Genomic DNA, 72,089 nt, shown 5'->3' with positions numbered 1-72,089 from the left:
ACATAAAATATATTCCAAGGAGAGCAAAATTAGATTAGACTGAACTCTAAAGTTTTAAAGCAATACACACTGTTGTCAGATTCTTTCTTTGTCAGTTCCTATTTTCCCAAGGCAATTTTCCCCATTTTCTGTACTGTATGGTGGAGTGATTCCAGGGACCTTATTTATCCTATAATAGCTACATACAAGGATTATAGGACTGTATGAGAAGAAGCCGTTGATCTTCTGGGCGGAGACAGAAAATACTATTTATTGCAGGAACATACCTTTATGGCAGTGATGCTCATGCTTAAAACCAAGAACCCTAAACCATCATTTACATTTTGTCCAGACTGTACTTGAATCAAGTATTCTCAGTCTTTGGTAGACCCTTATCATCAACTTTGCTGAGGTGGGAATTGGCAGACCACTTTTCTTCCAACCATTAAAAAAAGACTATAGCCCATTGCAGGAATTGATTGTTGACTGGTTAGGATGTTGTATACCCAGGAAGAGTGAGTGGTCCTTTGACAAAGAAATAAAGGGGAGCTTTCTACATAACAGAAAAATCCTACCAGAGGGCCATCATACTTTCTTATTTCTGCAGATCCTGTCAAAAATGAATAAGGTCAGAATAAGGAATTGCCCACATAACAGCAAGCCTTGACAATTTCTTCACCCATTCTATTGACTAAGTCATGGGTAAATAACAAAGTAAAAGAATGACAGAAAAGGCAACTGGCCAATCTCGTTAGAGCGCAATTACCTCCCATGTCCATGAAGAGGTCCACCATTTAGAGAAAAATAAGCCCGCGCTCAGTATATCCCACATTATATATGGCACCAGCTGCTTGGCAGTAAGTCTGCGTTCGGTATATCCCATATTGTATGTGGTACCAGCTGCGTGGAAATATAAATGCCCATATATGTATACAAAACAAAAAGAAATTTGTCAGCGCTTATCCTTTAAACTGCATATCTGTGTGTGTCTAGCAAAATGAAAACATGAGGTATTAGTTCATATTTTGATCAAATGACTTAAGCCTGCATCCCAACATCAAGGGTACCTTATTATATGCAGGTCCTACACTGACCTACATGCTTTAAACATGTGCCTATTTACGGCACATTTGGGTGTGGCTCACAAGCCAGCCTTTGCTAGATGTAAACCCCTATACCTGGGAGGTGAGTGCATCTGATTTTAACTGCGTTTTAATAGTGTTTAAAGCATATAGGTCAGTGTAGGACCTGCATATAATGAGGTTCCCTTGGCGTTGGGATGCAGGCTTAAGTCTTTTGATCAAACTATGAACTAATACCTCATGTTTTCATTTTTCTAGACACACACACAGATATGCAGTTTAAAGGATAAGCGCTGACAAATTTCTTTTTGTTAGGTCCACCATTTAGGTTAAGGCTGGTGACTGGTTTTAGAAGAGCCTGTGATGTTTATGTGCCACATGGAAATGGGAACCTTTTTAAGTTACTAACTCTTTCCTGGCAGTGATCTGCAGGTGTTTGAAAAAAATAACTAAGTAAGGTTAGCACCACCTGCTTTACCTCAATGAATGGATATGTGTTAACATTTCTATAGTAAAGTTGAAGTTATATAGAAGTTAAGCTGGAGGGTTTGGTGGTAGTCATTTTTTCCCCACCAATAATGCCGACAAAAGTTACATCGATGTGAAAATTCCCACGGCCACCAAAGTGACAATGTAAGATTGCCGCCTTAAAGCCGGCAATCTCATTTTGACCATTGGAAGTGACGCTGTGACAGGCCAAACAATATGCCCCTTGATCTGCATTTTATTAGTCTTGTACTTTTATTGTGTGTATTATGAAATGCTATAGTAACTAAGGCAAAGCCGGGATATGTCTATATACATATATCAGCTAGGCGTTGTCCCAGTGCTAACTGAGCATGTAATGTGTAACTTCACTGCTTTGCGCCTGCGTATAATAAGTGAAACTGTTTATTACTCATAGCTGTACCAATTAGAAGTTCTTAATTCAGTTTATACCTTATATGTTAGTGATATCCGGCACCCTAGTTTCCTCTCTATAAAAGCTGGTTTTGCTGCAACACAAATTGCCTCGCCCTGGACCGTCGGTAATGGTGAAAGAACCTGTCACCGTAAACAGACGTCATTATGAGTAGAGAGATTTTATACTATCGCAATTTACATGTGATGGACATAAAGCCTGTGGAGAATGTGGCATATCTATTATATAGTAAGTCTATATTTTCACATTGCCGCTTTGGTGGCCATCAGAATTTTCACTTCAATGTATCTTGTGTCTGCATTACTGTTGCCGAAAAACAGTTCCCCACCCAGAGGGATAACAATCCACCTGGAAGCATAAGAGCAAAATTCAACAGTCTACTTTGAGTCCCTATTACCTTTCATCTCCTAACCCTGAATTGTGCACTGCCTGGACACTGCCTTTTGAACTGCTTACTACCCATGCACCCCAAAACAGCTGCTTAGCATTTTATTTAAGCTCTTTACATCTTCACATTTAACCTGTTAGCACTCCTTCACAGTCCTTCTCTCAGATGCAGATTTTCTGAAAGCACACTTTCTGTTATTCACTTGGTTTATTAAAAGACGTTGCACTTTCTAGTGAATATTATGTATCCTGTCATTCCTCTCTCTATTTACATCTTTCCCCTCCACTGTCCTGTACTGCAGAACCCGGCTACCCTCTACTTTCTTCCCTCTCACCAACCTTCATGCACACATTAATCCACCCTTCTCCTACTTACCTCCACCTCCCCTCTCTCCAACATCTCAGGTCAACTTACTTCATTACTTATTCACACTACCTTTTTACTCACCTGTCTGCTCATTTTAAATGCTCTGTTCCCTGCACCCTCCTCACTATTCATACTAAACAAGCTGGACTAACCCTCGCCTCCACATATAAACTTCCCTAGTCCTCTTATTTATCACCCAACTTCTTCTCTTGACTGCAGGTAACATCTCCCCCAATCCTGAACCCCACGCATGCCTTCAATTCACTCACGTTCCTCCTTCCTCAAAAACAAGTTTCCCACTAACCATTTACTTCCAACTTTCTAACTTCATTCATATCCATTTCCCTCTATGCCCGTTCCCTGCTCACTCTGGAACTCTCTGATCTGTCTGCAACAAGGTCACATCCATCCACAACCTAATTATCTCTTATTCCCTCAGACTCTTTTTACTGAAACTTGACTCTCCACCTCTGCTTTCCCTTCAGCTCTCTCCTATGGGGTCACTCCCTTACTCGCATTCCTTGAGCTGATGGCCATTATGGTCTTTGACTAGGCTTTTCCTTTCCCCTAGTTGCACTTTCAGTGTCATTCCTTAGTAACCTTCCTCCCTTTCTTTGAAGTTCATGCCAATCTGTCTCTTCTTTCTGCTCCACCTTTGCTCCATGTTGCAATGCCTGTCTCCCAGTTCCTTAAAAACTGTGGGGATCTCAATATCCCAACTGACAACACTGTGGACACTGCTGCTTCCAAACTCCTCTCACTTTCTTTGCTTTTCCCAGTGGACATAATCTCCAACTCATTGCAATGGACACACTCGGGACCTCATGCCTCGTGTCTCCAGCTTCTATAACTTGTCCTTCCAACTCTCCAACCACATCCTCCTGTCCATCTGCTTCATATTTCACACTCACATCCAAAACCCTTACCCATTCTCTTTTTTATTTTACCCCTTTACAACTGCAATCTCCTCCTGTCTAGTCTCCCTGACCCATCTATCACCACTACAATCCATCCTAAATACTGTGGTGAGATTTTTTCTATTGTTGTTCCACATCTACTGCACTCTGCAAGCCTTAAACTGACTCCCCATTAATTTCAATTCAATTCACACTCCCCTTCAAAGCCCTCACCAACACTTCCCTCTCACTGATCTCTGACCTTGTCATGAGATATTTTCCCTCACGCTCTCTTAGATCTGCATTTGACCTGCACCTTGGGGTAAATGTATCATACTGCGCTTTTTACAAGTCGCTGGAAATCGGCGAGATGACAGCTTAAATTTAAAGGGGCGCTGCCTTGTAAAGGGAAATTTACATTCCCTTTTCCCTTTTTACCCAAAAGTACATTTTTCTAGTTTACAATATAGATGGTTCTTCCTAATACGAGACAGAACCTCCAAGACATGTTTACGATGTGATACCAAGTCTTGGGAGAAGATGAGTATATCATCTAGGTAGATGACCACAAACTGATACAACAGGTCTTGAAAGAGTTCCCTCATAAAACCTTGAAAAACAGCTGGGGCATTGCACAACCCAAAGGGCATGACCAAGTATTCAAAGTGACCGTCCCGGATGTTGAAGGCTGTCTTCCACTCGTCCCCCTCTTCAATACGCACCAAGTTGTAGGCTCTAGCAGTTTGTTGAAGTATCACATGTATACCACGGATTGTTCGTATAAGCACAGCTTGTTCACACCTCCTTTATATTATACAGATGTAGTCTGTAGTCACCTAGAGCTGGTCGTTGGAAGGGTCCCAATAATAAACTGTTGAGGGATGGGGTTACCTCCCGATATGATCTAGATCGAGGCACTTATAATCCTGAACCTGACAGCGAATATGAGGATTTACCCTATGAAGACAATAGGGCCCAAGCTCCATATAGGAGGAAAAATAAGCCCAATCAGGGTAATTTGTCTGAACAAGAAGCCCCCCATAAAAATGTCACCACCTCATATGCATCCTCTGTGTCTTCTTCTTTTTTAGGAAGGGGCCAGCATGCTCCAGTATACACTCAAAGAAATCGAGGCTTAGGCACTCATACGCCAAAAAGACTAAGAGAAGAAGAACCAGAGGATCCAGAGGAGGGGTGTTCAAATCGAACAAGAAATCCATACCATCAGTAATTGGCAAGGGTGTTTTTAATTTATCTTCTAAAACACTTTCAGAATCAGAATTAAAACTTCTACAGAAGGGCTTGAAATTTGCCCCTGCAGCAAAACCTAATTTATTTGATCTATTTGTCGATCTCAACCGATACATTAGGACTTTGAGTAGGAAAAGATACTTTGCAATGAAAATCATTAAGAAAAGTAAACAAGCCCTTTCCCCAATTTTGTGTGATGTGATATAACAAAAAGCATTAATGGATTTAGAATCCCTTTATATTGAGAGTAATGATAATGATACACCTTCCATGTTGAGTCTTTTTGATATTAATTCTGCTATGTCTACAAAGAGATTTAAGACCAAATCAAATTTTTATCCGCTTCAATTTAAGGGCCCTTATATAGATAGCTTCTATAGAAGCACTATGGAGGATTTTAGGAAACTTTGTGACAAATCAGCAAGTGAACCTATTAGGGATAATTTAACCCCTCGAGAAAGATCAGCTCTGAACAAACTAATGAAAGATACCACTCTTATGATTAAACCAGCCGAGGAGGGCGGAGGCGTGATAGTTCAGGACAAAACAGTATATTATATGGAGGCAGTTAGACAACTGAATAATGATCGTTTCTATACGAAACTAGATAGAGATCCTACACTAAGTTTCCAGTCCCAGTTGAGACATCTATTGGATTCGGCACTACTGGAGGGAACTATATCAAAGGACACATTCTGGTTTTTGTTTTCACAGCACCCTGTAATACCTACATATTATCACTTGCCCAAAATCCACAAATCTTTAGTTTCACCTCCCGGGAGACCCATTATTTCTGGTGTGAGTTCCCTCACTAGTAATTTATCTTATTTTGTAGACGTCCACTTACAACCCTTGGTTTCATCTTTAAAATCACATATAAAAGACACAAGCTGTTTTCTTAAATTGATTCAGTCGGTAACTTGGAAACCTACCTATATCTTTCTGACTTGTGATGTTGAATCACTTTATTCCAATATACCCCATGAGATGGGCTTGGAGGCAGTAAGATACTTTTTAACAAAACAGGAATCTATGGATATTGAGTTATGTGACTTTATACTATCATCAATCCAATTCATCCTGGATCACAATTATTTTCTGTTTGATTCACAATTTTATTTACAGGTGATGGGCACGGCCATGGGGACCACGTTCGCCCCGAGTTATGTGAATCTCTTTATGGGACTCTTCGAGGAGAGGTACATATGAGATTCTGACTTTGGGGCGAACCTGGTCCTCTATGGTAGATATATCGATGATCTGTTTTTTATTTGGGACGGGGATCTTATTTCTGTTTCTTTATTTACAGCTCATCTTAATTTGAATAATTTTGGTATTAAGTTCACCAGTATGTGCCATCCATTGACCATTAACTTCCTGGACATCACTTTTAAAATAGTCCAGGGACAAATAAGAACGGAGAATTTCTCCAAGAAAGTGGACACGTTTAACTTCCTCCATTATGTGAGTAGTCACTATAAACCCTGGCGGGTTAATATACCGAAGGGACAGTTCCTCCGGATCAAGAGAAACTGCTCCAAGAGTGAAGATTTTAAAACTCACTCTGCTAAACTTTACAGCTCCTTTGTGGAACAGGGTTATCCAAGGTTTATCCTGGATAGAGCTCTTGAGGATATTGAGAATCTTGATAGATCAAGCTTATTTGCTTCCTCTAATAAACATGTAACCACAGACAATTCCATGGTTTTTGTAACTCATTTTAACAGCCTGGCGGGTGATATTAGGTCCATAGTGAGGAAGAATGCTGGATTATTGGAACTGGACGAATATATTGGTCCATCTATTAATAAGAACAAAATCACCATTTTTAGGAGATGTAGAAATTTGAAGGAACAATTAGCCCCTAGCCTCTTTAGGAATACTATCCCCACTTCGAGTCTGCCCTGTACATCATATCTAGAGTCAGGTAGATGGTTAAATAGAAAAGAAGGCTTCTATAAGTGCGGGAGATTAAAATGTGGCGCTTGCACCTATGCTGATCATCAATGTACAGAATTTTTCTCCTTTTTTTCAAATGAGAAGTTTCCAATTAAGAAATCCTTAGACTGCCAGTCTGCTTTTGTTGTCTATATGATTAATTGTGGGTGTGGTATCCAGTACGTGGGACGCACCATAAGATCTGTTGGTATACGGTTCCAAGAACATAGACGCAACATACTGAAAGATATACAAACACATCGTCTCTCTAAACATGTTGCACAATGTCAAGATGGCCGGTTATCAGGTCTGAAATTTGGGGCAATTGAGCAAGTACCTAAAACCTTGAGAGGAGGAGATAGGTTTCATTTACTGTGTAAGAGAGAAGCTTATTGGATTTTTAAGCTTAAAACACTAACACCGCAAGGTTTGAACGACACAATAGAATTAAATAATATTTGCTAATTATTCATTGTTGTGTAACGATTTGTGCATTAACTATCTCGGTCAGTTTTGACCTTGATTGGCTGTAGTAGATGACACTTAATCTTATCTCTGTGTTGTGAACCTATAAGTTATGGTTTATATTACCTCTGTTTTTCCTTTTGAGATTTATGAGCCAACGACTTTTAATATTGATGTTTTTATATATTGGTAGTTTAGCCATATATATACATCTACTGCTTTTGTACAGTCCTCGTATTAACAGCGATAGAAAGGATTATCTAAGCATTATTATAGTATTTGTAGGTAAAGTGATAATATACACCAATACAATCTATTATGCTCTAAAATGGATCCACATCAGCGGAACTTTCAGCTGTAATTACGAGACAATCAGCTGTTTTACTGGTGACGTACGAGGCTGTTACTATTTTATGAATGGGAACCTCTGCTTATTGGACTACCCGTATCACATGATCATCAACAGGGGATTGGTCAGCCGTCCCCATGTGACCATAATCATGGACTATTTGTAGAGAGCCGGTCTGTCCGGATAACATTACCTCTGATGAAACGGCCAGTGTGCCGAGAAACACGTCAGGCATTTATTGGCTTCCAGCCGGTGATTGATATAGAAGAGCGATTGATTTACCCCGGGGTGAAGGAGCTCTATTTGTAACCTGGAAGGACTAACATCTTTATTAAACTATTACCTGGAGATGCACCTTTGAGTGATCCGTTCATCTGATAACACGATAAGTACCTAAGACTTTCTATTCCTCCTCTCTCATAGAGAGACTACATCTGTATAATATAAAGGAGGTGTGTACAAGCTGTGCTTATACGAATAATCCGTGGTATACATGTGATAATTCAACAAACTGCTGGATCTCAGTTACTGCATATTGAGGATTTATTCCTCCTGCTCTTGTGTTTATATACAATACCTTCCGGGACTAAGCTCTATATATCTTGATCAACACTCTGCATTTGTAGCTTTGCCTTTTTAAGGGTTTATATCTGCATGTGCATTAACAACTCTATCAATCACTTCACCTGCTGTGAATCCAATCATGAATACTCTATATGGGTTTTTGACTCACTATGAATGCTGATTACAGTTGATGTCAATCTGTCGCTATATTTGATACGGATTAATGTTTTATTCATTTTATATTTGTGTGTATTCTAATACATAATAAATTACTATATCAATATTACTATTGGTTTACAGTTTTTGCGCTCTCAACCTGTCTTGTTTTGTGTATGTTACATTGATATCCAGGTCCCAGAGCCTGTATTGGAGAGCTGCAACTGGCCATAGTTATGTATGACATACTAATAGCTTTATATAGGTTTTATTGAGCGCCCATTGTTCATTTATAAAAGTTATAGGCTCCTCTGAGGTCCAATTTAGAAAAGATGGTAGCCCCCTTAATACGGTCAAATAATTCTGAGATTAATGGTAATGGGTACCGATTCTTTACCGTGATGGCATTTAGACATCGATAGTCGATACAAGGGTGGAGGCCCCCATCTTTCTTTTTTACAAAGAAGAAGCCTGCTCCAGCAGGAGAGGAGGATTTTCAGATGATTTTTAGATTATCTTGGACATAGTCCTCCATAGCCTTGGATTCGGGGACGGATAGTGGATACACTCTGCCTCGGGGCACTGGTTTGCCAGGAATTAAGTCTATGCTACAATCCCAAATTCTGTGCAGAGGGAGTTTCGTAGCCTGTTCACAAAAGACATTGGCAAAGATTTGGTAGGGCTCAGGACGAAGTGCCAAGGGTACCACCTTTGAAAGGCAATAAGAAAAACAATGTTGTCCCCAGGATAAGATGTGACCAGACTGCCAGTCTAGGTTAGGGGAATGGAGACGAAGCCACGGTAGTCCAAGTAGATCTGTGGATTACGAAGAAGGAGATACTCTCCTGGTGGAGTGCTCCAATCTGAAGAAGAAGAGGAGTGGTGCGTACAAGGATGGATCCTTCAGGAATTTTTCCCCCATCGATGGCTAAAAGGGAGATAGGTTGTTCTAAGGCTTGCGTGGGAATGGAGAATTGTCTTACCAAGGCAGCAGAAATGAAATTCCCTGCAGCTCCGGAGTCAAGGAGGACTGACTGAGAAAAGGTATAATGTCCTGACTGTAAAGAAATAGGAATGGTGAGACAATCATTATTATAAAGGACTGAGGGAGACTGAGTAAGGAGGCCCAATGACACAGCTCCCGAACATGTCAGGCCCTTCCGTTTCCCGGATGCTTGGAACAAGAATTCAGAAGATGGCCACTCTCTCCACAATATAAACACAACTTGTTACGAAATCTCCTCTCCCTCTCCTCGGCCGACATGTGGGTCCTTTCCAATTGCATCGGTTTCTCAGGCGGAAGAACAGGTGTTTGGAAGTTAGGAGCTAAACGAATCATACTGCGTCGAGATTGTTTCCTCTTGGAATTACGCTCCTTAAAAGGTAAATCAATCTTAACGCAGAGGGAGATGAGATTGTCTAGAGATCCAGGGAGTTCTTGAGATACCAGCTCATCTTTAATCCGATCTGAAAGACCCTGCCAGAAAGTAGCCACAAGAGCCTCATCGTTCCAGCGGAGTTCAGAGTCCATAGTTCTAAAGTGAATCGCATACTGACCCACGGACTGGTTCCCTTGGCGGAGATGCAATAACCCAGTAGCGGCGTTGGATACCCTTCCTGGTTCATCAAAAATCTTTTTAAAAGTGGACAAGAAGGTGGAGAAATTATGCAGGATGGGATCATTCCTCTCCCATAATGGGGACGCCCATGCTAAGGCTTGACCAGACAGCAGCGATATCACATAGGCCACTTTAGTCTTCTCAGAAGGAAAATTCCCCGGCAACAGCTCAAATTGAATGGAGCATTGGTTCAGCAATCGTCTGCAAAGTTTAGAGTCTCCATCAAACTGAGGCAGATTAGGTATCTGTAATTGGGAGGAAGAGGCTGCCGCTGCAAAAGCGGGGACCGGAGCCGCAACCACTGGTGCAGGAGGTCCAGTGGCCACTAAGGTGTTCTGAACAATGTCCAACCGGGTAGATAAGCTCTGAAGGAATTTTAGAAGTTGCTCTTGGTTAGCATCTTGATTGTCCATTCTTCCCACTAAATGCTCCAGTAGTTCTTTAGCCGCTGGATCCATGGTCAGAGCAAACTGTAACGGATTACTGGATAACACTACTAATCTTGATTAGCGCTGGATTACCTGAGGTGCGGAGTCTAACGATCTCCCTGGTGTTCACCAAGAACCGCTGCAAGGCGGGATGGGCTTTGCTGCCAGAAGTCTTAGGTCGCGGTCCTCAGGTTTGCCCCAAGATATAGTACAGCGGAATAGGAGCAGGATGAGAGTAGTCGGACAGGCCAGGTCAGTACACGGGAAGGCAATGCAGACAGAATCAGAAGGCAATCTCGGAGTCAATCAAACCGGGTCAGTACACGGGTCACCAGAACACATGCGTAGTCAGCTAGCCGGGTCGGTACACAGGTATGGCAGATAAACAAATAAAGAGATGAACGTAAGACAATTCGGGTCAGGAGCACAGGCAATCAGGGTGGTCGGCAAGCCGGGTCAATATACAGGAGAAACGGAATCCAGAAAAGTCAGCAAGCCGGTTCGGTACACAGGAGGTCAAAACATACAGGGAGCAGGCACAAGGAGGAACAGTAATCAGGAGCCAGGAACAGGTAAGTTGCTCTGACACTCCTAAAGTGTCAGAGTGATATTTTATAGTGTTCCTCTGTTTGAATTCCCCCTCCTAGGTCTGGCGGTCACGTGACCGCCAAACCCGGAAGTGCGGCTTCCGGGTCCGATGTAGTGGCGGGGGAGCGTGGAGGGGTAAGTATCATTACAATAGAAAAGCATTGCCTCACTAATTAATTAACAATTCATGATACAACTGGGTGCAGGATTCTCTGAGGATACATAGGAACATATTTATTTAAAGAAAGACTTACCAAAATTGTTTTGAACAAATTAAATAAAGATATTTTATTTATTTTTTCCAAATACTAGCATAATCCAAATCCTAAAAATCCAACTCAAATAGACCTTTTCACTTTCCCATTATATAAAGTTGGTTCTTGTCATTGTTAGTCAGGCAAATATTACTTGAAAAGAAAAAGGTAGTTGGGACTGCTGCCCATTTTCAAGAAAATAAAATAAAAAAATATTTGCCATAGGAAAAAAATAACAAATATATATAAATATTAATAAATTAAAATAATACAAAAACCTTAATATACAAAAGAATCCTAATGCTTTAACGATGGCAATTTTCCCAGGGGAAGTAATGGATAATGCCTGTTCTAAGGATAAAGAATTGTTGTTTTTTTCTAGGGAAAAAAAGTAATAGAAAAAACAGGGTTAAAGGCACATGAGTCAGACAAAATTGTCAATGTATATCCGAAGAGTGGACTTCTATGTGGTGTTTTAGCAAAAATAATGACACAATAAGCCTGGTTGATGTTTGTAAACTTGACTTGTAAACCTGGTTGATGTTTATAAACTTGTAACATATTTTTTTTTTCTTTTCTTAAATAAGTGAATAAAGTTTAACTGCTTTGTTGTGGTGAAAGCTATGCGGAAGACTACTTTGCCCTTTAGTAAATTGACCCCATTGGAGCTCATATGGAGTTGGACATGTTTTGCGTCCAAACATATGTAAGAAAAGACCAATGCAAGATAAAGCTTATTGGTAGGCATCTCAAGATATGTCCTGTTCAAACAAAATAGTATGTGTCCCAGACATATGTTATGTGTACAAGTATGTATACTTATGCCCCACAATAATATAGAGAGAGTATAGAGATATGCATCATCTTATTTGTGTACAAAATAATATTGCAATTAACTGTAACATACACAAGAGTGTGTTGACTATTATTAATAAATGTGATGCAATCATTTTCAATATAATATGTTAAGAAACTGAATTAAATTAGAAATGTCAAGTTAATCCAAATAAATGGTTGTGGCTTCATATAATATAGTTGCAACACTAACTCACTGCTATCAGCTGGAGGGGACAATACATCAGAAGCGACAAGCATATTTTACACAACACTTCTTATTGCCTCTGTCCATTACTAAGAGTAGGAGACAAGTAAATTATATATTATTCCACTTATAGTCTGGTGGGGCTGAGAAATGCTTGAAGACGTTAGGAAGATGGAGACAATATTACAAAAAACATTCATGTGTTCAAATCGCACAAAAAATGTACTTGTATTTGCTTCCATTTTTGGTCCATTTGTAACATGCACTTTTTTTGTAAAAAATTGTTTTTACTTGAACTAAAACACTGACATGTTCAATTAGATTTGAGCTCGGGCAATTTAGAAAATCAATCAACAACTTTAAGCTGAAATGCCAACACCATTACACAAGAATGTACTTTTTTATTTAATTAGCGTTAATCTGGATTATCCAGAAATTCAGTTTTGTTGAGTGGAACAAATGACTAATCCAAGGAAGGTGCTTGCTTGGGATGTTTCTCGAGGGCTAACTTATTTCTTTCTTTTGTTACTAGTTACTAGTTGGATGTATGAACTTTATTTCACAAAGGTGGTTTTGACACAACAATCTTCTCTCACCAATGTAACAGAAGTACATTAGTAGTCAGGCTTGTTGTTAATGTTCAGATGCTCAGGATAGCATACAGCCACATTTTCAAATTAGGGATAGGGAAAGTAGAAGATGTTCTTATTTCGCCTGTCTTCACCCCAACATCTGCTTTGCAGAGCGAGCAGTGAACTCTGCACTGGCGTCATAAGATGAACACCCGTTTATCCTATTCTCAGTTGTCAAACGGAAGAAGGAGAAACACAATGAATATGCATGTCTGTAGGGCCTCAACTTGTTTAGTGGTGGTATGCTTCATATCTAATTATGTTTTCTGTGAGATAATTTGTTTTTGGCAATCAGACCTTTTATTACAAGTTGCAAAAAAATCATCAGCATTAGCAAACACAGGATGACAGCATTGTGGATCCTCTGGATCAAGTTCATTTCATGGCCACCTCTGGGCCTTTGACTCATTGTTAAACATTACATTTCAATGAAACTAGATAATATTTATTTTTAAAATATATATTTGATTTTTCTGAACATAGTCCAATGAACAGTGGTGATATACTATAAATCATTGATGCACCCTTTCCCCTCACAATTACCCTCTACAATTATAACGTAATCACCAAAGTTAAAATAACGACTCGAACACATATTAAATTGGCTTAATAGGTCACCGTTTATTAAAGTAAAATTGGTGGCAGAGAAATCAAACTGTGGGATATCTAGCAACTGATACTGAATCAAACGAGTGGATGGCTAAATGGTCCTGAATCCGCTAACCAAGGATATAATCCTTACTGCCTAGCCGGCACTAAATCTGACATCAGAGTGACTACACCCCCTTTGGACTCACAATGACGTGCCCGCACAAAGCAGGTCAAGGGGTCCTCCACACTATAGGACCAAGAGCCACCTTTACCTTGAAGGGGGCAGTGACCTGCAGCCAAACAGCGGTAGGTATCAGTCTCTGATCGCAGTGCTTTTCTACTGAACTGTTTCTGCTCTGTATCAAGGGAAAAAGCAAGATTACTAACAAAGCAGCACAAACCCGCCAAACCACATACTCAATACCCAGGTTGCTTTGGAGTGATGTTGTGTAGAAGAACTGAGGCAGCAACAGCAGCCAAAGAGGGTTTACATAAGTTAACCTTTGGACACTCCCCAGACATATCACATTGGCTATTCGGAAACAACAGAAAAAACATAACTCTTGCATGTAAGTGCATGTGAGCACAAACGTATGAGTTTAAGTGCATTCAGCTCTTGTCATAAACTGCAAATCGCCAAGGCAGCAGACATAGCCACCCCAATCCTAAAGGAGTGGGTGCCATAGAGAGCTGTATCTAAACCCATAAACTCTAGTGCTCTCTTAAATATTGCATTGAATTGATATTTGGTAAGAGGCGAACCATCAAGGTGTACCAGAAATAATACACTCGAAGAAGGTCTAACCCTTGTGAACTGTCTAGTCAAAGCCAGTGGGTATACTGTCATATCCACTTAGGGTGATATGCTAATCCAGCAACCCTTTCCTGCTTGATCTGTCTTAGACCTGGCAGTTTTACAAAATAAATGTGAATCATGAATCAGCATGTGTCGAGCTAGCAAACCCGAGTCTGTGCTTCACTTGGATTGTGCCACTAACTCGCATATCCTAAGTGCACCGAAAAAGGGCAAAATGAAGGTGGTGTGAAACAACAGTAACTCATAAACATCTATTGCCACAAATTTAAGGGCATCCATTAAGCGGTGCGACAATTATACTTCTAAAGGTCTCCTCGAATCCTCGGTACAGGCCTGTTGCGCACCCCTAAGGGCTTTGGAGATCAAGAAGCTCTTTGTTAGATCATCTGTTTAATTATGCCATAAATGAAATACCTGCCAGCATAGCAGACATGGATGTCTTTGAGGCACCGGCCTGATATCGGGACCACATAAAAGCTAGCATATCGTCGCTCTGACCTGTTTCCAAACAACCTTGTGAAATCAAGAACTAAATCCATTGGTGCCATGCTGCCTAGTAGGCTCACCTAGTGGAGGGCGCCAAAGTCATCTCTACAAGTCCTGTTATGTCGGTGTGATGATCTGCCAAATATGATAAGGACAAGGGGTGCCCGCAGGGTTAGCATGAGGTGCAAGAGCCCTAAAGCACTGCCACTGAAAGTGTGAGAGAGCATCTGCTATGCTGTTATCTACCCCTAGGATATGTTGTGCATTAAAATAGATGTAGTATTCCAGACAACATAAGACAAGGTGTCTCAGTAGGACAATGGCAGGTGGAGACATTGCGCTCTGTTTGTTGATTGGGCAACACCCCAATTGTCGCAACAAAAAACAATGTGGTGCCCGCATAACCTTGAGGCCCAGCACTCGATGGCCACAATTATGGAAACATTTTCTAAAACAAGAAGGTTGGACACCGGGCGGCACTCCTGCCAGGAGTCAGACTATCACGCATCTCAACGTTTTAGTTCCATTCCTGTGCCTTGTATACATGGGTTTCCCGTGGTTACTCCTATCTGTTATGCAGCCTAGCATTCCTCTATCCTTGGACGCCATCTTGCCAAGCATTCTGTACATGCGCAACCCCACAGGAACCATTTTAAAACCTCTGCTCCACGGTGATAGGAGGATTACTAGCCAGTTCCCTTTATAAGGGTCCTCCTTCCTTCTATGGGTGTCAGTTCATCAGGTCTCCTACCTGATAGGAAGCATCTCCTCTCACTCATGTCCGTGCCCATACTTACCTTTGCTCCTGTTTCAAGTTAGGCCGTTTGTTTATCGGCTGCAGCATCAGTCCTGTTTCACGTGTAACCAGGGGAGGGCTGGCAGACTTTAGCCCGGGGGGCAAGCACACAGCAGTGGCCCATAAGTAGCGCGGCCCAGCTTTAAAGCTGTTTTTCGGTACAATATATATTTCATAAGATAAAAAGAGGCTGTTTTAGTGTTACTTAATCAGCAGTACTTATTATAAATTATAAATACTGAAAATAAATAATGTAACCAAAAACATATATATGCATAAACAAACTTTACAAAAAATGTTGTGAGTGGCAGACCAGTATTAAAATATGGCTCCAAATAACAAACTGTAATGATAGGTTATCGAAATAAGAGTAAACAACATTATACGGCTTCACACTTGCAATCTTTGAAAATACAATACACTGCATTGTACTTAAACACACACTCAGAATCAAGATCAGGCCCATGGGGGATTTTTAGGTGGGGTTCTAAATGTTTGAAATCAGAACAAAGCCACAAAAAAAATTTTACACAATAAACCTTCAACATACACTTTTTGGTCTAGTCAAATTGTTTTTCAAAATACCATTGATACCGCACATCAAAGCTAGCAATGATACCGCACATCAAAACTAGCAATGATGCCGCACATCCCAACAGCATTGATACCGCACATCAAAATAGCATTAATAACGCACATCAAAACTAGCAATAATACCGCACATGAAAATAGCATTGATACTGCACATCAAAACAGCATTGATACCGCACATCAAAACAGCATTAATAACTAGAGATGCTCACTGGCCCCTGTGTTTTGGTTTTGGATCTGGATTACCTTCGTGTTTTGGTTTTGGTTTTGGTTTTGCAAAACCGCCCTTGCGTGTTTTGGTTTTGGTTTTGTTTGGTTTTGTTTTGGTATTTTTGAAAAAAATACAATTTTTTTGGTCTAAAATAACCTAATTTAGTGCTCCACCAGTTTCTTAGATAAGTGAGGTAATTCTAAAGCTAATAAATTATGAAAAAAAACAGTTTAATCCCTGGTAAGCAGTTCTTAATTCGAACACTTGTCTGCAAATTATACAGACAAAGCTGGTTGTCTACCTCCTCCATCTTTGATTATTGGCAATGTAGCCATCGTCTTTGGGTGTATATTACATCCTACACTTGTAGATGAATAGAAAAAAAGCAGCCTGCACAGACTGTAGAATTAGAAAGTAAAATTAAATGGACCACGGTAGTTTGGTGGCTATCTATGCCCCCCCCATTCTCCACTTGTAGTTGAATATAAAAAAAGCATGCTGCATAGACTGTAGAACTAGAAATTCGAATATACAAAGAAATGGACAAAGGCAGTTTGGTATCTGTCTGCATCAGATCCCCCCCCCCCATCCACTTGTAGTAAAATAGAAAAAAAATCAGCCTGCATAGACTGTAGAACTAGAAATTCGAATATACAAAGAAATGGACAAAGGCAGTTTGGTATCTGCCTGCATCAGATCCCCTCTCCACTAGGAGTAAAATAGAAAACTATTCAGCCGTTATATAATCTAGAATATAAATAGAAATTGAGAAAGGCAATTTGGTATCTGTCTGCATCATAATCATCAACATCCTCATTAGCGCCCTCGTCACCTCCACAAATCTCCCCCTCATCCTCTTCTATTTCCAAAGTGGCATCCTCAATTTGTGTATCACCGGCTACAGAACTGCTGCCACTGGTGCCACACTGCTGCCTCTGGTGCAGGACTTACACAATCAACCGCATTATCATCAGCGCCTTCGTCGGATAACCAAATCTCCCCCACATCCTCTTCTAAAGACAAAGTGTCATCATCACTTGGTGTATCACCGGCTACACTCGGGCTGTTCAGGTACACATCAGCAGAACTGCTGAAAGGGCCCTTCTTTATGGGTACACTAACAGAATGCTCACAATTAGACATACCACTGTTGGATGGACTCTCCACAGGGATTGGTGTCATTTCTGATTCAGAGCAAACATTATTCTCGAATGCCTTACTGTTATCTTGCAGCTCGGCTTTGACGCGTAACAGTAGTTGTGCACCACTTGTAGGCTCTGTAACATTTTTGGACCTGCCACTAATCGAGAAAGGCGAAGACCTCATTCTCTCTTTGCCACTGCGGGTGTAGAATGGCATGTTGGCAATTTTTTTTTTATCGGCACTTAACTTTTCCTCAGTTAGACTTTTTTTTCGCTTCAACACAGTAAAAATTTTTTTGCTGTGTGTTTTTTTGGATGATTTCAAAAGACGGTGTAGATTGACACCGCCTTTCCCAGATGACGTACTGGGGACACTACTATCAGGACTGGTGACAGAACCTGGTTGCTCATTTTGCTCATATGTGGACTGCTTTGAATCCATTCTGAGCCCAAAGCACTTGTAGTGCTAAAAATAATTTGGTAGATACTGCTGACAGATAGTAATTTTGACAGCCAGAAATATTTATGCACAATTATGGGGGACACCCCAAAAGCACTGGGGAGTGCTAAAAATTATTTGGTAGATGATACCGCACATCAAAATAGCATTGATAACGCACATTACAAATACAACTGATACCCTACATTAAAAATAATTTTGATAACGCACATTTAAAATATGATCAATACAAAAAATAACCAACCAAAAACATTGACACTATGACACCAGTTTTTGATTACATTACATACATGTTTACATGCTTTTGCCTGCTCGTCCGTGAAGGGGGGAGGGGGTATAGCAATAAATTATATAATAATGTTCGATTACAGTACTGAACCCAGTGGCTGATTTATCAAAGTGCAAGAAGTCATTTTGCTTAAAAAAACTGATGTTTTTGCGAACAAAATGGCTTGGTTTTGCTCTGTAAAATACTAAAGGGGTTATCACTGGTGATAACCCCTGTTGGGGGCACCTATTTATCAAGCACTAGTAATAGATCATCATACAAATAGCACTACACTACTTGTATGATTATCTATTCGCCCACATACACAAAAAAATGCTATTTTTTACAATAAAGATTAAAAAGATAATATTAAAAAAATGAACATACACTTACCTGATTAAAAGTGATTGTAATTTCTCTCTTTCTTTTTTTATTTCATCGTGCTGTGCTTTTGCTCTTGTCTTCAATAATGGCTGCAGGGGTAGGTGTTTTTCATGCCCTGCCTAAATGGGAGCCTCCTACTGTATTGGAAGCTCCCATTGTATTGATGGGCAAGCCACCAGGGTATACAATATATATATATATATATATATATATATATATATATTTATTTATTATTTTTTAATTTTTGATTACGGATTTATTTAATTATTTATATATATATATATATATATATATATATATATATACATACATTTATTTATTAATATTTATTTATATATTAACTAATTTTTACCTACTTCATGGGAGCCTCCTAGTGAGATTGAGGCTCTCATGTATTTGGTTGATTGGGGCTGCCCCAATCATATTCAGCGTGGGCTGGTATTGGGGAAGAGGAGAGGCAGGTCACAGGGTCATGACCTCCCCCCCCCGTGCTTGAATTAGCAATCTCCCCGGCAGTGACAGCGCGCTGCGTTACAACCCCCCCCAACCCCAACCCATTGAGTGTGATGTGATGCGGCCACATGTGCGTTGGGTAATACTCAGTGTATGCGCCGCATCCATCCAAGGGAGGGGGGGCGGCCCGAATACCTGTCTGATCAAGCGGCCTGGGGGGCCGATGCCCCCCGGTCCAGCTCGCCCCTGGTTGTAACACCTGTGTGGATCTCAGTGCTTTTGCTCTCTGCAGTTCATGGCTTCACAGCATTACCTGTTCAGCTTACTCCACAGTCAAGACCAGTGACTACACTGCAGAGTATCGCTCATCATCGGTCCTGTTCCAGAGGTATAACACCTGTGTGGATCTCGGTGCTTTTGCTCTCTGCAGTTCATTGCTTCACAGCATTACCTTTCAGCTTATTCTACAGTCAAGACCTGTGACCTCACTGCAGAGTATCGCTCATCATCGGTCCTGTTCCAGAGGTATAACACCAGTGTGGATCTCAGTACTTCTGCACACCGCTTCACAGCTATATCTGTTCAGCTTATTCCGCTGTTTAGTCTTGTGACTACACTTACTGCTCAGCCTATCCTATTATCGTGATTTGTGGCTATGCTGCTGATAATCGCATAGCACACGTCCTGTTCCGGAATTCCATACACCTGAGGCTACATTCCATTCTACCTTACAGTCACTTCATGGTTCTCTGTATTATCTGCTCTGCGCCCAGTGTTGAACGGGGGTATGAAGGGCCCACCGGGGGACTGCAACGCTAGATGCCCACCAGAGGGGGTGTGGCCAGCCATCATAGAGGCGAGACCAGACACTAGAGGGGAGAGGTCAGCCCACGAAGGACAACTAGCACCATAGTGTAGTATATAAAGAATGCAGTGTGTAGATAAACAGTCTTGACCTGCCCCTTAGATTGGGCAGAACAGTAATCTGGATTGTCCTACTAGAATCAGAACGTTTGACAGACTGTCCTACCTGTTCTTGTCACCTTCCCCACCTGTGGCTGCTGGTTTCTTATATTGTGGCTTGATCCTGGAATTTTGGGGACCCTATTTTGAAAAAAAAATGGGTACATTTAGAAAATTCCAACCAGCCCCAGCGTTAAATCAATATCACCCACGATTAATACTTAGGCCTTCCTCTAGCCCCAACATTAAAGTAATAGTATTCCCATTTATTAAATAAACATATTTCCCTCCCTCCAAACAGCCCCAGCAATAAATTAATAGCATTTACGTATAATAAATACCTATTTCCCACAACCGTCACTGCCATTAAATAATTCATATTCACATGTAATAAATAGATCTCATGCTCCTTAAACTCAGTCCTACATTCAATTAATAGCCCCCAAACCACCCCAGCATAAAATTAAAGGTCCTGCCACCCCATTTTAATTTAATAGGCCCACTATTAAATTAAATAGCCCACCAATAAATTAAATTGCCCCACCATCACCCCACAAATAAAATAGCACCCATTAAATAATTATCCCTCACCTAAACTCCACCATTAAAATAATAGCCTACCTCCCCCCAATGTACTATTAAGACAACATCACTCGTTTCCATCATATCACACATAAAAAAGATAGATAAAAAAAAAACACTCCCTCACACATTATAGCAGCCCACCCTCCTTTCATTCACACAGTACAGCAGGCCCCCTCCCCTGTCATTGACACAGTATAGCAAGCCCCTCTTCCCTGTCACTCACACAAAGAGCAGGCCCCTCCCCCTCCCTTGTCACTCACACAAATAGCAGCCCCCCTCCCCAGTCGCTCACACAAATAGCAGGACCCCCCTCCCCTGTCTCTCACAAAACAGCAGCGCCCCCCCTTCCCTGTCACTCACACAAATAGCAGCCCCCCCTACCCTGTTAATCACACACATAGCAGCCCCGCAGAAGTGGGTGGAGCTATCGGCCAACAGATGCTACTGGTGGATTCCCCTGCCCCTCGGCGGCCCAGTCCGATGCTGTCTGCGCCCCCTAGAGGACCGCGATCTGCGGTTGAGAGCAGCTAAGACCATATTCCCTTGCGGGAATCCCTGGTGAATACCTCTCCTCCGTTAGACTCCACACCTCTCTTGGGGTAGCTGTCACTCAAGCAGAGATCAAGACCATTCCAAATATCTGGCTTTCGTGACAGTATAAGCTGACCACAAGAATGGATCTTGATCATGTACTCTCAGCCAAGGACTTGTTGCAACATTTGATGGTTCGTATTGAACGCCAAGACATCACTCAAAAACAAACTCTCCAATGCCTTTAAGATTTAGGTTCACGTCTGGACAGGGCCGTCTTTCCCAGACGGGCTGTCTATAAAACTTTCTCCTGTCCTCTGTCTCCAAATTCCTCTGACGAGCCGATTAGGTCGAGCCAAGAAGAGAAGAATCTCTAAAAAATTTTGTATTTGCTGTGGTGAACCCGGGCATCTTCTTGCTTCCTGTTCCAAACGGCATGGAAATGTCAAACCCTAACTTGTGATGGTAGAGTCAGGTTAGGACGTTTAAATCCTCTCCGAGTATCAGTTCTTCTTTTATTTGTGTCATCCCCAAAAGTTGTCCTCACCAAGAAGGGGGTAGATACCAAGATGTGGCCAACCTCAGCATTATCTGCCTTTGGTTCTCTCAAGGAGGCTTTTTCCACAGCTTCAGTGTTAAGACAACTCAACATATTTTTACCATTCTTTGTTGAAGTGGATGCCTCGGCAGTTGGAGTTGGCGCAGTATTATCCCAGTATTCCCGCCAGAGAAACAACTCCCCCCATGTGCTTTCTTACTGGATTATGGGGCAGCTGGGAATTTTATTTCCTCCTCGGTGGTAGAATCCTTATCTCTACCTACCTGTCCATTAGCCACACCTGTGGTCCTTATCACTACTAACGAAAGTCCAATCTCCAAAGGGAAAATGTTGTTCTTGACGGAACCTTTGTCTTTGTAGATTGGAGCATTACATTTCGAGAAAATTTCCTTTTATGCATTAGCACACACCACCAGTCCCATCATTTTGGGTCTTCCATGGTTGCGTTTGCATTCTCCTCAAATTGATTGGCCCTCTTCTCAGATATTGTCCAGGCAATTCCAATGGCCTGCTACAAGTGAAACCTCTACTCAGTGTGACGCCTTGTTCCATGGCTGCCAAAACCTTGCTTCCACCCCAGTATCAATCATTTGCGGACGTATTTGATAAACGAAAATCGGAATAACTATCTCCTCATTGCATTTGGGACTGTGCAATTGATATTCTTCCAGGTAAAATACCACCTAGGGGTCGTGTCTATCCCCTATCTGTCCCTGAAACACAAGCCATGTCAGATTATGTTAAAGAAAACCTTTCAAAAGGCTTTATTCGACTATCTTCATCTACAGCAGGTGCAGGATTTTTTTTGTGAAAAAAAAAAGACGGGACATTATGTCCTTGTATCAACTAAAGAGGCCTCAATGCTATTACCTTAAAAAATCGGTATCCTATTACATTGATCACCAAATTATTTGACCGAATTAAAGGGGCACAAATCTTCACCAAGCTGGACCTGATAGACGCTTATAATCTTATCAGAATTCATGAGGGGGATGAGTGGAAAATGGCATTCAATACTAGGGACGGCCATTGTGAATATTTGGTTATGCCGTTCGGTCTCAGCAATGCCCCAGCAGTGTTCCAAAGTTTGTGAACATGATTTTTAGAGACCTCCTGCATTCTTAGTTTATTTTGATGATATTTTGATTTTCTCACTAGACTTGAAATCTCATCGGGCTCATGTGGCGGAGGTGCTATCCAGACTCAGAGCTTACCAGCTCTTCTGTAAGTTAGAAAAGTGTGTTTGTCGAAACACCAGAAACTACCTTCTTGGTTTACATTGTGTCGGGACATGGATTATGCATGGACCCTGAAAAAGTCAGAGCCATTATGAACTGGCCTCTCCCCTCTGGCCTGAAAGCCATCTAACATTTCTTGGGATTTGCCAAATTACTACAGGCTTTTTATTCAGAACTATTCTTCGATTGTGGCTCCGATCGTTGCCCTCACCAAGAAGAGGGTAGATACCAAAATAAGGCCAACCTCAGCATTATCTGCCTTCCATTCTCTCAAGGAGGCTTTTTCCATGGCTCCAGTGTTAAGACAACCCAACACATCTTTACCATTCTTTGTTGAAGCCTTGTCTGAATGGAGGCATCTGTTGGAAGGCGCATTGTTCCCTGTTACTGTCTACACCAACCACAAAAATATACTTATATCCCAGACAGGCTCGTTGGTCTCTCTTCGTTCCTGTTTTAACTTACATTTGACATTTCAGCCAGGATCAAGAAATAGGAAGGCAGATGCCTTATCCAGAGCATTCCTGTGGGAACCAGAACTGTCTGATATCCAGATCATTCCTGTTGGAACCAGAACTGTCTGATATCAATTTTTGCTAGTCACTTCAGTATCTCCTCCACGGATGCCCCCTCCAGGGAAAAGCTTTGTACCTTCAAGTCAGTGTAAAAAGCTCCTATGCCTGTACCACTATGCCTGGGTCTCGGGCCACGCTGGTGCAGTCAAAGTTTTTGAAATAGTCTCCTGAAATTATTGGTCGCCTACTCTCAGATCAAATGTCAAGCAATTCGTGGCAGCCTGTCAAATTAGTGTGCAGCATAAAGCTCCTCATCAGTCTCCGGTGGGTCACCTCATGCCACTTCCAATTCCCTCCATGGACACACATCTCCATGGATTTTGTGACCGTCCTTTCACCATGTAAGAAATACAATACTATCTGGGGGGTTGTAGATCGCTTTTCGAAAATGGCACACTTTATTCCTCTGACTAGACTGCCTTCTGCTACCCTTCTGGCACAATTATTTATCAAGGAGATATTTCGCCTGCATGGATGCCCTCTCGAAATTGTCTCAGATCTGGAAGTTCAATTTACTGCAAAATTCTGGAGATCTTTGTGCAAACTCCTGGACATTCAGTTAATTTTTTCCTTATCCTCTCATCTACAGTCTAACAGACAAACCGAGAGGGTAAATCACAGACTTTTATTAGTTTATACTCCTCAGCTTCACAAGATAATTGGGTGGTCCTTCTACCATGGGCAAAGTTTGCCCATAACAATCTTTACCATGAATCTACTTCATCCACCGCATTTTCTATTGTCTATGGGTTACATCCCAACCTAAACAGCTTCAAGGCCATTTAATCAACTCAAGTTCCTGCAGCCAACGAACTCCACCGGGACTTCTTGTCCATATGGAATCAGACCCTCAAATGTCTCAGGAAAGCATCTCACCGATATAAACATTTTGCAGATAGAAGACATTGAGCAGTATCTCCACTAAAAGTGAGAGACAAAGTTTGGCTATCAACCAAGAACATTCGACTTCGAGTCCCATCCATGAAATTTGCACCCCGTTATATCGGGCCATACAAAATTCTCAGAGTGATCAATCCTGTGTCAGTCAAACTAAAATTATCAGATTCACTTCGGATTGCTAATACATTCCATGTCTCACTTATCAAACCTCTTATTATTAATCGTTTTTTCTCCAGTTCTATGGCTTCTGCTCCAACATCAGTGTTGTGTTGGCACATCTTACCATATACCTGCCATGCACTACCCACTGGGACACTTGCATTGGAGCTGCTTGTGCAGGTTGTTTGCCAAGCAAATGTGTCTGTAATAGCTTTTGAAGCTTGCGCAGGCCGTGGTCTGTATCCGAGAATCGTCACTGGTGCTATCTATAGGAGAACTAATGCCTCATGTAATGTGTGTAACGGTAAAACATACTCACTTGATGTGGTGGCATCCCTGCCTTCGACTTGTACACCAGCCGGCTCTTGCCTTCCTGCCAACACCTCATTACACCCACCTGACGTCCTTTCGCCTTCCAAAGACTGTGGGGAACAGGTAGTCAATTCTCTTGGCTGAATCTAGGATTCTAGAGAAAACAACACATCAGTGGTTGGCACAAAATTACCTAACATCTTAGATCTGTGTCCCCCCATTCATCTCCTCTGATGGTCAATGTGCCACTCACAGTGCAATTAGTACCTGGCTGTGAACTGATCACACTATCAGCAAGGTATGCATTTATTTGGTTCCTAATTGTGGGAACGTCCCCTCACAGAAGCCAGGGCACCCGCTCTTTAACCTAGTCGACGGCCCTCTCCGGAGCACATGATCTGCGCATGCACACAAAGGCCAAATTCTCATTTGCCCACCATCCCCGATAACCCCTGGAACAGGTAAGTCAACGGAGGAGGCAGGGGAAAGCATAACTGCCTGGTGGCTGGCACTGGGCATGCCACTGCTGGACATTAAATGCTGTGCTGATAAAAGCTGGTGATCAACCACAAGATGGCTCCCCCTGAGAGAAGGGGAGCCATTTTGCAGCCTGATCGGGCGGGAAACATTTCACTTGAGCCTGGCTATATTCAAAACACAAAAAGGGGTAATGCGGGAGAAAAGAACAAGGTGGAAAGGAAAAAACAGACACAGAAATGGGGAAAGGAAAGAGGAAAAATGTAAACGGGAGTGAAATAAAGAAAATGAGGAAAATAAATAGTCAAGTGAGGATGATGAAGGAAATAAGTGTTAAAACAAAACTAAATTGGAACCTATGAAATTAATAAACAAAAGGCAACCAATATGATTGGACAAAATATAAATCCTTTTGTCTGCTTTCATAGGTCCCCACAGCTAGTTTGTGTAGAAGACCTGAGGCAGCAACAGCAGCCAGAGAGGGTTTATATAAGTTAACCCTTGGACAATCCCCCGACATATCCCATTGGCTATTTAGAAACATCAGAAAAAACCTTAACCCCTTAACCCTTGCAGGTGTTTAGTGTATGTGAGCACAAATGTATGAGTTTAAGTGGTTTCGGCTCAAGTGCCTCTCTTGTCATAATTGGTCCTAATTGTGTAAGACTTGTAACCGCCTATTAATTATAGTTGTTCTTTTCATTAAATTCCTCTGAAAATGGCCATTTTCGGGGGGCCAATGCATATCTAAGTCAATGCAAATTTATTAAGAATACATCGCAGCAGATATGCATTTTTTTCCCCAAAATACAGAGCAGTCCCCATAGATGTCTATGGGGACTGCTATTTACCGCTATTTAACAAGTAATGAAAAGCTATTTACACATACGGTAATGCAGGATGGCGTACATTAACATATGTGTAAATTTTCAGGTCTGCTCTATGGGGAGAGCAATGCGGTAGAGGGATCTTCGGATCACATCTTACTGCTCTCCCCTCCGGTCTCTATCTTTATTATGGTCACTATCGCAAAGTGGCCACCTTTGCGATAGTGACCATAGGAAAGATAGGAGAGGGGTCTTTGCAGCAACATCAGTCTTTCGTGACTGATGTTCCTGTTGAAGTTTTTTAATAAATACTCACGATCTTTCAGTCCTTATTTTTGTGATAAGGATTGAAAGGGATCGTGTTAAAAATGTCCTCTTTAATAAATATGTCCCATAGAAGCTGGATTTATCCCGACCATGGCCTTATCTGTGTGGAGTTTGTATGTTCTCCCCGTGTTTGCGTGGGTTTTCCCCCGGGTGCTTCGGTTTCCTCCCACACTCCAAAAACATACTAGTAGGTTAAATGGCTGCTATCAAAATTGACCCTAGTCTCCCTCAGTCTGTGTGTGTGTGTTAGGGAATTTAGACTGTAAGCCCCAATGGGGCATGGACTGATGTGAGTGAGTTCTCTGTACAGCGCTGCGGAATCAGTGGCGCTATATAAATAGTGATGATGATGATGATTGTGAACTGTGTATTTGATGGTTAGCCACTCTCCTTAAAATTATAGCTGCTACAAAACCTGCTTACATTTGCCACACTGGCACCTATAGCTTTCTCTACCTCCGACTAGTTTTGAATGATATTTGTACTAAATACACATCTTTTCCATCTATACACTTTACCTTGCAAACAAGCATTAGTTTTACACTGTTCACGCTCTCTCGCTTCTCTCTATTTGGTTCTCTTGCTAATTCTAGTATGATGAGTGGTAATTTGATGGGAGAAAAACATTCACTTCTGTTTCTCTCTCTTTCTCTCTCTCCTCCCACACGCATGCTCCCACTGGCAGGCATGATGACTGCAACACACAGCTACGAGTAGCACTAGAAGTGCGAGCAGGCAAAGGGATTCTCAGGCAGAAGTGGTTGATCTGTGTGACTCATCCAGGTAATTGCATTATTTCCATCACTCCAGAGCATTTTGTTATCTGCTTTTCTACAGCTCCCCTTGTCTACATTTCTCTCTTTCCTTCTGAAATACTCTTAGATCTACACTGTGCACCAAGTCGGCTCGGTGAGCCTTTGAGCTATGTAAAGGTATTGTTTTTCTTCATTTGGCTTGTGTGTGAACCCCCCCTCCACCATTCATCTCCAGTCTGGTGTCACTGGTCAGGTTGTTGCAGGAGCTAGTGATGAGCAGGTGAGCGATGCCATCTGTGAGAGGGCAGCACGTGTTGGAGTCGTGGTGCTGAATGTGGTAGGTTTTATGTGTCGCATACAGATTGTCACTGTCCTTATGTTTTATTGCTCCAAAAATATTTCCATATTCTCATTTGCCCTGTATGTGCACAGGTTTTGTTTTCACCTTCTGAATATTTAAAACAGACTAACAGCATACAAACGTACTTATGTTTGTTACTGGAAGTGTTTTGATAGTGAAAATGAACATGTCTCCCTTAATGTTCAATATCATGTTGCATGCTACTCAACAGTTGTACTAACATAGATGGAAAACAAAAACAATAATCAGTACCCTCTAGTTAGTTTGAATGCCCCAATAATGATCACCAGCCTTAAAGATACTTAAATTCTCTACTGGCAGAGAGTCATTTTGCCTGACTTTCTGTTATGTGAGTAAAAAAATACATCTGTCTTTTGATAGGAATGAATCGCCTTTTTCCAAATAGTGTTTGAATGCATTTTTTACTTGCTTGTTAACCGTAATCCAGCATTGAAGTAGTTAAACAGATTTTGCATGAGCAATTCAAAGAAGTGGTTAAATCAGGTGCTCAGTATGTGTATGAAGGAGATAACTGACTATCAATCTCCAGTCAAGAAAGGGCTCTTACCTGTATTCTAAACAGCTTGATTATTGTAGTAAGCTTTGGGCTAGGGGTGACAGCTCCTTTCTACATTTTACATTGTCTACTCAGTTCCCAGCATGTTTTTAGGTAAGGCATTGCATGAAGCCAGGTAATTAAGGCGAGCTATTTCATTCATCATTTGCTCTTTCATGTGGAAGAGTGTTGTAGTCAATGTATCACAGTATGGCTACATCTGTGGCTTCAGTATTTGTGTGCTGCTGTAACATTATAACAGAGGGATTCCATTTCTTAGTATTGCATGCAGCTAGATGTGTGTTTCCTAGGATACGACTAGCCTCCATCCTACTTCCTCTCTGTTGCTCCTGTATTTTGATCCTGTGTGTGTTTTTTTTTTCCCCTTTTCTATGTTACTTTTTCCTCTCTTTCATAAGCAGCATTCACTGTCTATTTTTCTTTACACCCATGCAGAGCAGACAGTCTCAGAAGGAATGATGGTTCACTTGTTCCATCATAAGTAAATGTATTTCATACACACGACAGTTGCTCAGGGCTCTTTAGTTGTTATGGTGTAGGCACTCGTGGGATTCTGGCAACCAAAAATCTCCAGGCTGTAAAACAGAAGAAAATATATGAAATATGCACAATCATTATTAAGACAAGAATAATCCCTTTAAAAACACCAGTTCTTCTAGTAGTCTAACATTTCAGTTTTAGCTGTCGAAAGACATCTTGGCTTTGAAAATGAATTTATTACAAGTTTAAAAGGGTTTCCTTGTGAAACAAAAAAGAACATGAATAGTGAAACATTGTATCTAAGGTCACGTGAAATTAAAGGATATTTTTTATTTATCTTTAGGAACAAGCCAGCACATAGCATTTCTCCTGCATTGTTACTATACTGTATAAATATTAGTAAAGTGTGGCACAGACACATTTAGATTTGGTAGCTTAGATATTCTTGTTTGAACAGAAATCTAGTTGCACTCATTAACGTGGAATTTCTCTTGTTCCCTTTGTGAAAGAAAAAGCTATAAAATGTCTGTCTTCAATTCAAATAAAACATACAAACATATATCATGGTGATGTTAGAATTACATAGCAGTTATATATTCCTTTGTTCCATGTGCTTTCAGTTTACCCTTTATAAATGTTGGTGGTGTTCTAGAAATCTGGCTTCTGTAGATGGTAAAATCTTGGTTGGTGTGCAGTCACAGTTCTTCCTGTCACCAATACTGCATATTTTTTTTGTGAATATGGTATATTCTGTTCTTGTTTACCGAGCCAGAATGGTTTATATAATATTTGTTTATAGCATTTCATTAGCATACTCATAATCTAATGGATTTTTATTATGGGAATCACAGCTGCAGTTTCCTATGTCAGGGCTGATCTGGGTGCACCGACGTTGACCTCCCTTCTCCAAAAGGTATTTTCTCTCTTCGCCGGCAGCGCTGGGCTACTGGTGAATAGAGAAAATGCTGTGCTATGCCACCATTGAGGGATCCAGCAAACCCGTAGAGGCTTCAGCTGGATACTATTGAAAATAACCAGCTATGCCATCCTGAGATGGTCGTTACTTTGCTGTGAAAAGCTTTGGGATCTATGGGGTCAGTGGAAAGCCCTGATAATTAGGTTAATGCCATAGAAATCCATTTCTCCGATGTCAACGCTTTGATAAATGACAAAGCCTTTTGCCGACATTTACATCGGCACTTTGTGTAGCGTGACACCATATAAAGACATTCCACGCCACTTATGTGCTAATTATATCCAATAGTAATGTGTAAGTACAAGTAAACAAGGCAGCTCTTTTGTAGAGTATTCTGCATTCCACGTCTAAGCAAAATAAATTAAAATATGTCACTGGTGATGAGGGATACATGAGCTGTGTTCACAAAGTGCAATTTCAGAGCTTGATGTCATTGATGACATCTCTGACCACACTAGTATATGTTTTTGTCAGACTATTTTGGCTGATCCTATTTCTTTCATGTTTGATGCAGTTATCTATATCTGTCAGCTGATAGCCACTGTTGAAATGTAGATGCCTCATAGATTTGCCAAAAGGATATGCAGGTACTATATAATAGGCAACAATTCTACTCTTCTGAATATCACTATCTGAACAGGTTAGATGCTAAAAAAAACCAAATGTATATTATTTTATATGTATTTGTTTCTTTGTGAATTTTTTACATTGACAAGGCATGGCTTTGAGAAGACATAAGTGCAGCATGCTGTGTTTTAGATAATGTAGTGCAACATTAACATACATGGAGGTGTAACTAGGGAACACTGGGCCCCATAGCAACATTTTTAATTTCCCTCCCTCCTCTCTTTAACCTACCTTCCCCCCAAAAAGCCGAGAAGCATATTATCTCAGCTCTCACCAGCCACATTTTACAGTTCTATTGTATAATACAAATAGCTGATAGCAGTGTATGTCCCCTGAACTGGCAGATATTCAGCACAATCACATCACAGACAAATGTCAGACACTTGTTCCCTTTGTGAGTAGCACTCGTGCAGGCCATAGCTCTGGACCTTGTACCAGTCACACTGGCTTTTATGTATATATTCACACAATTGAAATGAATTCTCACAACTATAGGAGAGACGGGTGGAGTACGTCATTGCGCTGACTACCAGTTCAGCAAACGTTATACAGACAGGAAAATTGCGAAACCTATAAGAGCGTAATGTAGAAAAGACACATTTACTGAGAATTGTAACAGCCAACATCTCCAGCATGCGTTGCATAAACCCCGACAGCAGAACATCGCAGCACTGTGGGTTCACGTCATTTAAAAGGGTGACAGTCACATTGCAGGTAGTAAGGTGGCATTGCCAAGACTCAGTGGCTGTCACATTTTTCAGTAATTGTGTCTTTTCTACATGTCGTTGTTATAGGTTTCGCAATTTTCTTGTCTGTATAACTATTGTCGGACTGGCAGTCCTTGGATTGATGACTACCATCGGGAGAAACAAGCATGTGTCCGTCTCTGTGGCAAACATTTGGTATTTGCATACTGCACATGGAGATATTTTATGTTCTATCTCATGTAAAGTGAACATCGGGAGCCTGTTTCTTTTTAGGACATACATAGTGCACAAGACACTGTGTCAAATGTCCTTTAAATGAAACATGGCCGGTCTCATAGCATATAATAAATGACTGTTATAACACAGTGACATTGAGGCAAAGGCTGTACATGCATTTTTGTACATAGTGCCATAAGTGGTTAGGATGAAAGTCTCTTGCCTCTATAAACTTTTCTGCAATCCCATCATATAATATTTTACGTTTACTTAGATAGTTGTTAGTGTAAAACAGTACACACTAAAGATAATGAAAATCAACATGTCAATGTCATAGAGCAGATATTGTCTGATAAAGCTTACACATTATGGCCTACATCAGTGATGGGCAACATCACCTATGGCCCCTAGCTCCTTCTTTCTTTGTCAGATTTGTTTATTATAGCTTGTAACACCTGTTTAAAATACCTGCTTATATGTTATTACAGATGGGCATCTTTTTCTTTCATTAAATGAATTGTTTTAATTTATTACTGAGATTAAGGGTAATGTGCGGCCCCTTTGATGATTAGATGGCTACCTATTCGACCCCTGATGTGTATTAGTTTGCCTATAACTGGCCTACATACCGTAGTCATCATGTTGTTGGCATATCAGTGACTTGCTATGATGATCCATAAGACATACTTTTTCATTTTATTTAAGTTTTGAAAGCATTTCACATGCACCCAGAACGGGTGGAGCACAGTCAGTATATTTCACCAGTTCATACCAGTCAGCATTGAGAGAAGACTTTCCAATTCATCTAATGGCCAATGCAATTTCTACATTCTCCTGTCCTGACATGGCAGTCCCACATTTTAATCAAGCCCTAGCAATAGCTCTTGATCAAGTTACTCCAGCTCCTCTTTCCTGCTGTCATCACCACTATGTCTGCCGTGGCACACTAAGGAAACTCCTATTGAAAATGCTCTGGATACTGCAAAACAAACATATTCCCAAACTCTCATCTCTGCTCAGGCTTCTAAATCTCTCCGCACCACTCCTACCCCAAACCCTCTGACAACCATCACTACACAAGATCTTGCCTCCTATTTTAAGGACATTCAACATGAAATGATATCCTCTTCACTGAATAACAACCTGCTCAATTACTCTCCTGCACCCTGTGGTACCTTCACTTCATTTGATCCCACAAATGAAGATAGTAGTATGTACTTTATTCTACTCCTCCCACTCTACTACCTGTTAACTTGTTCCTATCCCCTAACAAATCAGTAATTTGCTCTTGCTGTTCTCGTGCCAGCCTTGACTAACAACTGTAAGCTCTCTCTGTCCACTGGTATCTTTCCCACGTTATATAATCTTGTGGTAATTGTTCTTATTCTGAAAAAACTAATTCTGATCTCACAGATTACAGTCCCATCCATCAACTTCCATGCCCCTGTCTTGAGAGGCTTGCATACACTCAACTTGCACGCTTTTATTCATCACACAACCTATTGGATTCTCTTCAGTCAGGCTTTCATTCCCAACACTCCACAGAAACTGCACTGACTAAGGTGGTCAATGATTTGGGGGCCTATTTGAACCTTTTCAAAGCAATAAGTGATGCATTTTTGGACCTGTTTACCATGAAAGTCTTGCTGGGACAGTGCTTCCGATAAGAGGTTGTCCTGGTGATGTCTGTATGTCACTCTGAGTTCTTTCGCAGTTTGTTGATCACAGCAGTGAAACAATGAACGTAAGGGTTCTAACCCAGTGTCTTTATTGCACATGTGTGGGCATCGGTCATTTGTTAAATAGCCCTGTTACTTAGATTTGCCTTTTCTGCATGAATTAATGTTTGATTAATATGCCCTTTGATCATTGCTAAATCTAAAAGCCATTACTCGCTTCTAGTTCTCCTGGATCTCTCTGCTGTGTTTGACACTTTTGGCCGTTCTCTTCACATAGAAACACTTAATTTCCTTTGCCTTCAATACACTTGTCCTTTCCTATTTCTCATCCTGCTTATCAAACCGCTCCTTAGTGTTTGTTTTGTCTGGATCCACCTCCCCCTTCCTCGATCAGTTGGAGTACCACAAAGCTCGGTACTAGGACTTCTACTATTCTCTATCTATAGCACTTCTCTTGTAAAAATAATAAGCTCCTTTGGATTTCAGTATCATCTCTATGCAGATGATACCCAAATATATCTATCCTCCCTGCATCTTTCACCATCTGTGTTGACCCATGTTACCGAATGCCTCTCACCACCTCAAACTCAATGCATCAAAAATTGAGCTAATAATATCAACAGAAGCTGCCTACTGGATATCTCTATATCTGTGGACAAAATGAAAATAAACCCTACTCCTAAAGCTCACCGTCTAGGTGTCACCTTTGACTCAGAATTGTCCATGGTTTTTCACATCCAGTCTGTATCCAAATGCTATTTGCAGATAAGAAACATTTGTAGAAAATGCATATATCTCACATCTCACATCAAACTTTAATACATGCACTCATAATCTCCCGCATTGACTTTTGCAATTTCGTGTCTTCCCCTAACCAAACTGTCACCGCTATAATCTATTTTGAATTTAGTAACAAGAGTAACATTCTTCTTCTGCAGCTCTGCTCTGTTAGTCCCTACATTGGCTGCCTGTACTTTACTGAATCAAATATAAAATACTTCTACTGACATACAAAGCCATTAACAGAACTGCTCCAACCTCTCTTTACTTGTCTCAAAATATCTCCGAACTCATCCCTCCACTCTGCCCAAGAGTTTTACCTTTCATTCGCATTCATTACATACTCCTGTTCCCGATTGCAGGACTTTTTCCAGCTACACCCACTTTGTGGAATTCCCTCTTTCACAAAAGATGAATTTTCCCTAGCCTCCAAATCTTCAAGTGCACCCTGAAAACTCATTTCTTTTGGCAGACTTACTAAAGTCCTGAGCCACCATCTAAACCTACCTAGACTATTCTACCTGATTACCACCACATAACACAGTTCACACAAACGTATTCTCCTTCTATGTTCAAAAACCCTCTGACCCTTGACTGGATCACATAGCCCACTAAGCATTTTTTTCTCATTCTGGCTATCTGACTTGACCAATATGCAATATGTGGCAGTTAACTCCTATTTCCTTATAGATTGTAAGCTTGTGAGTAGGGCCCTCTTTCCTCTTTGTCTGCTAATACCTAGTTTTGTTTTATTACTATGTTTGTTTTCAATTGTAAAGTGTTTCGGAGTATGCAGGCACAGTATAAATAATAGTAATAATAGTTATAATAACAATAGTAATAATAATCTCTATATATATATAAAAAGAAGTTTTTTTTTGTTGGCAAATGTCTTCCACACCCCTGCACCGTTCAGACCTCCCGTTGGTGTACGTTGGGCAGGACTTTGACCCAAGGAGCCTGTTCTGAGCCTTCCACTGGATGGATTTGGAAAACTTCACAAACTGGTAACATTGGATCACAGAATACATTCTAAGGGATTTAGGTCCTGGTCAGACCTCCTGTTAGTGTATGCTGTCCAGAACTTTGGCTCAGGGAGCCTTTATTGTTACTTCCACTGGATGAATTTGGATGACGTCTTATATAAAAAATTAATTGATCTGTTTGTTTGTTTGTCTGTCCGGTTATGCATTCAGACACCCCTCCACCAATTGGAATGAAACCAATGCGAGGTGGCCCAGTTGGATCCTACCCAGGTTTTATGGGGTTTGGGGTCCCAGTTGGACCTCCCGTTGGTGTATGGTGGCCAGAATTTTGACCTTGGGAGCCTGTTCTGGGCCTTCCACAGGATGGATTTTGTTAGTTTGTCTCTCCAGTTATGCATTCGGACACCCCTGCACTGATTGGGATGAAATCAACATGAGGCGCTCCAGTTGGATCCTGGCCAGGTTTTAAGGGGAATAGGGTTCCAGTCGGACCTCCCATTGGTGTATGCTGGGCAGAGCTTTGACCCGGAGAGACTGTTCTGAGTCTTCCACTAGATGGATTTGGGCGAAAACTTCACAGACTGGTAACATTGGATACCAAAAGACATACTTAGGGGTTGAGGTCCCAGTCGGACTCCCCGTTGGTGTACACTGGGCAGAACTTTGACTTGGGAGCCTGTTCTGTGCCTTCCACTGGATGGATTTGGATGACATTTAATATAAACACAAAAAACGACACTAGGCAGCCACCTTTTGAGTGTGTTGGAAGAGCTGCTAAACAGCTAATTATTTTTAAAATGTTGACAGTTGCATCCAACTCATTGATAACTTAATAACTTGAAGATTTAAACCCAGGCAACGGCGGGTACTTCAGCTAGTAACAATAATAATAATGCGTACCAGATTAACTGTATTTTGAAAAATAATTTTACACAGCCGCAAGGATTATCAAGAATTTATCTAGAATTCATTTAGCAACATTTGAGACTGAAAAGGACCTTTCTCAAGGTAAAGAATTCTAAAAGGTCCTTTATGGACAGAAATGCCCACTCCTGAATTCCAGGTACGCCTTCTGCACTCCCGGGGAGAGCAGACCATTCCCTCACATTCTGTACACTTCCTAGTGAAGTGGGCAGGATGGGGACCTCTATGATACTTCATTACAATGCAGGGGGCATGGCCAAAATAACGCATTTCGCCGTTCCCTGCCTCCTCCGTCCTCACTTCACTTCCCCTCTGGGATCTCCCGGAGATAAAGTGTGTAAAGTCGGCAGGTATGTATTAAATTGGATAAAATTTATGTAGTTTGATTCTCTTGGGTGCTATAGTTGTTTACCTTTTTCACTAAATTACCTTTGTTTGTCATCCGAAAGAAAGCAAAACAACATATTGAAGACTGAACATGGTGTGGGTATATCAGTCCTAAGTATATCCTTCTTTGAAGATGGGAACATTTTTTATTAAGAGAAAGCTACTAATCCATGTCTCATGTTAAGTTTAATTTTCAAGGCAAGTTAAGTATGTGTTAATGTGATTATGTGTCCTAGACCTTGCTATACAAGATTATCCAGCCTGGATTTGAGGCTCTGATCTACTACTATTTCTGACAGACTAAACAAGCCTTGTCATTATAACTTTGTCAAGCACAAAAAAAGATGCGTTTTGGAACTTTCATGCACAGGCAAGATACAACTGTGTGTTTTGTATCAACATAGGTGCAGATTTGTACAGAGCAAGTTATCCAAAGGAGAAAGTTGCGTTCATGATGCTGGCCACACAAACTGTAATATCTGCAGCGATATCCAGCATTTTGCTTAATATCACATTGGGTGTGGTCCGAAAATGACCACAAACTCGATGATTAGATCATTATCAGACATGTTAGTAATTGCGGTCAGATGATGATCACAGGTGACCTCTATTGGCCTCTGCGTGCAGTGATCGTGTGGCTGCTAATAGGTCTCAGTGACACCACATAGAGATCTGTCTGCTCAAACTGACCGACAAACAGCCGATTCTTATTTAGTTTGGCAACTTAGGTGTATATTGGCCATATTGATCTGTGATCCTATCGTAGAATTGTATAGCATGTAGTCAGTAGTCTACCTTGCATCCGACTGATCAAAACTAGTTGCTCATTGGTTGCTATGTATTACTGCACTATAATGTAGTATGTAATCCTCCCCTAATTATGAATAAGTAGAAGTTTGGTAAAAGGTAAAGTGTAAAAATATAAAAGGTATACATTATATTGAGAGTTTGTCTAGAACGAGTACGGCTTGATTCTTCTTACAGCTAACAGTAGTGTATGTGACATCTGATTTATATACTGGAAACATTTAGCCAACCACATAAACTGGGAGAATTGTAAATCTGGCTTTATGCACGAGACGAAGCTGTATAGAGTTACATGGCTTTCTGAAATAGATACACATTAAAATCATATAAGCATTGACTCAAGTAGCTCTTATTAGCTAATTAATTAATGTATAGTATTTGCAAAGCACGCACATCCACTGTTTGCATTTTCCATTTTATAAATGCACTAAAACAAATGATTGTGTATCAGCATTTATAATTTAATATTTGTCATCGGAAGATCTCTCTGTATAATCAGGTTTATGATATAGGAAAAGGCTCCAGTCTATTTGATGGCTAAAATCTCATCACAGGGGAGGCAGAAAACTGACTTGACATCTGGCCCTTCAGAGGAGAATGTGCAAAGGGGAAATATAGATGTCAGGGGCCTGTATACTGTTTTAACATGTTCTAACATGGTTGTATTTTAACTCTCACCATTCTAAAGACAAAAATTGGATCAAAATAAGTCCCACTCATGTTCCTCTGAAATCGATCCAGATCCCCTGAATTATGCCCACATTCTTGAAAAGGATCACCCAGAAAGTCAGAGATTTGGGACACTCACACCAAGTCGTGACTTTTGGGTGGTATACACATGTGCCCCATCACATTCTGAGGTTTAGGTTCTGAGAGGAGAGCGCACCACTTTTCCTCAAACATTATACTTTGCTTATGCAAACTATGGCTCTCCAGATGTTGTGGAAATAAATAACTAGTTTCCTAATAGCTAGAGAGCAGCATACTCAGGGCCGGATTAACCCGAGGTCTAACTGGACTAGAGCCCAGGGGCCTCTGGCATCTGGGGGGCCCGCTGGCATTCATTGGGACGGGGGGCATCACCCCTGGCTTCGACTTTCATGTCATGGAAAATGGCAGGCAGCTAGCAGCTAACAGCAAATGTTATGCTGTTAGCTGCCTGCTTTCACTGTAGTGCTTCAGCGGCATGCAGTAATCTCCTTACTGAGTAGATCTTGTGAGAGTGAGACTAAGGAAGCACTACAGGGAGTGACAGAAGAATGTAAGGAGGTAAGCGCTTGAGGGGGTGGGCTCACGTGGGGGGGGCCCTCACAGTAATCTAAGCCCTTAATCCAGCCCTGAGCATACTCCCTGTCACTTCTTATAACCAGGGCCGGATTAACCATAAGGCTAACTGGGGTACAGCCCAGGGGCCTATGGCATCCAGGGGGCCCTTAAAAGTGCTCAGAAGCAGTATTGATCGGTCGGGGGCGCCCCCGGCGCGATCAGTGCTGCTGAGCACTTTCACTGCGGTCCTTCTCCGGCGCACTGTAGTCTCCTTACTGAGGAGATCTCATGAGTACAGCGCGCCGGAGAAGGAGGTAAGTGCTGGGGGGGGAAGGGGGGTCACGGCAGCTCGGATCACGGGGGGGGGGGCCTCACTGGGGAATGGAGGCCCCCTTAGCCCAGGGGCCTCCATTCCCTTAATCCGGCCCTGCTTACAACATGGCACATCCAACACAGACTATGGGCCTGAGTCATTAAGGGGAGCAAAGTATTAAAAAGGACTAACTTTTCACCTGGGCAAAACCATGTTGCATTGGAGGGAGAGGTAAATTTAAAATGTGGGGACAGTTTAAAAGTTGGGGTAGGCCATGTCCAGGATCAAGATTAAATTTCAGTGTAAAAATAAAGCTGTCAAGGGTTTGTGTGCTACATGAAAAAGCAGCCAGTATTTAACTTATGTGCAGTATAATAAACTAACTTGTACCCCCTGTATTGTAACATGGTTTGTCCAGGAGCAAACTTACTCCTTTTTTTTTGTTTTGCTCTCCTTTATGCCTTAGGCCCTATGTTTCCACTGACATCTACCAGCTCATGTTCACCTTACACTCTCATTCACCCTCTCAACCATCAGCCTACTTTTGCTATCACAGTGGGTTCATCAAAACTACCCCATAGTGCCATAGTAAGTCCAATCATTTCATGGTTACTGCGATAAACCATGGCCATTGCTGATACCATGACCTGCATTGCTGCCTCACAGAACACATAAGTCCTGGTGCTGGTAGTATGGTAGCCAAATAAATGTGTTTATGTATTGCAGTAATCTCTACCCCTCCCCACCCCCCAAAAAAACATTGGAAGTTATTTATGAAGGGCACCAGATGAGCACTGCAAAACACTTTGCCTTTGCACCATAGTGCTTTGATGATCGTCATACATTGAGATGAAACTCTCCTCTGCACTCAGAAGCAGCCTGTCAATGAGCAGAGTATGAAAAATATATTAGAGGTGCACTGCGCAAAGGTGTAAAGGTCACTTCAAAATCCAAGCTCTTTTCCTTTAAGTACCACTCATTTCAATTAAATAAACTGTCCCAGTTTTCACCTAAATTAAGTAAATTAAGTAAATGATGACAGTGAGAAGACATCAAGAATGTTTTAGTACATCCATCTCACTGTGGGCCTGATTCACTTTCGGACATTTGTGTAGCGTATCCTGCTTAAAATAGCTCTGAACCTGCCCGGAAACGTCCCAATTGCATGCAATTCATATCTGAATGCAAATGACACTTACCACTGCCTACTACTTGAGAGGCAGAATGAGGGAGGGAAGGGATGGACTAACGTAGGCCATGCACAGCAAAGGAGTTCCAACACAGATGCAGCTGATTCAAGACCTGTCTGTGTCGTGAGTACTCTTGTTTTCAGATGTATTTTTGTCACAGAAAGTCCAAACTTAGTAAAATATACATAAAGATACTAATAATTATAATACTAATAATAACAATGTTACATCATAAGAATTGGTTGGAGATTCAAGGTTTCATATTTTCAGAAGAGATGTTGCTATCATCAAGTACTTGACATGTTTCTATAGCAGACATTATATATATATATATATATATATATATATATATATATATATATATATATATATATGGGAGCAAATCAACCCAAAGGATTGAAAGATCCAACCGTAAAAGTTCAAGGGGTTTATTTATTAAGAAGAACATCTTCAAATGGACAATTTACCAAAAAAAGAATTTCCCTGGGCAGCTGAGTGATGCTCAGTACCCTAGTGACACTGGTAATAGAACTGTGCGCATGTCGACTCACACATGTGCACTGGAACTGTAAGCCTTACATTCTATAACAAAAAACTAAAGTTAACAAAAGTAAATATTAATAAATATAAAAAACAAAAAATACTTTTTTTAAAAAAGGAAAAAAAAAAAATCATTATTTAAATAATAAAGCATTGTTTACCATTGCTGCCCACAGCTAACACCTTCCTGAAATGCTGTCCATGGTAAATAGGTTTCCCCATGCTTTGCATGGAAAAGTATTACAGGTGGTCCCGATGAAGATTACCATTGGCAATATTCATTACCAGGAGGGGTGCTTTGATAAATGAGCAGAAAACTTGAATCCTGCGAAAAGTCCTTGAGTGCTGCTCACTGCTCTATAACAACAGTGCATGCCCAAGCACTTGCTTAATGAGTGAGGTCCAGCACAGCAGTAGTCTGGGCACTTGACACTTAGGACCCTATTTTTGACTCCTAAGTTTTTTCCCCTCATGAAAATGCCAACCGAGAGGGATAATAGCACTTGAAAATCTGCACTATAGTTGGTTATTAGCACTCCGCAGTTGTTTACTGAATGCATTTTGTGAACTCTGATAGCCAATCAGAGTTCACTGATTAAGAAGCAGCAGGAGTGCTAGTAAGCAATTAACTGGGCCTATTGATTAAGACATCACGATAGGGCTGCTTTTCTACTGCCGCTTTTCACAGCAATTTATATAAGACTTCTCATGTGCAAAAATGTTTTATTTGAATAAGTAATTTTTTCATTCTATCCTGAGAAGGTGGTAACAGAAGAAATATTGTGGTGGTACTTGTACCTCTGCGATCCTAGTTAAAGAGGACTTATCCATTATTTGCTGGGGAATGGGCTACTGTCGATGTAAGCACCACTATCACTGGCGGTAACCATTAAATAGATAGGGAGAAGCCGGCGGTAGGGATTTTCTCCACTTGATAAATAGAACCCATAGTGCAAATGACAAACGCTCCTATTAATTTCCCCATGAGGCAGCATCAGGAGTTTGAGGTGAATATTACTGGGCATGTGAGGAACACTGTAGAAAATTCCAAAATAAAAGAGCATCAACCAGAGCCGTAACTAGGGTGGTGCGGGCGGTGCTGTCGCTCAGGGTGCAAGCCCGAGGGTGCGCAGTAACCGCCCGCTACCTTCCCCTCTGTGGCACATCGTAAAAAAAAAAAATCTAAAAAAAATAATTGTGGCCCTTCCCCCGACTCGCGGCACCCCCCCCCTCCCACCTGCGACTCGTGCGGGGGGGGGGGGGAGGGGGAGGGGTGCGCGAGTCGGGGTAGGGGGGGTCGGATGGCTGGTCTCCTCCCTCCCGCCTCTGTGTGGCCTGCTCTGTGTCACATGGGACGTGCACCACATGACAGGTGCCGTCCCATGTGTGAAGGGGATGCAAAAAGGTAAGTTTTGGGGGTTGTAATATATTGCTTGTGTGCACATCCCCAGTGAGAACTTACACAGTTTAGATTGTCAAGTTCAATGTTAATATTCTTTAAACCCTTCACCCATAAATTGTCTTAACAGGCATCACAGGGTGTGTTCTTGCATATATTTTCATCATCACTTAGTAATATGCATAAAAGCAAGTACATGCATTAGTTCACATCAATTTGGTTTTTCAAAGCCATGCATTTTTATACATAGTTAGAATGACATACAAACTTTCTAGAATACATTATAATTTAAAGCAGAGAGACATATCTTGCAAATAGCCATTATTAAAAGTCTCAAATATTATAGACATAGATATTCAGAATTAATATTTTCAATGTTTGAGATGGTTATAACATTCTATATAGATGAATTACTAAATAATCTTAGTTGTAGCTTCATTAGACTAACCCCTGGCAGACAGACTTTGATGAAGTCTTATGTATTGTTCACAAAAATATAGAGAAAACTAGTTTAAAGTATTTAATTTTAGGGAGGTGTGGGGCTCCCATAATACTGAAGTCCTAAAATGAACACTATATACATGGGTGTCCTGTTTTTTTGTGCTTATGACTGACTCAGGGCCGGTGCTAGGGTCCACGGCGCCCTAGGCATTTTTAAAAAAGCGGCGCCCCCCTCGCCCCCCCCCCCCCCCCCCCGCAAAAATCGCCGCCCTCCTCTCCTTACCTTGTCTCACCACCACTGCCTCTCTGCTCCGTCTCCTCCCCTCCACTCACTGACATCAGTAAGTGGAGGGGCGGAGACGGAGCAGAGAGGCAGCGGTGGTGACAAAATAGCCTCTTCCCCCTTCCCCCCCCCTCCCCGTGCATCTGAATGCTGTGCGCCGGCCGTGACATGTATGGTCAGCGGTCGCCGCACAGTTTTGAAGTCTTTTAGTATTCTGTGGCGCCCTCCAGAGCCCGGCGCCCTAGGCAAGTGCCTAACCTTGCCTAATGGGAGCGCCGGGCCTGGACTGACTGATGCTGATACCTGACTTAATCAATCACCCTGGTCACTTGTCATTATAAACTTAATTTTTTTCTACTTCTAATTACACCTGATGCGAATATCTAACTTTGTAAGTTAGAAATCTCAGAAAGTGAGAAATGTTGGAGATGTGAATTAGAGTTGGTAATCAGAGAAGAAACATGGATGGAGAGTATCCTGTTATGGGATTAGAGATGAATGATTGGGAGGCCATTGAACATGAGGCTGTGTAGCTTGATATGGATTCTTAACGTTATTGGCAGCTACTGTTCAGATTAATAGAATGGTGCAGCGAATGTGGAGCAGCGAGAGCGGAAGATCAATCTCACTGCAACGAGTGAGATGGATTGTAGTGGAGACAGACCAGTAAGGAATACTCAAGATAGAATGAAATTGCAGTAGTTATGGTGGGAGATGAAGATGAAGTGGATAAGAGGTTTGATAACGTCCCGAGTGAGAATGGGGTATATTCTGGCACTATTTCTAGGGAAGAGGAGACATGACAGCACTAGGAACCGGATGTATGTGTATTATGTGTGTGTAAGGGGCCACTGTGTGTGTGTATTATGTGTGTGTGTGTGAGGGGCCACTGTGTGTGTGTGTATTGTGTGTGTGTGAGGGGCCACTATGTGTGAATTATGTGTGTGTGAGGAGCCACTGTGTGAGTGTATTATGTGTATGTGAGGGGCCACTGTGTGAGTGTATTATGTGTATGTGAGGGGGCCACTGTGTGAGTGTATTATGTGTATGTGAGGTGCCACTGTGTGTGTGTATTATGTGTATGTGAGGAGCCACTGTGTGTGTGTGTGTGTATTATGTGTATGTGAGGGGCCAGTGTGTGTGTATTATGTGTATGTGAGGGGCCACTGTGTGTGTGTGTGTGTGAGGGGCCACTGTGTATGTGAAGGAGGAGGCCCAAACCAATATCTTCCCTAGGGCCCCATGAGGTGTAAATCTGGCTCTGATAGATATATATATCATGCATTTGCAAATATGTGTAGCAGAATTCTTTCAGTAAAGTGCTAGCCACACCCCCACATTAGGTTGGCCACACCCACTTGGCAAATGTCACTCCCACTTTGATGGCGGGCGCCAGTGCCCTGTCTCGCCCAGGGCACTGAAATGTCTAGTTACGGCACTGGCATCAACTGTGTCCCATGAAATGTGAGGGAAAAAGCAGCAAACCTTGAAAGCTCACACATATTTGCCAACTGTGAATTTTACCTGACAATTCTAGGATTGTGAGGTATTTCCTAGGAAAGTATCCTTCCCTCCACTGACTGCTGCTATAAATATATCATGCCCACTAGGATAGGTATCTAATGGGTCTATTTACTAAGCTGCGATGAGGCACAAACCTGGAGAAAACAGTTGTTCTTTTAATTTATCAAGGTGTTAAAGCAGAAGAGATCAGACATATCCTGTGCAACGTTGGTCACTGCAGTCCCCATAGGCTTCAATGGGGACTGTGATATGACCCAAATTTAACAAGAGGTGAAAAGCTTTGCCTTAAAAATGTAATGCCATCTTGAAATGGCATTAGGTTATCTTGCTAATGGAGTCCTATGGATATATGTTTGCAAAGATCACCGCACTAAGTTTATCATTGGTATCTATGATCAATAAGCCCTATATAACTGAACATTAATTTGTTCCTAAATTAATCTATATTAAGTAGAGGGTGCACCCTTACACTGATAGTTTTAGGAGTATAGAACAAAGAAAAGAGTGCATCAAGGGGCACTCCGGGGTATAGAGTATTAAAATTACATATTTTATTGGTATTCATTAAAAATTGCCGTATCTGGCTACAACTAGCGAAATATTGAAATAAAAACAAAGTGAGGGAGGTGAAAATAAAATTGCAGTTACTACTGCAAATCGCTTGTATTCTCACTAATAGTATTTGATTGATAAGTATTAATATAACAATAATGGCTGCTGTAGTATTAAATTACTCAAAACATCCTGGGGGTCATGGCAAAATAAGACCCTAATGGTAATAAATGCTTTGGATGAGAATGAGTTTTAATACACCTTAGCATGTTCGGCAGTATCTCACAGATGTGAGTTATCTATAACAGATAGCAAGGGTTGCAAAGATTCGCTGGGTTACAAACAATGCCTAACTTAGATCTATGATCCTATATAGTATTAAGATCATGCATAGTATAGTGCTCCTATCCTGGCAGTATAATAATCTATAGTAGGGTCAAGGTAATATCAGCGCCGCTAGACTAACCAGTCTCTGTAGCCACAGAGAACTGTATAATGACGTAAAAAAATATATATTAGGACCGTGTATAATAGAGTCTGATGATATATATGATTGTCACGGCACCCTATATAACGCTCATATGTTAGCCAAATGCTATCTATTTGGAAAGAGGGGTGACTTCAGTAGGCTAGCTATTATCTATACTGCCTAGGAATTATCCCAGCCCCTAAAATAGCGATCATATTGACCCATTGTTATCTAGAATAAGAGTATAGTATTGATTTCTTATATTGAACTAGGTATATTTTAACAGCAGTGTGAGAGATACAAAGCGAACGCCTATGGATGTCCTATAGTCCTATGGATGCCAACACCGCTAGACAAGTCTCTCTTTGTCCAGAACTGGGTCCCATCATAATGCGCATACGTGACCTTAGTCGTTCATACACAGTAGCAACTAGGGGCCAGATCCTTCATTTGGCAGCAGAGTTAGGCTGCCGGTGAAGGAAGTTTTACTTAAAATAGATGGGGAGAGACTGCCAGGGGTCGCCAATGAGCCCTGGCTTGATGAGTTAAAGTGACAGGATATTTTCTAGCGGCAAAAAATTAATCTTACCACTGCCCACTGAGCACCAATGTTAAATAGACCCCTAAGTATTATAACATTATGGACTGTACAGTCATGGCCAAAAGTTTTGAAAATGACACAAATATTGGTTTTCACAAAGTTTGTTGCTTCATTGCTTTTAGACTTTTTTGTCAGATGTTGCTATGTTATACTGAAGTAAAATTACAAGCATTTCATAAGTGTCAAAGGCTTTTATTGACAATTACATTAAGTTTATGTAAAGAGTCAATATTTTCAGTGTTGACCCTTCTTTTTGAAGACCTTTGCAATTTGCCCTGGCATGCCGTCAACCAACTTCTGGGCCACATACTGACTGATGGCCACCTATTCTTGTCTAATCAATGCTTGGAGTTTGTCAGAATTTGTGGGTTTTTGTTTGTTCATCCGCCTCTTGAGGACTGACCCCAAGTCCTCAATGGGATTAAGGTCTGGGGCGTTTCCTGGCCATGGACCCAAATTTTTGATGTTTTGATCCTCGAGCCACTGCAAAGGCAAAAGTGATAACTAAGTGCCTCTGGGATAAAAAAAAAAAATCGAAAATTTTGGGTCCATGGCCAGGAAAATCCCCAGACCTTAATCCCATTGAAAACTGGCAGTCAATCCTCAAGAGGCAGGTGGACAAACAAAAACCCACAAATTCTGACAAACTTCAAGCATTGATTAGGCAAGAATAGGTGGCCATCAGTCAGTATGTGGCCCAGAAGTTGATTGACAGCATGCCAGGGCGAATTGCAAATCCTATTCTTCATTAGAATTCATAATACACACGTTTATCTGTGTCCTAGATTTGGTAGCTATGTTGGACCACGCATGGATGAAAATCTTCTGTGTACATTTAAGGTTACACAATACAATCGGTTAAAGTAGCACCTATATACTGACCATTGAAATTTATACACTTACCGTTTATTAGAGTATAACACAGCTATATAAGAATATTAATTATTTTGTTTCATTTTTTATTTCAGCAAATTGCATGTTCACAATATACATAATATACACATGTCTGCAACCTGAAGATCCTCCTTATTTACAGTAACGTATTTGCTAGATCTTCTGTATACATAGCAGCCATGGAAACGTGAGTTTTAAAAAGTGCTACATGAAATTTCAGATACTTGTTTTAATGGGCCTGATTACAGATACCATCTGTAACGGTTATTAGTTGATTGGCACCATGACTACTGTTCAGTTTGTTCATCATGCTGTACAATCCAGAACCACAAAAGAGTCCAGAATGGCAGCAGAACTGGCAAATGAATGATGTAGCAGGTTTTTGGCTTATATCTCCACCTGCTGCTTTGTCGGCTCAGATGGATTTCTCGCAGTTTGAAGCATGTAAATGATAGCAATAGCAGCTTGATCTTAACAAATACTAATCATACAATGGCTTCTTATGTGATGTCATTGCACCATGAATGGTCTAATTTTAACAAAGAAAAAGCTTTGCTTTCCTAACATGGGCACAAGCGTAGAAGCCTGATGTTATAGTTGGGTTGTGCCCTTGGAAAATACATAGTTCATGTATAAGTTGGGGCATTTGGACATAAAAGCTTGTAGTAATCCTGTTGTAGGTGACACAAGATCTGGAGGTGAAGAGGATGCTGGTATAGTATAGGAGGACATGGTGGTAATGTGTAATCACAGCTTCAGCACTGCAGTTTAGTAAACATCAGAGCTCAGCTCAGTGAAATTGTTCCTATAGAAACAGCCTTGAGACTGGAATTACTGTTGTGGAGGAGGATTTTTTTTTTGTCATGCTAATTTCCATTCTGTTTTATTTCCTCTTGGCCACTGAACAACAAATTAGATTCTGTTTGTTAGAATGAAAAGTTATAATGATTCCCTCTGTAAATAGCGGACTCAACTCCCATTGTCTCTGTTAATATGTGTTTGGTATTGCATTGGAACAGTTGTACCTTTCTGCTATCGAATTAAAGTGCAGGCTTTTTATCAATGCAAATCAGTTTTTCTTAGTCTAAGAATCATTTAAGAATAAAATCATATTGGGGGGAATTCAATTCCCTGCGTTGTTTTTTAGAACAACGCAGGCTGCACACAATTACCACTACTACGGTAATTTCAACACTGATTTTTGCTCGCAGCTACCTGAGCCACGAGCAGAAATCCATGTTGAAATTACTGTACTAACGGTAACTGTGCGCACCCCGCACTGTTCTTTAGAACAACGCAGGGAATCGAATTCCTCTTAGAATTTTGTTATCCTTTCCCTGTAAAACACTAACATTTTCCCATTCTCGTTAGTTTTCAGCATCATGCACATAGCAAAGAGAGAGAGCTGTTCTGAGACTCGTGCATCTTTGCTGTCTTTATGCAAATCTCCTTTACAAGTCCCAGCCCTGAGAACCACAAAAACAATTTTTTTATGCTGCCTTTGTGTAGACATGGCTGATAAAGAAAATGTTGTAATGTATGTACAATGAAATAGCGCGTCAGCCCATGTTCAGGTCTCAATCACATTTCCTTGCCAATAGTTGTACCCACTATAAACATCACACCTACTTCTTCCACAGATGTTTCGCCATGTTGCCTGACTGTATGGACTCTACAAAATCTGGGATCTTTTTTATCAATAAGAAAAAACATACATCCAGTGAAAACTGGAGTTTTTGCTAGATTTTTTGATTTTTCCCTATTCATGACAGGGGGAGGAGGTGCAGGTGGGCAGAGAAGTGAGTTGACGGTGTCAAAGAGACAACATCTGTTAGAAGACTGGGTGGATATTAGAGATTTGAAGAATATTTGTTTGGCAATTGAAAGGGCAGTGCTGTAAAGTGAAAGGATGAATTTATAGTGGAGGAAATCTGCATAGGAACAAGATTTCCGTTAGTGGTTCTCTGCAGTGCGAGAGCGCTTTTGCAGATAGCAGGCCTGTTTGGTGTGTCATGGTTGGGGTTTGAATCATAGGAGACCGTTTGTGGTAGCTGGAGCTGCATTATCTAGGGCTGAAGTGAGTGATTTGTTGTACAAAGAGGTGGTCTGATTAGGGCAGGACAATGCAGATATAGGAGAAAATTTTATTGAAGATGAGAAGTGAATTGTGTTAAGGGTGCTTAAGTGTCCTGTGTTCATGTGGATTTGGGTGCAGGTGGGAGAGCATGAGGCTGAAGGAAATGAGGTTGTGGTCAGAGAGTGGGAATGCTTAATTGGTAAACTAGAGATGGAGCAGTAACTGGAAAAGACAAGGTCAAGAGAGTGTCCTTCACAGTGGGTGGGATATGAGGTCCATTGGGAGAAACCAAAGGAGGAAGTAAGTGTAAGAAGTTTAGTTGTAGAAGAGACAGTGGGATTATCAATGGGAATGTTGAATTTGCCTAATTTGAGAGTAGGCAAGTCACAGGATAGGAAATAACTGAGCCAGGTTGAAAAGTTGTCGAGAAATTGAGAAACTGGACCTGGGGGGCAATAAATGACAGCAACATCAAGGTGGAGAGGATAAAATAAACAGATAGGGGGGACTTCAAAAGGAAGAGAATGAGAGTGAGGGTTCAAAGGGTATGACTTGGAAGGTGACACTTGGAGAAAGTAGTATGCTTACTCCACCACCTTGTCAGTTTCTGGGTCTGGGGGGTATGGCTGAGGGAAAGTCCCTTATAAGAGAGAGCTGCAGGCAATGTAGTGTCAGAGGAGGTGAGCCCAGTTTATCTAATGGCAAGGGATTTAGAAATGAATATATCATGAATGGATACAAGTTTATTAAAAACAGATCTGACATTCCATAGTGCACAGGAGAAGGGAAGAGAGGTTAGTGAAGATATGTGGATAAGGTTAGTGGGATTGCAAGTAGGGGGTGGCCTGAAAGGTTTTGGATGGAAGGAGGAGCATGTGCAGAGAGAAGGTATTGTATGGGGTCCAGGGTTAGGTGAGATGTCACCAGCAGCCATGAGAAGGAGCAGGGTGAGGAAGAGAAAATGTGAGGAGGATTTGGGGGTGTGAGGTTTCTGTTTATGTAGGCTGGTGAGTGTGGTGGGTGCAGGAGACAAAACAGTTCACGTGTTAATGGAGGAGGAAAGTAGTGAAGGGGAAATCATAATCGGGGAGAGAGGAATAGGATGATGGAGAAAAAAGAGGAGTTTTGAGAGATGAGTAGTAATAGTAAATGAAGAGAGTGTAAATTGAGTAGGTGCATGATGGAGAGATGTGAATGAATGTGTATTAGCTGTGATAGGTAATGAGAGAGTGGAAAGGAACAATTGATCCAAATTGTGAAGGTACTATACCGTCCCCTGGCTGGGGTTAATGCAGTAAGCAATTTTTGCTGGTCTGACACAAAAAGATCCAGGAGGATGCTGACAGTTGGGTGCAGAAGATCTAGCAGCCAAACAGAGATGGTAACAGCAATCACAATTCAGCTCAGTGGGCAGCGAAACAGATGTTGAATTAGCAATGACAGTTTAGCTCTGTGGGCCCACAGCTGAACATAGATGGTAGTTCAGTAGATCCTAAAACAGCCTTGTTTTCGGTATGAAGTCAATCCTCAGTGCTGCTGTGATGTTTGCAATTAGTATTCAGAGATACCCCATGCTTTATATTTGTGTGAATAAGGAAAAGTGGGAGCTTGGGCAAAGAGTACAGTGCCAGTGTACAGCTTATTCCAACTGCCGTCCGCATGCCATTTTAGTGGCATGTAGTAGAATAGAATATGTTCCCTAGCACATATACTTGGGCCAAATGTCAAATTTTAGTCACAAAACAGAACATCGCAATGTTGTGACTTGCATACCGTCAGTATATAGTAGAGATGAGCGCACTCGGATTTTGTGAATCCAAGCCCATCCGAACGTTTCCGATCCGAGTCGGATCCGAGACAGATCCGGTTTTGGCGCCAAATGAAAACTTGAAACCGAGGCTCGGAGTCATTATCCCGCTGTCGGATCTCGCGATACTCGGATCCTATAAATTCCCCGCTAGTCGCCGCCATCTTCACTCGGGCATTGATCAGGGTAGAGGGAGGGTGTGTTAGGTGGTCCTCTGTCCTGGTAGATCTCGTGCTGTGCTGTTTAGTTCTGTGCTGTGCTGTGCTGTGTTCTGCAGTATCAGTCCAGTGGTGCTGTGTGCTGTGCTCTGTCAATTTTGAGTTCAGTGGTGCTGCTGGGTCCTGTGCTGTGTCCTGTTCAGTCCAGTGGTGCTGTGTCCTGTGCTCTGTGCTTCTAAGGGCATAGTTATTTCCCCATTATTCCCAAGTGTTTAAAAAATTAAAAAAAAATTATAAAAAAAAATTAAAAATTAAAATTAAAAAAAAAAGTAATTATAACAAAATTTGCAAAACCAATCCAGCAGTATAAGTCCATTGGTACTGCAATATTACCAAGTTCACACATTCTGCAGTATCTTGTGCTACATATAATGGAGACCAAAAATTTGGAGGATAAAGTAGGGAAAGATCAAGACCCACTTCCTCCTAATGCTGAAGCTGCTGCCACTAGTCATGACATAGACGATGAAATGCCATCAACGTCGTCTGGCAAGCCCGATGCCCAATCTCCTAGTACAGGGCATGTAAAATCCAAAAAGCCCAAGTTCTCAAAAAGTAGCAAAAAGAGAAACTTAAAATCATCTGAGGAGAAACGTAAAGTTGGCAATATGCCATTTACGACATGTAGTGGCAAGGAACGGCTTAGGCCCTGGCCCGTGTTCATGACTAGTGGTCCAGCTTCACCCAAGGATCTAAGCCCTCCTCCTCCCCCCCTACAAAAAATTTAAGAGAGTTATGCTGTCAACAACAACAACAAAACAGCAAAGAACTCTGCCTTCTAAACAGATGACATCACAAATCCCCAAGGCGAGTCCAAGGGTGTTGGTGGTTGTGAAGCCTGACCTTCCCATCACTGTACGGGAAGAGGTGACTTCATCCAGCATTTGCAGCACGCCCTCTGCATATGCTGGAAGGATCACCCACAGTCCAGTTACAGATTTGGCTAATGAAGGTGTGAATGTTGTACACCGGGAGGAGGATATTGATGTAGCTGGCGCTGAGGAGGATGTTGATGATTATGATGCAGACAGATACCAAATTGCCTTTCTCAATTTCTATTTATATTCTAGATTATATAACGGCTGAATAGTTTTCTATTTTACTCCTAGTGGAGAGGGGATCTGATGCAGACAGATACCAAACTGCCTTTGTCCATTTCTTTGTATATTTGAATTTCTAGTTCTACAGTCTATGCAGGCTGCTTTTTTTATATTCAACTACAAGTGTAGGGCGGGGGGGGCATAGATAGCCACCAAAGTAACGTGGTCCATTTAATTTCACTTTCTAGCTCCACAGTCTGTGCAGCCTGCTTTTTTTATCTTCAAAGTATTTACAAGCCTTGCAATCTAAATTAACTAGAGGTAGTGACGTGCTAGAGCTCCACCCTCTATATGCTGCAGAGGATGGAGGAGCATCAAAAGGCCATTCAAGCCTACACAGCCACCTACGACATAGGAAAAGGAGTGGGGATGCGCCTGAGTCAAGCGCACTGGGGAATGATTTCCGTGTTGTGCAAGGTTCTGCAGCCATTTGAACTTGCCACAGGAGAAGTCAGTTCCGACACTGCCAGCTTGAGTCAGGTGATTCCCCTGATCAGGCTTTTTCAGAAGCAGCTGGAGAAAGTGAGGGAGGAGCTGGTACACCATTGCGATTCCACCTAGCATGTAGCTCTTGTGGATGAAGCCCTTCGCACGCTTTGCCAGGATCCGAGGGTGGTCAGTCTTTTAAAGTCAGAGGAACACATTCTGCCCACCGTTCTCGATCCTCGGTTTAAAGCGTATGTTGTGTCTGTTTCCGGCGGACACAAGTCTACAGCGGTGCAAAGACCTTCTGGTCAGGAGATTGTCCTCTGAAGAGGACCGTGACATGCCACCAGCTCCACCTTCATTTTCATCACTGTTTGTGCAGTTCCAAAAAAGAGGAACTGCCATTTCTATTGCTACCTTCTTTCTTTCCGTATTTCCTGTGTCCTGTGGTCTGTTCTGCTAAGGGCATTGTTATTTCCAAGTTATCCAAAAGTTAAAAAAATAATAATTATTTTTATAAAAAAAAATATAAAAAATTCATTTAAAAAAATAAAAAAAAAAAATTCCAAAATTATTTGGAAAAAAATATTATTTTTTTTAAAAAAATATAGCTTTTACTGCTATTTAAAAGTCTAACTACGATCATTCACTGTTGCTGTACCCAAAAATATTAGGTACTGCTATTAAAGTACAGTCCAGTGGTACTCTCCCGTGCCGCAGATAATTTGTAAAATAATCTCTCTGTGGCTCACCCCACTTAGACTCTCCTGGGGATATGAATAACTGCCATTTCTATTACTACCTTCTTTCTTTCTCTATTTAAAAAAAAATAAATAACTGCCATTTCTAGTACTACCTTCTATCTTTCTATATTTAAAAGAAACTAAATAACTGCCGATTCTAGTACTACCTTCTTTCTTTCTCTATTTAAAACCCAAAAAAACCTGTCATTTCTATTACTACGTTAATTGTTTGTGCAGTCACAAAAAAGAGGAACTGCGCCCTTAACTGTTATGTTAGTTTTAGACGTCCATCCGGTGTCCGCCATCTGTTCCCTGGAATTCAGACCAGTTGAGATTTTTTTTTATTATATTGTGGGGACCACTCCACTACGCAGTCCAGATACTTGTTTGGTGGAATTCAGACCAGTTGAGGTTTTTTTTTATTATATTGTGGGGACCACTCCACTACGCAGTCCAGATACTTTTTTGGTAAAATTCAGACCAGTTGAGGGTTTTTTTATTATATTGTGCCCCGGTATCAAATTGGGTACCGGGGCCACTCCACTACGCAGTCCAGATACTTTTTTGGTGGAATTCAGACCAGTTGAGGGATTTTTTATTATATTGTGGTCACCACTCCTCTGCGCAGTCCAGGTACATTTTTTGGTGCGATTCATACAAGTTCAGGGTTTTTAAATTATATTGTGGTGACCACTCCTCTACGCAGTCCAGGTACATTTATTAGTGCGATTCAGACCAGTTGATGGTTTTCTTATTATATTGTGGTGACCACTCCTCTACGCAGTCCAGGTACATTATTTGGTGCGATTCATACAAGTTCAGGGTCTTTAAATTATATTGTGGTGACCACTCCTCTGCGCAGTCCAGGTACATTTTTTGGTGCGAATCATACAAGTTCAGGGTTTTTAAATTATATTGTGGTGACCACTCCTCTACGCAGTCCAGGTACATTTTTTGGTGCGATTCAGTCCAGTTGATGGTTTTCTTATTATATTGTGGTGACCACTCCTCTACGCAGTCCAGGTACATTTTTTGGTGCGATTCAGACCAGTTGATGGTTTTCTTATTATATTGTGGTGACCACTCCTCTACGCAGTCCAGGTACATTATTTGGTGCGATTCATACAAGTTCAGGGTTTTTAAATTATATTGTGGTGACCTCTCCTCTACGCAGTCCAGGTACATTTTTTGGTGCGAATCATACAAGTTCAGGGTTTTTAAATTATATTGTGGTGACCACTCCTCTACGCAGTCCAGGTACATTTTTTGGTGCGAATCATACAAGTTTAGGGTTTTTAAATTATATTGTGGTGACCTCACCTCTACGCAGTCAAGATACATTTTTTGGTGCGATTAAGACCAGTTGATGGTTTTATTATTATATTGTGGTGACCACTCCTCTACGCAGTCCAGGTACATTATTTGGTGCGATTCATACCAGTTCAGGGTTTTTAAATTATATTGTGACCACTCCTCTACGCAGTCCAGGTACATTTTTTGGTGCGATTAAGACCAGTTGATGGTTTTCTTATTATATTGTGGTGACCACTCCTCTACGCAGTCCAGGTACATTTTTTGGTGCGATTAAGACCAGTTGATGGTTTTCTTATTATATTGTGGGGACCACTCCACTACGCAGTCCAGAAAGATACCTCGTTGCAACATTTTGGACTAATAACAATATTGTGAGGTGTTCAGAATACACTGTAAATTAGTGGAAATGATTGTTATTGAATGTTATTGAGGTTAATAATAGCGTAGGAGTGAAAATATTTTATGCTTTTTTGAAAAAAAATCAGAATCCAAAACCTTAAACCCGAACCAAAACCTTTCGGCAGGTGTTTTGCGAAACAAATCCGAACCCAAAACCTCAAAAAAATCTGAATCCAAAACACAAAACACGAGACACCAAAAGTCGCCGGTGCACATCCCTAGTATATAGTACAGCTCCAATATCTACAATATACAGCACTGATCTCTTGGCCTCCGTACAGAGTACCCTTCCTTATCCCCAACATATAATACAACTCCATCAGTAGCCCCTGTATATAGTATAGCTGCCATAACCTCAGGATACAGTATAGTCACATATGCTCTCACAATATAATACAGTTATCATGTTCAGTATAAAATGCACCTCCTATGCATACACTATACAGTGCAACCTTCATGCCCGGTCACATACCCAGTAAAGAGTAGAGCTCTATAGGCCCCATCTATACAGTAAGCTCCATCAAACATGACCAGGGTCCAGTAAAGCTCTTATGTACTCAGTATACAGTAAAGCTGCCATGTCATTAATAGTACACCTTGTGTTGCCACTGAAAGGGCCATGTGCAGCTTAGGCTGTTATTAATCGAACTTGTGATTGGTTGCATTTCATTCATGGCCTCCAAACTTCTTTTCCGGTGTGGTAGGAGCTCTGCATTTTCTTCCATCATGGAAGTCTACTTTGTATGCTCCTATGTCTCTTATCTTTCTTCCCCCCTTTTTTTCATGTACTCTCATAGTTTCCCTTGCCCCATTTTCCTTATCTGCTACTTGTTTCATTATATCAAAACGGCTTGCTATTTCTGTGTCTCTCCTTGTCTCCCCTGCCTTATATCTGATACTTTTATCTCCACCATGTCTCGTTTGCCTGCTTCTCTCAGCTTTGCTTAGCCTGGTCCCCAACTCTTACCTTACTTCTGCCCCTCATCTCCTTTTTCCAGTACCCCTCGTTGTGTCTCTCCTGACACCTTTGTCTCCCTAGTCCCCATGGCTGCACATGCTCCTCCTTGCCTCATTACTACCTCCTTGTGTCTTCCATATCTCCTTTGCCCACTGTCCTCTTTGTCCTCCCCCCAAAATGTTTATAAAAAGAAAAAAGAAATGTGCTGTTCCCTGTCTGTGCCATTATCTTGTCTTGTCACCCCCATTTCTCATATCTGTTTCCCTTTGCTTCATGTCTATTTGCTTCATTGTTTATGCTTGCCAGGCCCATGTTGCCCCTGACTATTGTCTCTCTCTCTCTGTCTTCTTGACTCATCCCATGTTTCTTACACATCTCTCCTTATTTCACTACCTGTGCCCTTGTCTATAGTCCATATTTGCCTACTCTCCCGGAATGCCCCCCCCCCCGATGTTGCGTTTCGCGTGAATGCGCTGGTTGGATGGGATGACTTACCCAGCACCATAGTGCTAAAAAGTTGGCAAGTATGCTATAGTCATTCTCTGCTCCATTATTGTCTGCCCCATGCCTAATTAATTATTGTTATTTGACCTATATCTATTGTAGTCCTTGTCTGTTCTTTCTAATAGTTCCCTTCCTCTATTCTCTTGTATATATCTCTCCTTGTCTCATTCTGTTTATCATAAATGGTGCAATACAAACTGCAAATTTAGAGAAAAATAAAAAGTTTATTAAGTACCATCCAGTTTTACAATATAGTGACAGTACTTTCATAAACCACAATGAAACACAGTTGTGTATACTATTTACAAGTCTAGAGATTTGCAGTGTATAATAGAATGGGCTCTACTGTGTATACTGTTCACTAGAATTGACTGCTATGTTCTGCTGTATTTGTTAAGGTGGCCAAATGCGGGATGAAGCTTCATGATTTGTTTCCAATTTGGCCACACATTAGTAGCTAAATTAAATGAGACCCAGCCGTTTCGTGCTTGGGTCTGTGGGTGCAGGATAGACATCGGGCCTGATTCATAAAGCTAAGCAAAAAATTTAGTACGTTTTCTAACTCAAGTTTTCTGGACAAAACCATTTTCCAGTGCAAGTGGTGCAAATGAGTTTATTAGTTTGCACATAAGGAAAATACTGGCTGTATTTTCATGTAGCACACAAATACTTGATAGCTTATTTGTATATTGAAATTGAAAGTTGATCTAGGACATGCCCTACCCTAAATGTAAATCTGCCATCACATTTTAAATTTACCTCTCCCTCCAATGCAACATGGTTTTCCTGGCTTGCTTACTTTTGCTTAACTTTCCTTAATGAATCAAACCCAAATAGTTGTCTATTTATCAAAGGGATAAAAACCCTAAATCAGAAAAAATGAGAGTTTTTGCTGAATTTAGGATTTCTACCAATGTATAATACAAAGCAAAGGGCAGTGTTTTCTTATCATGGACAGCGTTGGTACAAGTAGCACCTCTGTCTTCCTATTGCAGTTGCCATCTCAGCATGGTGATAGCAGACTCTGTACACATGAAAAAAATGCTTTATTGTTTAAATAAAGTGTTTTTTCATAAATGAAATATTAGAGAAAAAAAAAATGTTTTCTTCTATGATTTAACTATTAAATAAAAGTAAACTTATTTTTATTTTTTATGGAAGTAGAACTGGAAGTTTGGGGTTGCAGTTCTGCTGTGCATGCGTGAGCTGGCATCTGGTTCACACACGCACATAGTCTCCCTCACTGGCATGGTGAAGAAGTAAGTTCAGCCATAATGCTGCCAGCCAGAATCGCTGGTGAGCTGAGCATTGTGCCAACATATTACATAGTACTGTACATTGAGGGAACATGATAAAAAATAAATAACATACAATGACATGAAACAGAAGGTAAAGATAGTCCTGCCCAAATTAATTTGCAATATAAGGTGTGGGCAGGGCCAGATTAAGGGAATGAAGGCCTCTGGGCTAAGGGGTCACCATTCCCCCATGAGCCCCTCCCCGAGAACCCCACCCCCCTTGAGCCGCCCGCCGCCTTTTTTCTGTTGTTCTCCTGTCACTGTAGTCCTTCCACTGTATGCTCCTTACTGAGGATATCACGTGAGAATGAGACTCAGGAGATCTCCTCAATAAGGAGATCACTGAGCACCACAGAAGGACTACAGTGACAGTGCTCAGCAGCATTGATCAATAATGCCGCTGAGCACTGTCAAGGGCCCCCTGGATGTCCGAGGCCCCTGGGCTGTAGCCCAGTTAGACCTTGGGTTAATCCGGCCCTGGGTGTGGGGGACAATTGATACAAATGTTAGTGGTATAATAATTGTAACTGTTGGTTGAGAAAGTGTGTGTGTCTACTTTAAGGCAAAAGCATCACCAGCCACCAACACAAAAGTTGACACTGATAACCGGAATTTTTGTGCGGCTACTGTTCATTTATCTCAACTGAACCTCCTTTTTCTTCTGGAAAAAGCTTTTGTGCTGCATGGGCTCTCCTGTGGCCATCCGCAAAGTATCTGTACTCGTATGTTTCTTTGCCATAATGCACGCTGTTGGATACAGAGTCAGAACACTTGTTCCCCATGTTCACAGAAGTTGTGGCAGCAGCTACAGTCACCTTCATGGCTAAATAGATTGCCAAAAGGAGAAAGAGAAATGGCAACAGCAATGACACTCGCTGGGTCCAGAGAATGTCCAATAATCCAGTAGTTTGTGCTTGGTGTGATTACATTCCTGGGTACTGCTCTGTAATCTTCCACTCCCTTCACAAATTTGTAACTCTTTTATATTTGTGAGAATATGATTATGTGGGAGGTAGGGCACAGAGCTAATCTAAAGTGCAGCCATCTGTAACTGCCTAACACATGTCAATATCCCTATTTTATTTTTACATTCCTGTACACAAATTAAATATATTTAAACTTTAAAAATGAACTCCATGGAAAAATGTCCCCTCACAACCTTAATCCCCAGTGAGCTAATAGAGCCATATAGGTACCCTACCTACAATCCTCACGTTCTGGAGATATATCCTGCTGGATCCTCAACTTCTAAAATTCTATAGCCTCACAAGCTGGAGAAGTTTAAATAGAAATGGTTCTGTGTGAAATTGTCAGTTGAAAGCTTGTTGGGCAAGACACTGTTTTATTTATGAGCGGGAAGAGGGCTTGAAAGATGGGGCTATTTTTTATGGATTTTCTTTTTGTCTAAATAAATTGCAAATGTTTCATATTAGAAGCTTACAGTATGTTTACATGTTGTCTCTTCCTGCACATCTTCCTCCTAATTGCTGGGACTGAGACACTAATGCTTGTTTTATTTTCTGCTTTTCATCTTAGAATAATCTCAGGAAGGAGTTTTGAAATATTATGGAAAAGACCTGGTCCCAAGATGGGGAGCCCTAAACAGCCTCAGAGATTACAGCTGTCAAGACCAGATGCTGCTAGTGAGACCGTTTCCCTGCGTTCACCTATCTCTTCTAGAATCTGGCAGGCTGAAGATCCTACACGCAATTCAGGGTTCGATGGAGAGGATCTTTGCATGAGGCACTTCTGTGTCAGTGTAAATGTTGACCATGAACCTATGGATGGCAGTTTCAGCTTTGACACAGGTGGGGATGGCATCTTAGAAGTACATAGGGACTTTTCTATGGATACTGATGGGACCTATTCTTTTCATGAAAGCAGGGAAGATCAGACTCGACCCATTGAAGAAAGCACAAATGTCACCTCTGTCTTTAATGTTAAAGAAGCATCAGATAAAGACTCGCCCAACTCAGAAAATGTTATGGACTGTAAAAAGCACATGTTAAATGCTGCCAATGCGCCAGAAGCAAGTCCTTCTTTAGCACTGAACACAGGTATAGATCCTAGAGATCTTGACACAAGACAAGGAACATTGAAAGATATATCCTTAAAAGACAAGAAGAAGGAAATTGACCATGGAAACTCAGAATTGATACAGGTTGTCAGCAGTCTTGGTAATGAAATAAGTAGGGAAAACCTAGCAGAAGGGTTGGCAGGCTGTAAGGACGTTGCTAATGGGGAACAGAATATAAAAACACACACATCTGAGCTGATTCCTTCGAATAACCTCAGTGATACACAGGAAAAACAGTATAGATCTATTGCCATAAGCCCTATTGTTCCACCAGATGGAAGCTCATCTTTCACTTTTCAGACTGATACAAGGGCTCAAAAAACATCATCTGTTCTTTCTTGTGAAGTGAGGCTAGATGGAAAAGAGATCAGCAAAAAAGAGGATCTTTCAAAAGCCCCTTCATTTGAACTCACTCCTCCTAATCATAATGATGGGACTGAGACAAAAGTGCAGTATAGGTCTGTGGCTGTCAGTCCCATTATTCCACCAGGAGACACGTCATCATTCACATTTCAAACAGATCATGGTTCAAAGGCTCAAGAAGATCTAAAGGTTTGTGGTACACACCAAAGGACAGATGCCTTAGGAACAGACAATTTCCCAAAGGTTTGTTCCCCTGAATTTATTCCTTGCAGTCACAATGATGGAACACAAAGCAGAGTTGAATATAAATCTGTAGCAGTGAGTCCAATTATTCCACCAGAAGGATCCTCGTTTACTTTTCATGCATTAAGAACTGTTTCCGGCAATACAGCAGGAACTCACTGCACTGACTTACTCCCAAAAACATATTCCTTTGAATTAACTCCTCCCAATCAGGATGTTGGTACTCAGGCAGACACGAGAGCAGAGTGTGTTTCAGTCGCAGTAAGCCCAATTATCCCACCAGATGGATCTTCCTCCTTTATTTTCCAATCAGAACAACTGCTGAATAAAATTAGTGGAGGAAAAGAATTAGAAAATAAATGGAATCATGTAAAACCGTCACATGCACAGGATGAAGGTGCGAGTACACAGGCTGCTACTAAAGTGCAGTGTGTATCAGTGGCTATTAGTCCCATTGTGCTTCCCGGTGGAGCTTCATCATTCACATTTCTAGCAGAGAAGTCCTCTCTTTCTCCTGCTACAGAGCACAACAAAGATAACAATATTAAGAGTACAGATAATCTCCCAAAAACATACTCGTTCGAGCTCACTCCTCCAGATGAAGAAGCTAGCACTGTGACAAGAGTAGAATACAGGTCTGTGGCCGTGAGTCCTATAATACCACCTGATGAAGTATCATTTACTTTCCAAAATGAAAAAAAAAAGGATCCAAGCTGTGTAGATGTGCTACCTAAAACATATTCATTTGAACTGACACCCCCTGATCAAGACATTGGGACACAGGCTAATACCAGAGTGGAGTGTGTGTCAGTAGCTGTCAGTCCTATTGTTATTTCACAGGGGTCTTCATTTTTTCCGTTCCAAACAGATCAAATGACCCCCCACCTTGAACAGACACAAAAGCAGAATGCCTGCAGCATAAGTGCACTTCCCAAAACTTCACTAGAACTGACACCACAGTATCAAGATGTAGGGATCCAAGTTGATACTACAACACAGTGTACATCAATAGCTGTCAGTCCCATCATACCATTGCAGGGGTCATGTTCCTTTGTGTTCCACTCTGAGGGTATAAATCAAGCCTCCACAGTATGCTCACATTTGCAAGAAAAGCCTCTTATGAAAGATGCAGAGATGCAAGTGTGCTTTCCAGTTGAAACAAGATCTATTGCAACTGACCCAATGACACCCAGAGGGAAATCGCCCCAGGCGTCTTATCCCGAAGTCCGTGTGAAAGAAGCCAAAGCAGTTCATCCAGAACCAGTGCGGGAGGTCAGCTGGGATGAGAAAGGAATGACCTGGGAAGTGTATGGAGCATCAATGGAAGTTGAGGTTCTAGGAATGGCCATACAGAAACACCTAGAGAAACAGATTGAGGAGCACGGGAGGCAGAAGGTGATGACACCTCAAAGTACACGAGGTAGTTCTGTTCGAGGTGCCGCAGTAAAGAGTGAGAGCAAACGCCAACCTGGTGCTTTCCGCGGCATTTTCCACAGTGTTCGGCGACCCCGTTGCTGCTCTCGTTCTGGACCTGTTGTAGAGTGAATTAAAAAGAGATAAGCCATTTTTAAACCATTTCAGGAATCCTACAAATATCACCAATATCAGTTAAACAATTGGTGTAAAGTGAAGCAGCTAACATGGAGGATAAAACAGAAGTGCCCTATCTGAAGTGACAGTTCTTGTGGGCCCAGTAATGGGCTTTAAGGTGACTGTAGATGCTACTTTAATGAAAAGGTAATTGTGCAGTTCGATTCTGAATCATATGCAGTTTGCTACAATCTTATTTGGAATTGGATGGGGTGAATAGGACAAGTGGGATGTACAATTTGTTATATTTCGAGATGTTACATCTTTCTGCACTTTTGTTAACATTTCATTTCTTAAGCATATCCCTATTTGGTACAGAAGAACCAGAGCAGAAGAGCTCCCAGCTGATGTGTCTATGTGACTAGCAGGCTTCAGAGCACCTGTCTGTGAGTGGTAACATATCACCTGTGTCACATTTGCATTCTCACCCACAAAACTGGAGCCAAATTATATCGTAGTGGTTTTATATCTTTGTACACAGTGACAGAGTTCACTGAGTGTTTGTGATACTTCCCATAATCCCCTAATTCTCCCCTTTGCAGATGAGCCAGTACAAATCGATGTATAGTCTAATTTTGAGCTATGATTCATTGTTGTAATTCATCTCTCCATCACAGAACTGGATGAGAAACCTTGTTCTATATTTAGTTGTCAAAAGGTGGTTCTATATATTATCCAAGTGGCTGTTTAATAGATGGCTTCCTGGTGTGAATTTGTATATGTACATTGAATTATTATTATGTTATTTATTTGCTCTTTAGAGCTAGACTATTGTAGATTCAAATTGTGTGCTAAAATGGGGAAATGACTCAAGGTGCATTTCTATGGTTGTCAAGTTAATAATTTAAAAACACACAATATGAAATACACATGTTGTATTGCAATTAGTTGAGATACCTGCTGCATACTGTACTGTCAGCTGTCACTGTGCATTAAATGAAGTGCATCCAGCATGTGTATTTCATTATGTGTTGGGTATCTAGTTTTGTCAGGTCATCCTGGTAAAACAATGTGCACCATATCAGCATAGTACATAAGGTAAACAATTACTGTGACAATGCACATGCATCACACACATTTCTAGCTTTTAAAAGTTCTAATTTAAAGGATAAGAATGTTTGCTGACATTTAACTTTCTTCCTGGTTGCAGTGGTAATTATACAAGTAGTAACCATAGCTGTGGATTCTGTGGAAGGGACTAGTATTCAGAAGAAACAAGTCTAGTTTCATGTCAATTTGTGCAGAAAGTGGACTTCACAAAAACAAAAGAATGTAAAACATACTTAAAAATAGAAAAATGAAATACATTTAAATGATCAAAAACCTAACACCAGCTGACTACAGCAAAACAACTTCTGATTCCCAGAAATACAGGTAAAAGACAAAGTGCTTGTAGTTTTTGACGTCTGACATTCTATTTGCATTTTCTTAGTAGCTAAGTAAAAAATACTGTTCTGTTCACCGCTGTTTTCTGCAGAAGGTGATAAAACATGATGATCTGCAGCATTTACATGTATATTTGTGAATGATAATAACAATTTTATATAACCTAACTTGTATTTTAGTGGTCCTTTAATGCTTTCAGGGCATGATGGTCCTTTTTTTGGCCATTGCACAAAATACTTAACCATTTTCTTGGGCTAGTCAGTGAAGGTATCTTATTTTAGGGTTAACATAAAACCAGAGAGCAGGCATTGATAGTATTGTTTAATTAAGGGGTGTGCCCCTGAATGATCTATGGCTTGTTATTGCTGATTAAATACCTGACAAATTGCTTGATTATGCATTTCATGGTTTGACTTGCCAAATTTGATAATTTTTTTGACAGTGTGATCAAATCAATTAACCTAGTGCAATACACATACATACATACATACATACATACATAGGTGTTCAAATTAAGGCAGTCTACATAATACTACACACTACAGGTTGTATAAATTAGTGTAGGTATATAGCACAATGCACTACTGGACAAAGGAATACTTGCTGTATGCTGTATAATAAAAAGTATATACTTTGAGCACTGTGTGCAGAATGGAAAAAGTATGGTGAGAAAGTAAATATTTAGAATGTGTGGTATCCACAAAAATGAAACACTGCACTTCACACCTAGCTCTCCTGATTTACAACCCAATACCCTGCACATACAGTTAAATCCCCATGCCCAACATATATAGTTTTAAAGTCCACAATATACAGTTTCTTGACCAATATAACACTCTATACCACCATATATAGTCCCGTCAAACAGGTCAGGTAACATCTTGCATACATACCAATATTGCAGGTAAAAGAAAAAATAGGGTGAACATTTGGCAAAGCCTTCATTACACCCCATATCTGCTCAACTACTTATAGTTACCTAAAGCACCATCTCAACATTGTTAACAATCAGGTGCCAAAAACATGACTGTCTTGCAAAAATTGGGACTACCACCATATAGCCTCAACATGCTTCCAAAAAACCCTATAAAGTTCCAGTCCCAGCATACTCCCCATAGGTTGCCCTTATGCCATGGCTTTCTCAGGCACAAACAGATGCCAGAAAGGAACTTTAGCATAGTGATTAGTGATGCTGATTGCTGTTAACCAATGACAGTGCTAAAGCTATGTCCTGAGATGTTCAGTTCCTATCACTGTATTTCCATGTAAGTGTAACTGACCATCTGATGAGCTCGGTCCATCTGGTGACTGTGTGATATGGTCCCACACCGTGTGGCAGGTATTCCTTTGAGTGATTTCTCAAATGAAACAAATACATTGGTAAGAAAATGAAAAATTAAAATGCTAGTGAACTTTTCAAAACACTCTACATTATTTGTTGTTTTAAGAGGCCTATTGATAACGCTGTGAGAAACACTGGATTAGTTCATGTGTTGATGTCTTTATCATTGTTATATTTTTGGCATAATATTTTGACAGTGTTAAATAGCAAACATAAACTATCTACTGCCTTGAATCACTGGTAAACAGGTAAAGGGAAAAGATCAACATCTTTTTCATCACACTGGCAATATTAAAACAAATACAGTGAAATATCACAATCTACAATCACAGAGCATCTCCAATGGAAAAATTGGAGATGTTGCCTATAGCAACCAATCAGATTGTGGCTGTCATTGTGTAGAATGTACTAAATAAATGACAGCTAGAATCTGATCGGTTGCTATAGGCAACATCTCCACTTTTTCAAACCCGCAATTTAGTAAATATATCCCCAGCTCTCAATTTACTTCATATGGTCCTAATTACATATAATATGCAATAGATAACAGTTAAAGAAAGTTCCTGGATGCATCCAATGTGTATATTGTAGGAGGTGAGAAATTTCCACTACACCTTTTTCAAAAACATCAAGGGCTGCAGAAAAGAATAGAGAACCACAATTTGCCATGAATAACGGTGATGTGCAAAACATAATATACATGGTTCCCCAGCGCAATACAAAGTGAAAAGGATATATAAAAAATGATGCAAATGTTGAAGTATAACTGTATAAATGGCAAAACATGCTTAAAAACCATGCATAAGAAAAGCTGGAAATAAAAATGAATATTTAATAGACAAAAATCATAGGAGTTTTTCCAAACAATGAGGGCTAGGTTGTAGGACTAAAATCATAAGTCTTTGGCATCCGGTATAGGAACTCTGACCACTGGATTCCAATTCAGGGACAACAAAAACATTTTTATGTACAAGATAACAACATCCGGACTAAAAACTTCTTCAAAAAAGTGGACTGTAATTCCTTTATACACACATCAAGCAACCATCATCCTAATTGGCTCAGAAATATCCCCAAAGGACAATACACAAGACTTAGACGAAATTGCACAGATCTCGAACAATATGACAAACAAGCTCTCATCCTAAAAGAAAGGTTTCAAGAAAAGGGATATGACACAAAGAATGTTGAAGCTGCCTACGAACAGCTCAGGACAACAGATAGAAGTGTTCTTTTCGAGAAGAAAGAGACACCCACGAATCAGGAGCAGAAAAAGGAACCAGTCTTACCCTTTATTACTAAATACAGTAAAGACTATAAGAAACTTGAAAGGATCTTTAAAAAGCATTGGCACATATTGTTAGGTGATAAGGATTTACTACAAATCTTACCACCTAAACCTGCCTTTGTGTATAAAAAATCAGATAACCTGAAGTCCCTACTTGTAAAAAGTGGGGATGCTCCAAGTACTAAGATGGGAACCTGGCTGAATGAAAAGACTCCAGGTTTCTATTACTGCAATCGCTGTGTAGCTTGCAAGAGATGTAAGATCAAGGAAACAAAAGCCATAGTGTCCTTTTCTTCTAGCATCACAGGCGAAACCTTTCGAATCAAAGAGAGAATTACATGTGACACATCGGGTGTAATTTACTTACTCAAGTGTCCATGCGGGAAACAATACATTGGCCGCACTATAAGGAAACTCTCAGTAAGAATAGCAGAGCATCAGCGGAATATTATTAATGAGATAAAGACACATAGTGTCTCAGAACATTTCTCACTCTGCCATGAACACGACCCTTCAACTCTGGATTTCCTGGGTATTTTTAAAGTAAAAAAACCCTGGAGGGGAGGTGATTTTATAAGGCTCATATCACAGCATGAGACCAGGTTCATATATATGCTAAAAACTTTGAACCCACAAGGTCTAAATATTGACTTTGATCTTAATCACTTCCTGTAAACATCCTCCATTAAGTAACTTTTTTGATCTGTATGGATATGCACTACGTGTGTGTTTTCATGGTAAACACCTTTCAAAACACATTTAATTCATAGTGGTGTCTGGTACACAACTAGAATCATGTATTTATATACCTTTGTTCTAATATTATGTATCTGCAATTTAACATACTTTATTATGTAAATCCTCTCCTTCCTGATATATCTCTGAAGGAGAGACGCAGGGAGTGTCTGAAGTTATGCCACTCTGAGAATATAACCAATGAAAATCCGTTTTAAACATTTGAAAAAAAGCATTTAAGGATCCACGGAAGCACTACTTCCTTTAGTGCTTCTACAAATATCCCTGAGGAAGCCCCTAGCGGGGTGAAACGCGTAGGCTACTTTATTTGATACCAACTTTTACTTTGAACATTGATTCTTTCTTATCCATACACTGAGAACAGAATCGCCAAATTTCACTCTAGGCGCATGTGTGGACAACTCTCACCACCCAGCGGATTCCAATGAATACACCTCTGGCTGAGAGCGGCTCTCACTAATTATACCTAGGAGACTGTTTCTTCAAAGAAATCATTAGATCGCCGACGCCAACCAGGCGCATGCGCGCAACTCACTGCACGTATTGAACTATTCCAGCGAGTCCATAGGAGAAGTCCACGGCCGTGGGAGATCTCTACAATCGGTCATCAGTTCTACTTGACAGCAGCGGGACATGGCTACCTGGGAAGGAAGGTAAGTGCACTACCCACCCTTCCCTGATAAGAAATAACAAAATTGCAAAGCTTTTTGTTTTTGTTGTCCCTGAATTGGAATCCAGTGGTCAGAGTTCCTATACCGGATGCCAAAGACTTATGATTTTAGTCCTACAACCTAGCCCTCATTGTTTGGAAAAACTCCTATGATTTTTGTCTATTAAATATTCATTTTTATTTCCAGCTTTTCTTCTGCATGGTTTTTAAGCCTGTTTTGCCATTTATACAGTTATACTTCAACATTTGCATCATTTTTTATATATCCTTTTCACTTTGTATTGTGCTGGGGAACCATGTATATTATGTTTTGCTTTATCTAGGAGCCTCAGACCAACTCCTATCCTCCTGTTCCCCTGGCTGCCCCACCTCACACTCACGTGGAAAGCGCTGATCCCCCAATTGTTTTTATATAACGGTGATGTGGTATATGTACAATGTTGAAGTGATAAAAAGTATAATAATAGTATGTAAACCAAAACAGCAAATTTCTTGCATATCTGAAATTGGGTAGGCAGAATGGGAAGCGAGTTCCTAGTAATAGATGCAGCAATAGTGCCCTTATTGCAGGTGAACCGGAGAGTAATAAAAAGAAAATTTTACTCATAATTGTATTACTCCCGAGGAAGTAGGTTGATGTGCCAGTGAAAATTCGAGTCTTGATTTTAATTTGTAATTTATCCATTTGTGTCTTTATTTGTTGTATGTTTCTATTTGTGCTATAATAAGTGTCTACAGATTTTATATCACTTTTTTAAAAAGCACTTTTACACGCTAAACTGAGTAATAACACTCCATCTCTAACCTGCTTTACCATCAAGGACCCTGATGATAGGAGGCAAGAGTTTGCCATGATAGCCCAGACCTGCTACTACGGTATCATTGTACTTTCACTCTTGTGAGTATCATTTGCTTTTTTAAGATCTGGTTCCCTTGTGCTAAGGGCATTAGTGCTACAGTCTGTCACACTTTTTAGAATTTAATAGTAACAAATGTATATGTAAAATCCCTGTTCCAGAACTGAAATAAACAACCTATCAATATTTACAATTTATTCAGCTCTGATGAGACCCTCAAAATTACAAATGTGTGGGTGTGGGTGTGGGTGTTATAATGAGCCTTGAATGTTAGGTTTCTTCATTAAATAATTATCAATAAAATAATATACTTAGATATGTAAAGAGTACAGTCAATCAACTTACATATGAACATACTCAAAGCAACATAAGGCTAATTGGAGCATCCATTTGCCTGATTACATTTTTCAGTTATGGCTTAGTGCAGTGGTTCCCAAACTGTGTGCCACGGCTCCCTGGGGTGCCACGGCGATCTCGCAGGGGTGCCGCGGCCAGGACCAGTGGTAAGCAAGGCCAGGGACTACTTGGTAATTATTTTGGCTTAGGGGTGCCTTCAAAAAATTATTGAGACCCTAGGGGTGCCTCAAACTGAGAAAGTTTGGGATCCACTGGCTTAGTATATATGCAAGATATAATGACCCTTTCCTGAGCTCCTTACATCAGACACCACTCAGGCCAATACCAATAAACAACATATGTAAAATAACAATCTATATTTATTTATTTTTACTTTACACATATAAAATATATGTGACAAGAAAAAATATTATTACTATTACTATTGATAATTACACAACCCCACTAAATTTTTCAGTGGGTAGCAGATCACATTACAAAGACATAGTAGAGAAACAGGCAATGCAGGACAGTCAAGAAGCATCAAAGCAAGAATAGCAAGAAATTATTCATGAAACTATACATAAGGCATAATAGATTAGGTACTGTACAGTGTATGCATGAATATAAAAGGGGCATGACACAAGGGTGCACAGGTTGGACAACACATTAAATTAATTTAAGTATTAAAATATTTTTTTTATTTAGATTATCTGATTAAAGATAAAAGCAGACATGATTTTGTATGAAAATAAGTATGTGTATAAGTATGTGTATATTTTATTTTGTAAAATAAAATCATATGCAGTGCACCCCTTGGAGAACAAAAGCAGAATATGATATAATATAAATAACTAGGGCCATACAAGTAGATGATGCTACCCTTGACATTATGAGTGAATATACCATATATTTTTTCTAAGCCCCTCAATAAAAAAAAACACTTTTGCCCACTGTCTAATATCCTGTTCTCCATTATTTTTTATTTTAAAAAAGTAAATAAAATCATGCTGCACCATGAAGTTTGCCCACAAAAGTTTGTCCACAAAAATAAATTGCTTTTCTTTTAGTCCACGAATAATTAGAAAGACCCTACAGTAAGTAAGTCCCCTCTTTCAAATTATGTGCCCCCTTAGTAGTTATTGTCTGGTAATCACCAAAGAATAACACCCTACACTATAGAAAGTGTTAAAAAGTACAGAGATGGAGGGTTCTACTGCCCAGCTGCCCCCATCCTGGCTTCAGTAAACTCTTGGGCATCCTCATTTTATGCGATAGGTTATTTTATTTTTAAAAATGGGCTACCCATATTATTCCTGTAGATTTTATGCATTTCATTGGAGACATTGCAAATTAGTTTTTAAAAAAATGCATTATTAGTTTCAATGTAGAAACCTGCTTTATGCTGTTTTGGAAAATGGTTTGATGCAAAAGTATTTATTGGTGATCTTTAGAAAAAAATACACACACTTGTTTTTAGTTCACTTTCTTGCAATTTCAATTAAAAATCTTTTTTGGCTATTATGGGCAGGTTTACTTTCTTGGGGTATTTTTGGAATTATAGGTAAACTAATAATATTTTTTCCGAAAATCAAAATATTTCTTAAATCATTAAGGTATAATTTGAGTTGGTACTGCATAAACAAGTAAGTGATAGTGATGTTGGAACGTGACAAGCGGAAAAAAGTGGCAAAATAGGCACAGGGTTCTCAAAAAGTTGATTCAATGACATGATTGGATGTTGCAGTTTTCTTTGGCTCGATGTATTCCACATAATAGTTTCAGGATGTACATGTACATCACTACTGAAGTGCCAACATGGTATCCCTACTACAACATTATGCAATGGTAAAATATGTTTGTGTTTAATGTTGTATAATTTAGTCTCCTGAGTAAATTTTGCTAACATATGTATTTTGAAGTTTTCCTTAATAAGTCCATTTAATTATCACTATCACTAGCGGTGTGAACGAATCCATAGGTTTCAAACGTTTGGGCAGCTGCTCCTTGGGAACACAGAGAAGAAGAAAAGGAGGCTATGTTTTAAAGATGGAAATGACCCTCCTTTGGGTCAAGCCCAAAAAAAGTTTGAAAACCTCCAGTTTAGATAAAAGAGTTTACAGACTTGACACTGGTAGGACCATGTACATCAAACTATTTAGACGTCATCATACACCATCATTAATAAATGGACTGAACAGTGCTTCAATGCAGTCCAGGGTACAGTAACTCTACAACCAAACGCAGTAGACTGTGGTATTGATATAGCAAAGTGTCAATATGAATAGTGTAAAAAGAGATTTCTACTAATCACAGCCATTTTACGTTACATCTTACTAGACTGTAAAATAGAGATTAATGTGCTATATAGACTGAAGAGCAATCTGAAAATTTAAACTGTGATGATGAATACCTGGTAATTTTTCAGCATTCCTGTTTGTGCTGAGGCTAAGCTGATATTGCTGGCCTTTTTGTGTTATATCTCAGGAATCTAGAGGCGTTAACAGTATGGATGATAGCTGGATAATACAATTGGTGTAATAATTAATGAATGAATCCCAACACCAATTGTTTTATTTTTTTTATTAAGACAGCTGGGCTTCTTATATTTCCTTCACCCAGTTCCTTGTGTCCTTTGCAATACCATGCTTGCTAACCATTTCCTCTGGAAGCCTGACTGATGGTGTGAAGATGGTGTTGGGGATTTAATTGTTCCATCCCAGACATTGTTTTTTTTATACTGAGATCAGTGATTTGTGCTAATTTCCTGTCTTAATCCTGTTCTCCTTTTTCTTATAAGTGACAAGAATTGGTACCCATTACTGGAGACAAAAGAGGACAAGTAAACAGTGTGTCAGTAGTGAAACAGTCCTGATATCAGTTATGTAAATAGCAAACATCTCAAAGTTGAGGAGAACCAATATCAAAATAATTTTGCCTTTTGTACATAGGCAATCTCAGTGTGCTCTTAATGTGACCTATAAGCTTTGCATGTACTCCTTTCTGACCACAGGCTCACAATATTTTTTAGCCGCAGTATCATATTTTCACGGGAGATGATAGACTGCATTTTATATGGTTTAATCTGAATAATATCATAGAAAGACAATCAAGAGTAGGGACACCTGTTTCAGACACATAAAGGTGGTCAAACTCTAATGTGCCTCTTCCTTTTAACTAATCAGGTAATTCAATGCAAAACGTCACAAGTATAGCTTATGTGAGGTTGTAAAGTGCTCTTACAATACAACAGGAGAAGGAACCATCAACGCCGTGACTCCTAGTGATAAGGTTCTGCACTAATGTTACATGTATGTATCTTGCTTCTTGGAATCTAAGGAATATGAAAATAATTCATTAGTCACATCTTATAACAACTATTGATTTGCAAAATAACTGTTGCATGTTGAGGATGTCCCATCACTTTTATTTAATGGGGCATTAGTAAACACACATTTAAAGGTTGTACCCTAAAGAGTATTAACATTATGGCTTTCATTTGGTGGAGTCTCTGTCTACTCCTTATTGTAACATCAACCTAATGCTTGTATATTACCTTACAATTTGCCTTAGCTCCAGTGACCGATTGGTATTAGCCAGGCAGCTCTCTCTCTCTCTCTCTCTCTCTCTCTCTCTCTCTCTCCCTGATGTGTCTGCAGGTTTTAGCAGCTGTTTTACATTCCTTCTACTTCGCTGTTCTAGTTATGATGTAACGTTCTAACATGTGCCATAGACTTTTTATTTCAAGTGTGATGTAGTGAAATGCTGTACTTGTCTATTTTCCTTCTATTTTTACTATCCACTTTGTTCTGGGTAAATGTTATAGAGCTGGACATTGGTTAATAAAATTTGGAAAACACTCAACTCACGCTGTCTTATTCTGTGTTGGATGACGTCTCCTCAGTGACTGCACATTACATTGAATTCCTTTTAGTACTGTGGTTTTATGAAAATCTCACTTGAGATCTGAAGACCTTTATATGTGCAACGACTGCCCACTTTATTAGGTACACCTTTCTAGTACTGGATAGG

The 72,089-nt window shown here is 40.6% G+C and overlaps 1 protein-coding gene across 1 annotated transcript; it reads left to right on the top strand.

The window, feature by feature from the left end:
• Window positions 1-27,245: 27,245 nt before the first annotated feature.
• Window positions 27,246-64,829, top strand: GPRIN1 (G protein regulated inducer of neurite outgrowth 1). Its single transcript, XM_075209136.1, has 2 exons — window positions 27,246-27,354; window positions 58,686-64,829. Exon 2 carries the CDS (start codon window positions 58,738-58,740, stop codon window positions 61,375-61,377), a length of 2,640 nt encoding a protein of 879 aa, XP_075065237.1. The 5' UTR covers window positions 27,246-27,354; window positions 58,686-58,737; the 3' UTR covers window positions 61,378-64,829.
• The last annotated feature ends 7,260 nt before the right edge of the window (window positions 64,830-72,089 follow it).

This window comes from Mixophyes fleayi, chromosome 4 (assembly GCF_038048845.1).
Source record: "Mixophyes fleayi isolate aMixFle1 chromosome 4, aMixFle1.hap1, whole genome shotgun sequence".
NCBI lineage: Eukaryota > Metazoa > Chordata > Amphibia > Anura > Limnodynastidae > Mixophyes > Mixophyes fleayi.
The sequence above is the reverse complement of the archived record's forward strand: the minus strand, read 5'-3'. Positions and strand labels throughout refer to the sequence as shown.

Coding starts and splice junctions, on each gene's coding strand:
- GPRIN1 (XM_075209136.1), top strand. CDS start 58,738: ATGGGGAGCCCTAAACAGCCTCAGAGATTACAGCTGTCAAGACCAGAT.